We start from the raw sequence: 60,948 nt of genomic DNA on the forward strand, positions 1-60,948 counted from the left end.
GAGGTGGCTACATGTTGTAGGTTAAATTGAGGAAATAATGTTGGACCGTGATCATGCTATTGTGTGCACTAGGTGGCTTTGATATGTACCTAAGCTACTTTGATTTCTTTGACCAAGGTTGAGGCTAGAGTTAGAAAAATTGACCAACTTAGCTCTAAAGGGTTGGCCTTTAAAATGCACGAGCCTAAAAGGGCTAAGCTTGAAAAGTTTGTTTTTCTTTTGAAACCTCCAATTACAAAGCTCGGCCCTTATCATAGCAGGCTCAGGGTTGGCCCTACAGGCTTTAGGCCCTTTTACTTATTTTCATTTTTTTTCTTTTCATAAATAAATACACAAGATTAAGAAAAAAATATGATAAAAAATTATAAAATAAATATCATTATCAAATCTATTCCCTATCTTAAAAAAAAAATCAACCAAATGTTTCTTCCTTGGATGAGAATCAAACAATAATGCTTGTGTGTGACTTGTAAGACATGATTAAGAGGGATAACGATATTGAGATTGAGACGTGACTAAGCTCAAACAAATGGATGTTTCCATGGTTCAAGCTCTTTTTAGATCAGATGCTCAAATAAAAAATAAGCAATGAAGAAGAAGAATGCTATGGGATTTCACCATGAGTGTTGACTGTGGGGCCAAATGCTATTGTTGATTGAGAGCATGAAATCAAGATCTAGAAGACTGGAATTGTTGTTGCCTTAGCTTTGGACTTTGGACTCTAGACTCTTAACTCTACTTTGGTTTGACTTAGATTAAGGTTAGCCGATTCGGATATAGCAAAGAGATTTAGAGTTATTTTTATACAATAAAAATAAAAAAAATATGTGCAAGCTTAAATGTGTTGGCCCTTAACTTTGTAGGGCTAATTCGTTTAAAATGGAGCCCAAATCCTTTTAAGCCTAATTTGCACTTTTAGGGTTTTATATGCAAGCTCGGCCCTTCTATAAAGTAGGCTTAAATGGGCCAGCCTATTAGGCTCAACTCATTTTTCCCGCTCTAGTCAAGACGAGCTGGGTACCATTTGAGAACCCTTTATTATCAAAGGGGGGAGGTTAAGACTTGGTGTGGATCAAACCTTTAGCTAGGTACTATCCCTTATTGCCTAAAATCTCAACTTGAGATAAGGAGGGGAATAAAGGATAATAATGAATCTCCTAATATCTTGTTGTTTTTAATAAGTTTCTCTAATCATTTTTAAGTAGAATATAAATTATGGTATGATTGTTTATTAAATTGGTTAAGTGGATTTTGAAATCATGGTCTTGCTTCTAACGAGTTTTTGTAATTGCTTTTGAATGGAATATACATCATGTCAAAATTGTATGCACTAGGTTGATTATGTGAATCCTCATATTATGGTTAAACATATCATAGCATGCTTGAACAACTCTAACATTGAATGAAGTGGTTAAACATATTATAGCATGCTTGCATGAATCTAACATTGAATGTAGCATGCCCTTCCTTTTCAAGTAGTATACCCTTCTTTTTCAAGCATGTTAGATTATAATGAATGCTGACTAAAAAGTAATAATTTTTTACCTATATCATGAGTTAGGGTGTTTCAGAAGTTCAAACTAGTTAAGTCTCAAAAATTTATTAAGAGTAGAACACGTCTTTATACACAGAAAAATGCTTACAAATATTTATAAATTACTCACCAATAAGATTATCACATCAGCAACATAATTTGATACCAGGACCAGCCACGAACCTACATTGACTTCAAGGTGGCCAGATGCAACCCACTCAAATTTTTTAGAAACCATGGGTGTAGTATTAATGTATGAATCATTGCCCCCCGGTCGTCTTTTAATTTTGCAACCATTGAATAAGCTCCATTGAGAGTTGAGAGAGATAAGAAAAAAAAAACAGAGATAGAGAAGGCAACAATGTCTTTTGAAGATGTATTTGACGAGAGTGACAACAACCATGATATATCAAATTGGCCTAAATAGGAAGGACATGAAAGGGACATGGTAATCGAAGAAAGATAGACCATGTGATCTCATTAGTCGGTAGAATAGCAAAACGTAGGTAGTTAATGACAATCTTCAATTCATATGAACCATTTCAATGATGGTTTTATACTAGTTTACCATGATTGATCTAATTGGGTGGAGAAGGATAAGCATTTTTCTAAATTAAAGGAATCTACCATGTTTAGCTCTGTTTGCATAACAGACAACAGAGGTAATCATTTGGGGACAAAAAACCTACCTCTATGGCCGTAAAAAAAAAAGAGGGTGCTGCTAAGAAATCTTATGAGTGTTTTAGAAATAAAGAGATTCATGATTGAAGAAGATACATCTTCTTCGTTCGTAGAGAGATTCAATTTGGCAAAGGCAGCAACAACGCTCAAAAGTGAGAATTGGAGAAGGCAAAGGGCAAACCATAAAAAAAATACTATATTATTTTTTTTTCAATGAGGAAAATAATATATTATTTTAACATCCTTATAAATAATTTCTTTTGTTCTTTGCTTCAAAAAATTAAAAAATTATAAGAAAATATATTATAATGGATATATATATTAGCACAAAAAAATCATTTATTTTTGTATATTTTTATTCCATAAAATCATTCATTTTTTATGCATCTTGGTTTAAAATATTTTTAAAATTTATGATCCTCTTAATTGTTTTTATGCATTCAAATTATTTTTTCACGTTAAAACAAGATTTTGAATACGTAGATTGAAAATTTTGTGATTTTTGAATAGGACAATGAAATTATTTTTAGAGAAAATTATCAGTATGGGAAGCAACAAATCTTTACCAGACATATAGCATTTTTAAAAACAATAAATTAAGATAAATTTAAAAAAAATTCTATCAAACCTAATTATTAAATTTCATACAATTCTCCTTATAAAAAATCATATAATTATATACAATGTATTTTATTATTTTTATATAAAGTATATGCTCTTGCTAGTCCAGGGTCCTGTGTCTGCCATTGAGCATGATATTTTTTTTTAATAAAAGGCCACGAGTAAACCATGCTATGTGATATGATGTGTCATATCAGTGTACAAGAAATTTATACAATCAAGAGGCGGAGTATCAAAAATATGAACTTTAGGGCTTTCAACAGGAGCTTGGTGACCAATCAATCCGCACATTTATTTGCTTCTCTAAAAACGTGATCAAAAGTAACCATCCAATCATTCATAACAAGATCTCTAATTTTATTGATAATTGCAGTAAGGGGATGATTTATAGAGAATTCATTGTGTATAAGCACGAGAGCTTCTGTAGAGTTAGAGTAGACATTAATCTTATCAAAATTTTCTGCCCAACAAATGTTTGAGCACGATATTGTAGGTTATATAAACAATATACGCCCTTCCTTGGTTTTGATTTCCAGCATGATTTGTTTATTTACTATTGCCATAACTATCAAATTCAATTTGAGATGTGGTTAGAGAAAATTTAGAAAATTTGATTAGAGTGGCTTTGTATTTTAAAATTTATATTTTTATATTTGATCCTTATCAATAATTACTACTTTTAAGATTATTTATAATAAAGATTATTTATAATAAATACTCTTCTAGTTTTATTCATAAGGTACTTTTAACATGTTTAACTAAAATTTAAAAAAATTTAAAATTTATTAGCTTTATCTAAAAATTTAATAACTTTTTAATTTTACCTGTATTAAATATATATATTTTAATAATATAGTTTTTTCCTTCAAACTTCAGTAGAAATCAAGTGAAAAATTTTATGATAAAAATTAATAAAATAACTTATAAATAAAATAAAAAAATTCTTCCTATCTTATAAATAGAATCAGAAAGAGTATTATTTTTTATTTTTACCAATATTTTTTCCACATTTATTAGTTGAGCTGAGCGAGAATGTGTAGCTGTCTTTCGTTAGGCGTTTCTTTGCGTACGTAAATTAATTAATAAAGCGTCACGATTGCCTTCTGGTCACTGTCATTATTTGCTATGTGACTGACACAGATACTACTTATTTACTACCACTTGTTTTTTTACTCCTAATCCGCATTTTAATCACTTCTCCTAATCTTAATACTACCTTCGTCTTGGTCTTAATTTATAAGACACTTGGGAGATTCCACGTACTAAATTATAAAATAATTTGATAAAAATAAAATCTTATTAATAATGCTTTTTTAACATTATAATTCTCATAATCTTATTATATTTTTTTCACAAATGAAATATTAAATGAATGGTACTTATAAAAATTTATTTTTTTGAGAAAATAAGATTATAAAATATATTTAATAAAATTTATTAATATGTGTGAAATTTTTTTAAAGTGTCTTATAAATTAAGACTCATAATAATTTCACTAAATAAGAGTGAGTATCTCGTTAATGAATGAGTATTCTATACTCCCTCATAATCAAAATATAGGAATTAATAATTAATGTATAATTCTTAAAAAATGTCCGTTGAAATCTTAATTTTTTATAAAATTTACATCTTTCAATTTTATCTTAATTAAATATTATATATAAGTGTTTTGATAATAATAATTAAAATTTTAATACATTAATTTTTTAAAAAGAATAATAAATAAAGTAGCAGTATAGTTAAAAAAATTATCAAAGTTATTCAATATTCTATATTTTGAATCAGGTAAAGTTTTTGAAAGACATCTTATATTATGATCGAGGGAATAAGTATTTTTATAAACATTTTTTGAGCACAAATACATAGCCTAAATCGGGTAAATTCCTTGAACCCAACTTCAACATCATATGGTAAAAACATCACACACACACACACACATGCCAAATAGCAATTTTAACATGCTAGCTCATTCACAAGACTTAAAATCTTATAGTTGGGTTATAATCATCCAACATAACTATATGATAAAAACATCATCAATTGTCCTACACTAATGATTTATTTGAAATTCATTGTAAAGAATTTATGTTGGACCTTAATTTTAATGATAATAAAATAAGAGAAGTTTGTATTTTACAAAATTAATAATTATGAATTAATGGCCAGTAAAGGAATTGGCTATCTTTGTTTTAAAATTCTGGCTTTTGCTCTTATTCCCAAATAGACACTCTTACCCAGTAAGTGTTTTATTCCCAAATAGCCAAGAAACACTTAAACACCTCTCGTATTCATTCTTAAAGTATTTTAATTCTTTATAAATATCTTGTATTGCTTGAAAGTTGTCTTAAGTAAACTTAGAATCAACATCCAAAATCTAAAAGTCTTTGTCAATTTTCTATAAAATAGTCCTTATTCTAAAATAAGCATCCTTTATTCGAAAATAGCTCATTCCTATGTATGTTTCTTGTTCCCAAATATTCTCTCTTTAGCCTTCAGAAATAGTTTATTTGGGAATGGTTATGCTTATTCAGGAATAATAGTTTTTTTCTTTAAGCTATTTTCAATGCGTAACTGCATAATATCTTATACAGGAGTAACTTATTTGAGAATAACTTTACTTATTCCCAAATAATGAACTTTAGATTAATGTATATGTAAATCTTTTTTGATACTAGTTTGTTATTTCAAAATAACCTACTTAATATTCTCATTGAAGTTGTTCTTCACTGTTTTGAAATAAGCTCACTTATTTCAAAAATCAACAAGATGAACAATAGTATGTTTTTCACATTTGTAGCAGAGCAAATCAAAACTCCCTCCATTCCTTTTCTTTTCACTTTCTAAGAGCTAGGTCAGTTATTTAATTATCCTATAATCATTGTAAACACAAATATGGGTTGGATTAAACACTTGTTGATCTTATTCCAAAAATCTTTAGTCCCAAGAAGCTTCTTTCTTTTGAAATAGTCTCTCTCCTACGTTATCAGAATATCAATACAAATAGATGTTATTTTCCTTACTTGTTATGAGAGAGAAAGCTCTATTGTAAAGCATTATTACAGTGCCTCATTTTGGAGAAAGTTTATAGGAGAAAAGATTATGACTCTACAAGATGATGACTCTACCTACTATATTCATATGTTTAACGGATTATTTATGAACTCTAATTATTAATTGAAGCATTTATGAAGACGGTGAACAAGAACGACACGAACGAGCTACACGAGTTACTTTTTATTGTTTACCAACTTTATAAGTTTCTATTCATTACTAGTGAGTTTTATGAATTGTATATCAACTCTTAAAGAGAGTATTTGATAGAAGTAATTCATTCTTAAACCTACTCTTTTTATCTCTATTTTTCATTCTCAAGATAGAGAATTTTAATATCGTTACCTTTGTAAGGAAGAGTGATTTAGATTATAGTGTGATTTTAGGATTGTATTGAGGCTACCAAAAGCCCGAATTTATCTTAATGGAGTTAGTGGAGAAAATCTCAAATGATATTTGAGAATTAGATATAGGCTCAAGTGGTTGGAGGTGAATCGAGATAAATATCTAAGCAAATTTATCTTCCTTACTCTTTATTGTGATTGGTGATATTATTCTAAAGTCATCTTCTTAATTTTATTATTATTAGCCAAAATTTTATATAGCCTAATTCACTCCCTTTTGGGCAAACTTTCAATTTAATCACATCAAAATATAGCCATGATTGCCAAAAAATATCTCATCATAACCAAATATGAGTTTAATCAAAATATGGGGTTACTTGCTCATTTAGATCAATCATGCCTTATGGTTGGCAAATACACACAACCTATCGAATTAAAAAAAAGCACTAACTACACTAATGGTGTCCATACACACTACCTACATCTAAGGTGCTTTTCCGGCTAAATCATTTCCTATAAAAATTGTACCCACGAGTAATGAGGTACAGAGGTTTCAATGATCAAAATTAATATGTAATGATACATGTAATGCAATTAACTAAGAGATTGTTAAGTAGGGCATGCAAAATGTTTCCAAACACATGTTATCCAAATTATTGAACAATGAGATTGCATGACTACACTTTCTATCATTTCATAAATTGTGCCCTGAACCAACACACTAGGCCAAGATAAGTTGGTTTAGGCTATTAGCTATTCATTGAATCTAATGAGGGATTATCACAAGGTAGATAATTTTCAAACAAAATTTCAACAAACACATTTCAAAACTAGACAATTCATGCATGTTGCAAGTACATTTGAATAAGAAAACACATCTGAGTAATTTTCATATCCCTGAACACATGGTTTCATACCAACATAACATATACATACATATCATCTCATTTGTCAATTAATTTTCCAAACACAAAAATATACTTTTCAAATACAATTTAATTTTCCAAACACAATTCAATCACACACAAACTATCACACACTAAATTATGCCTTTCATTATGGTCAAGTTGAGTAAGTATTTGTATAAACACTTTTTAAAGCACGGAAACATAGCCTAGATTTCGTAGATTCGTTAAACCCAACACACCTAACTTTGTTTTATTGTGCGTTCGCATAAATCATGACTTTGGAAACAAGGATCGAATTTCATGAAAATAATAATTGGCAAAAAAAAAAACTCATGAACAAATTAACAAATGACCGATTTATTCTATATATTTTAATCTTCTTCCTTCTCCTTTCATACTGTTCTAAAACTATAGCCGTTGAGAATGTTGAAGTCAACTTCAAACAACAGAAAAATAAGATAATAGCCGTTTTGTACTTCGGTAGGTGTGAGGCTTGATTTGTTTTCGTGGTACTCTGTTTCTAGGTTGTACTCACCACATGGAATATGGTTATTAATCTCAACTTCCCTTTTTCTCTTGTTTGATTTTAAAAAAGAATAAAAAAGTATGATTTTTAATTGTGAAATTTTATCTATTTCCCCAGATAAAAAATTAAATTAAAATAGTACACGTATCCTGATTTTTGCGTGCAATGATTTTTTTTTTTTTGCCTGAGTTGCTACTAAAAAGGGAGCATTTGCCTTCTTGAAGTTATTCCATCTAATCTTTATTATAAGGTAGTTGCAATATTTTGACTAGAATCATAGAAAATTTACAATTTACTAACTCTAGCTCAAAATTAACAGAGTTTTCAATGTGGTTCTTATTAAAATTGTTCTGTGAAAGGGCCAACAGCCAAGTGTGAAGGAGAGGATAGGTATTCTAATCAGAAAACAGTGGCAAAGCAAAGAGTCACAATGTCACGTTCACGGGACCACAAAATTGAGCACATTCTTCTAATTCTTTTTGAGTTTTTCATTGGGAGAATGGTACCTTGAGCTTCTAGATCCAAAAAAAAAAAAAATAGCATATAAGGTGCTATACATTTTTAATTTACTCTACAGGCCCAAAAACCTTACATACAAATATATTTTATGATGAAAGGACTTATTTGGCCTTCCTTTTAAAAAGTAATATCATATGCAGGAGATTATTTTGTTAATGGAAGGATATTATTATGTTATATATAAATATTTTGTTGTTCATATACTAAAAAAAATATTTGTATATTATTGTTCAACTAAACCATATAGATTATGTATGATGAACAAATATTATGTTACTAATGTTTAAACTGTGTCATGTGATATTCAGACATTTAGTCATTCACATTATACCTAAAAAACTTATATAGTATTATTTAATTAGATTACATGGACTACATATTATGAATGGACATTGTTTTATATTTTTATTAATATATGGATCTTGAGATGTTATATAGGAACGCTTTATTATTCATACCCTTAAGAAATTTGTAAATTATTGTTATATACACATACTCTGTTATTTGTAGGTCTTGAAAATTTCTTTAACTTCATAGCTCCATGCGTCATTCTCCCCTTTTCATTTATCACATTCATATCACTATCTTGATTGGGTCCCACCTTTTTTATAGATTTTTTTATTTACTCCATCTATTTAAAAATATAAGATATTTTTATATCGAATCTTACTCTCGATAAAAAAATTATTTATTTTTAAACTAGTCTTATCTTTTTATATTTATCCCTATCTAATAGGATGTTTCACATTAAAAAATATAGAGTGATCTATTCGATAGAGGTACTTTAAAAAAAAAAGATGATGATTAAATCTTAAAAAATATTTTTTATCAACATCTCTGTTTCCAAACCCATCTTTTATCTACATTCCACACCCTCTGTCCCGTTCCCACACACTTATCTTTCTCGTGCATACAAGGTTGCCAAGCCAAACACTGCTTCTGGGGAAAAACTAAAAGTCTCCAACAATAATTGGTTTAGTTTTCAATGCCCTAGTTGCACGTGAATTTAATGCAGAGAGGGTATGAGGTTAAAACATCACATAAGGATACGATCACATTCGATACTCATTATAAATTAAAACATCATGGAAGAATGTGTTTACATTCAGTGCTTATTATTGTGATGAGCTCATTAAAATTAGGAGTAATTTTAGCCTTTTATTTTAACCCGAATTGACCTTTATCATTCATTTAAATTAATTTTTAAATATTTTTAATATTATATTTAGTAAAATAAAAAATTTGAAATTTCAATAAATATGTTTATTATATTATATTTATTATATTTCACTTGCGATGAGCACCGAATGCAAACTGCAAAGTTTCTATATATATGCGTGTGTCCTTCCATGTTTGATGCGAGAGGTTCACAAAAGAGCACAAACAGATACGGAAGTGAGGAAGTTTGGGGGTCAATTTTGCACGAGGCACAGTGAGGCAGAACTGGTGGTGCCTGCAAAACCAACCCCGCATGAAACCAAGAAGCTATCAGACATAGACGACCAAGAGGGCCTTCGATTTCAGCTTCCTCTTGTGATGTTCTTCCATGGAAGGAAATCAAAATCGAAGGACGACCCTGCTTTGGTGATCAAAGAGGCAATAAGCGAAGCACTGGTGTATTACTATCCACTCGCAGGCAGACTCAGAGAAGTAGCGAACAGAAAGCTGGTGGTGGAGTGCAATGGAGAGGGTGTGTTGTTCGTGGAAGCTGAAGCTGATATATCGCTCATGGAGCTTGGGGATGAAATTATATGCCACCATGTCCTTATCTCAATCACTTTCTTCTTCCCTTGCCTGCCTCTCAACACATTCTTGGATGCCCTCTCTTGTTCTTTCAGGTAAATCCTTCACACCTGTTCATTAGTCGCTAGTGTCTTCGTTATCTAATACTCATAATCTCAACCTTACTTGTCAGAGCAATTTTATCTAATAATTCTCGTGAATGAAGGGTTGAATTTTAGACACCGGCAACAATAATCTGTCTGTGTCTCTGCGTGGGGACTCAAGAATTAGGGACTCATTCTGGTAGCCAGACACGGTCCTGAATGTCCAAACGGCCGGGCCTGGGACGGATGGAGACTGATACCTAAGGCGGCCAATTTTTTTTTTTTTGCCCAAAGAATTTTAATGTACCGTACACAGAATTTGGTGCTTCAGCTTTTGATTTTTTTAAATATTTTTTTAAGAAGAGATCATTTTAAATAATTTTATAGCCCTCGGAAGGTGATTAAATGATTAGATAACAAAGTAAATATAATGATATAATAATTTCAAAAAGAATTCAGAAAAGTATAATGGAAGCATTTTTTTTACCATATTCTTAGATAACAAAGCATTTTTACCAAAATAACTATGGATTTTAACATATTCTTATTGACATAGTATCAATATTATACTAAATATTGATTAACCAAAATTTACAACTTTTTAATGTGTGAATAAGTGATGTTTGAATATTTATGAGTGATTATCTAGACATGAACAATAATATATTTATGATTAACTAAAATCCATAAAAATACTTAAAGTATAAATTTACAGCATATATATTTTTTATTTAGCATCATATCAATAATATGCCAACATTTAAAAAAATTTAAAAGGGTAGGCTTTAAAAATTTACAACTTTTTTTATTCATGAAAATACTTGAAAATTAATGTACCGTACACAGGATTTGTTAGCTTCAGCTTTTTTTTTTAAATTTTTTTTGGAAAGAAATCATTTTAAATAATTTCAAAAAGGAATTCAAATAAGTATAATGGAAGCTTTCTTTCTTTTTTGTTTACCGTATTCTCAGATAACAAAGCATTTTTACCAAACTATGGATTTGCATCCTACCATATTCTTGTTATCTCAATTGGCCTTGCCGCCTTGGGTTATACTATAAAACTATATAAAATGAGTTAGTATTTTTAAATTCATTGATTATTTTTGGGGGAAATATAATTTTTACCCTTGATATTTTTTCTCAATTATTGATGAGGACGATAATGTTGAAATTGATGCAAGGACGCATATGTACAAAAAGATAAAATTTAAAATGAGTATATACAAGAAATAATATATTATTAAAATAAATAAGTTATTCATTATCAACATTTAAATATTTTGAAAAATAAGATTATAATGTTTATTAATAATAAACATTAAATGAATATTATATTTATTTTAATGTTATAATTAACAATCTTATACTATTAAACTAATTGAATAATTAAATGTGTAAATGAGATTAATATGAAAAAAATATATTGAGAAACGATACAGTGCTTGTTCGGATTGAGGGATTAATTGATTTTAGAAGCAAAAAAATTAATTAATCCATAATTTATCCAAACACCAATCTTTTTCCAAAATCAAATTTTTCTCAAAAAATTAATTTTTTCCTAAAGTTCCAAGTTTCAGCTTCTCAGCTTTTGTGTTTACAAAGTTATATGAAAATATTACATGAAAAGTCTAAGAAAAAAATTATAAAAAAGGTACAAAATTTAATAAAACTAAAACAAAATTTTTTCTCTTTTTTTCAGTAAAATTTAGAACTTTAAAAAAATTATTAGTATAAATATTTAAACAGACTATATTATAATATAATTAATTATAATTAAAATTTATCATTTAATCAATTATTTTTATAATTTATTATACCTAATTGAAATTTAAATGAAAACATAAAAAAGAATCCAAATTCCGTTGACATGCAAGTTTATATTTGGCAGGTGACTCGTCTTGCATGCTGAGGATTTGTGTTGGGCGTGTGGATGAATCATACAATCTGCGATACACTTGGCCTCGTTCAGTTCCTCAAAATGGCCTCTGAATGCGCAACTCACTCTCCGATCTCTAAAATCCCTGTTTGGCACAGAGACCTCTTGTCTGCACGACACCCACCTCGCATCACTTGCCTTCATCACGAATACCACGAACCCACTTCTTCGCAGCCTGACCAACAAAACTTGGATTCCCTTCCCGATAGCCGAACAGTCCATGAATCTTTCTTCTTTGGCCCCAAACACATTCTCTCGCTTCGAAATCGTCTCACTCGTCGCCTTCGGAATTGCTCCACCTTCGAGTTGCTGACTGCGTGTTTGTGGAAATGCCGCACTGAAGCGCTTGACCTGAAACCCAGCGAGATTGTGTCTATTTCACCTTTTATCACAGCTCGAGGAAAACAAAGCCTAGACTTGCCTGATGGGTATTATGGGAATGCTTTTGCTTTCCCGACGGCGATATCAGATGCTGGATTGATCTGCAACAACCCAATGGGCTACGCGTTGGAGTTGATCAGAGAGGCTAAAGCACAGATGAACAAAGAGTACATGAGCTCCGTGGCTGATCTTATAGTGCTCAAGGGGCGTCCTATGTATAGAAGGAATGGGAATATCTTGTGGCTGATTCGACTCGTGTGGGGTTTTACGAGGTGGATTTTGGGTGGGGAAAAGTAGTATATGGTGGACCTGCTGGAGCTATACCATGTGTTAGCTTCTATGCTGCGTTCAAGAATACGAGAGGACAGGATGGCATTGTGGTGCCCATATTGCTGCCAAGGAAAGCCATGAACAGGTTCCTTTCTCTGGTGGAGAAGATCACGAGTGAGAACGCTATGGATGATCAATCTCATGAATATGCTGATGGTATGGCGAAGGAAGTTAAATCAAAGCTTTGATTCTTCTGCCACCTGCATCATTCATTGTCAGGAGAGATTTTAAATGGATCAAGGACATGTCGGTTCCTACCAGTAAATAGTCTGGCCTAAATTCTGAACTCAGTAAGAAAGACATTAAATTTCCTTGACGTGGGTTTACTCAGTCCCAACTAAAAATAGTCCTAATTATATACAGGGAAAAAACTATTATTATACTTCATGTCACATGTCAGTTGGCAGAGCTTTTGTGTCTACGTCAGCCCCAGCCTAATTGATGGTCAGTCAATTGGGGCTTTTTTAAAATTTAATGGGCCCTTTCAAAACTAGTCCAAGAAAAGCAATGTGCAAGTTTTTGGGCCGAGTTAACTGGGAGACGATTGACCCAAGTCTGGTTATCAAAGTTAGGTTTATCACTAATAAAAATTGAACTAATTAATAAAAATTTAACTCGTAATTTATTAAAAAAATCTCATAATTCAAAAAGTTGTGGATCAAATTCTGCTGTAAGAATCTTGTTGATAAATAATTTGTAAGTACTTTTATAAACGCTCTCTGAAAGTAAAAATATGTCTTGATCCTAGTGAGTCATTAAGGGACTTGGCTTTACTCTGCTGAGCAAACATGCCTCTTCAGCTCTACTGAATTTTGAGAAAAATCTGGACCTATAAATGTAGATGGTTCAGATTTAATGTTTTAATTTTTTTTATGTTTATTAAAATAAAAAATTTGATAAATATGATCGCCAATTTGAACAACAATTTTAATATAAATAATCTAAATTTAACTTTAAAATTTTTATAAACTAACTATCTAAATATACTCTGGACAGTGTAGGTTTAATATAAAAAATTTCATAGTTTTTATAAATTTTTAATTTCAAGTTCAAACTATCCATATTAAACCTAAACTATCCAATCTAGTGATTAAATTTATTAATTTTTTTTTAAATTTCGATCATTCATATTAAACATGAACTGTCCAAATTTACTATTAGATTTATTGAAAAATTTTATAAATATGGACTATTCATATTGAACTTAAAATGTTCAGACTGTTGATCAGATTTATTAAAATTTTTTATAATTTTTTTTATTTTAAAAAAATATAAAATATAAAATAAACATTAAAACATTAAATATGGACCATCCACATTTATATGGACGGTCCAGATTTTTCTCAAAATTCAGCAGAATTGCAGGGGGGCATTTGCTCAGCAGAGCAAAGCCAAGCCCGTCTTTAAAAACTAACTCACATAAATTTTTGTATACCAAATTAGGCTTGTCACTTTGCAAACCAATATCCAAAGAGTGTCCAAATTGCAATGTACCTCGGAAAGAAAATTTGGTGCAAAAACATTGTTACGCGCGCACACAGAAATTAAAGTTTAAATTCAACTTGAAATGGAATCTAGATCCAACTACTCTCGACCCATTGACGGATTCAATGAATGCTACATAGCTTTCTTGTAAATATGTTTATCTTCATTTGTTAAAAAAATGTTAAAATCAATGTTAGCGCCACATTTTCAGATAAATTCATTCCCCACCCCCCTAAAAAAAAAAAACAAATGAAATGTTCAAGATATGTCCCTGGTCTCACCTTCATTTCCCCTCGCCGCCAATGCTGTTACGTATTTTGAATTTTCTTTCCAGAAATTGCTTCTTCTTTGTTTGACTGTTAAGCTGCTTAGTTATTGTTATTTACAAGTCTAATCTGTTCGGTGCAAAATATGCTATATCCATATTTCTCATCAATGTTAAGACCAACATATGGATGAAAATGAAAGCTTTCAACTACATTTGCGCCTTGCTGTGGGCAGTTCAAAATTTCTGTGCTACAGGCCTACAACATTGGGCCCAACAAGTTTTAAAAAGTATATCAATATTTCCTACCTACTGCTGTTGTTATTGAGGTGGACCCCTATTTATTGCTTCTTACATGGATTCTGCATGATAAGTTTCTGTATTTTTTTTAATTTTCAAATATAATCTATAATGTGATTTGAATGTTACTCATATTTTAAAGATAGAATGAGCCTTCTGCGTGCATGCGCAAAGAAAATACTAAACACAGTAAAATGTTGATAGAATTGTGTGGGTGAAGAGGAGAGACTTAATTATTGATCGAAAATTGAATGAGCCAATGCGATTTCTTTCATGGGGCAATAAACACAAGCCATTGTGATTGCTTGATGGGGCAGTCCACATAATGTGGTGTTTGAGGGTTCAGGACCAGAGTCAGAAACTCAGGCCTAACTCAACAAGCCAATTCCAATTAGTCTTTGAAAAAAAATGTTAGAATCAGGCTTAAGAAAAATCAACTTTATATTTTTATGATAATTAGAATTTTCAACTTAGGCCAAACATGCTAAAAAAGTTTGGGCCAAACTCGTTTGGATTCAAGGGTTGACTCCAATGCCTACACAGGGTGATTGGAGGAGGAGTATTAAGAGGATGAAGATGCAGCAAATGAACGAAGAGAAACATTAAGAGAGAGGCAATGAGTGATTAATTAATAGATACAATAAAAGCTTATCTTTCATTTTTAAAGTTACAAATATTTTTTATGAATATAATAATTAAAAACTCATTCAAGCCCGCCTGAAAAGCTTGATCCATCCAGATTACCAATTGTAGATTGTGTAAGTGGCTTGAACTACAAATTGCATGAATATGCATGTATGTGCAATATACCAACTAACAAATTACCTGCTTTATAAATCATAACTAGCCATGCTCTATTTTCTTAGAGACTGTGCAAGGCATGAGGATAGTGGTGGAGCTGCATGTAATTATGCCCATCTCACTTGAAAAAAATGACTTGTTTGAAGTATAAGTTTTTATATTTTACAACTTGCACCATCTACTTGTTATACTTTGTGCCCCTTATTTTCATATTTTAAATTTTAAATCTATTTTAATCTTACTTTTTTAGTCCAAATCTATTCAATTTTTTAACTCAAAACCTCATAAATATTAGCCCACAATTTTACTATATTTAAATACCAATATTATTTATTAATCCTTTAAAAAATAAGAAAAAAATCTAACTTGACTAAATTAGACTTATATCATTCTTGTTCTAAATATTACTTGGAAACTAGTTAAAAAAAACAATGATGAATGAAGATTCAAAATTTAAGAATAAACTGGTTGAATATTTTTTACTAATTCATTACACTTATAAGTGTATAGTTGAAAATTGAATTGAGAAGTAAAGAAAAGTAAAAAAAGAAAAAAATAGTGAATTTAAAAGAAACATAAAGATCTTTCTTGTTTCAAGAATTTTAACTTTGTCATTGTTTTTGACTCAGGATCCTAACTCTATCATTACACGAGGGAGAGGATATCAATAGGATGTGAAATTGGGATGCTATAATTTTACGAATGCCGTGAGAAGAGGATACCCCAAATCAAAAGCTAGCCAGCATTGTTAGGTGCGTGCATGTGCCCAGAAAAAAATAATACGAGCACAGTAATTGCGGTGAGATGATATGAGAGTGAGCGGAGGCTATTTCCTAACTTTATACATTTTTGAAATTTCAAAATTTACAAATTCACTTTATACTTTACAGATGTTCCAAATTTCAGTGGATACATAGTACATCTTTCCTGCTTCTACTTTTTGGCACCAACTTTTGAACTCCCTTATTTCGCCTTTTTGGGCTCATCTTGAAAACAAAATCCGCCAATAAAAATGTTCACTAGACACACACTCACACACAAAATGAATTGTTCGGAATTAATGATTTCGAAAATTACTTATTATTTCTTCTCACGGTTTGATTTAATTAATGTCGTTCAATGTAAATATTTCTTGAAGTTTAGGCTTGAATTCTTTATAGTATTTTGGCCCCTAGTCTTATAAAAATTCATTAATTATTTTCTTTTTAATTTTGCCTTTTCATAATTTCACTTTTTCATGATTTTTTGAGCAGGATAAATAATTATATAAAAAAGAAAGTGTTTTAAATTAAAAATGATGAAATAATTTAATTATGTCTTCTTAATTACGGTACTGATAAAGAAATTAGAAGAGGCTTACACATAGCACCATAATAAGTAATTAATGTTTGAAAATTAGAAGAGGACAAATATTGCAGATTTGGTGATAGAATAAAGGAGGCAACCTTGCCTTAATCCTATGATCCTACGATGTTATAACAATACTCGCATCCTAAGATCCCAATTTTTCCATAATTATTCTCATTTTTCTCTCCTTCCAACAATATTACCTACTCCATCTATAAATTTTTTTAACCATGAATTGCGATTTATCTATTTTAACAGGAATGGATTACAAGCCATGAGGAATTATTCTCTTTTTTTTTAAAAAAAAAAAAAAAAGAGCCACATGAAACTTAAGAACTGTTTGGTTGCGAGAAAGAATAAAAACGGAATGAAACAGCTCTTAAGTTTTGTAGGCTTACATGTTGTGATATAATATTGTAGAGTTTTGTCATGTTTACTATAAGAGAAAGGTAATTTAATTTTATTTTATTTTTAAAATTACTATTCTTGTTCCATCACTTGCATGTTCCTTCTAATTCAGTTGATGCAAACAATAAAACGTGAGACCGCGAGCCTTTTTTTTTTTTTTTTTAAAGAAGTTTACAGAAATAATGCATCCAACTTGGTATTTGGGAGGCACGACATTCTTTGCAGAGTGCGTACTACGTAGTAAAATTTAAAGATGGGGGTTCCCTCTATATACGACCAATTGGCACCCATAATTGCAACTGATCTTTTTCTTAAAACTGTCATCAATAGTCGCATAACTTGAACCCACATGAAATTTCCAACTTTGTCTTTTTTTTAAATTATAATTAACTTTCAAAATATTAAATTAATATTAATTAAATTCCCGACAAATTTTTTTACAAATAAATTATAAATATTAATTCAAACAGTTACAAACATAAATTTTTGTTATAATTTAAAAATTATATTTAATATTAAAATATTTTTCTGTAATTAAATTTTTAAATTTATAATAATTTATATGTAACTTAGTTTTACTTTTTAAAATATTTTTTTCTCGCTTTAACCTTGTTAGTGCGTGTGTGAGTGGTTTTTTTTTTTTTTTTTAATGTGCATCTGGTTCAAACGTAGGTTTATAAGTTTTACGTTATCTCAAACTTGGGTTTATGGAAAACAAGCGAGAAGTTCATGATTGCTTTGACTGTAACGTCCCTTTGGTTCTCGGAAAGAGCAAATGAATTTGAATTAAATGGACTTAATTTTTTTTTTCTCTTCACTTACCTTTTACTTTTCATCTCAATCATTAATTTTATTTTTAAATAATTAAGATTTAATATTTCATAAAATTATTATTATATTTATTTTTTATAAAATTTTATAATTTAATAATAATTTTATGTAACATCAAATCTCAACCGTTCAAAAATAAATTCAACGATTGAAATGGGAAGTGAAGAGAGAAAAAAATAAAAAAAAGTTAGATCCGAACTCAATCAATGACAAACACAAATATAATTATTCAATAACGTGCCATGTTATCAATGGTTTGATTTAATCAATAATTATAAGAGATTTCATTATTAACACTAAAAAATTATTAAATATCAAATTTTTGGAAAAGATAACGTATGTGCAAGAAGAATATTATAACTGTAAGGATTATTTTAAATTATTTGAGAGAAATGTATATTGATATTTTTTAATTTTTAATAAAATTTAATAACTATAATTGATATACTTATTAGTATGTTTAAACTATTGATTGAATTTAAATCCATAAATATAATAGCCTAAATTAAAGCTATAACGTGTGCCATTTTGGCGCGGAACCTTTTCATTATGACAAATCCTCTCCATTGTTTGTTTCTCTTTTCCCCCTATAATTTTGCTCGCCCCCTAATTTAGCTTAGTTTCTCAGGTGTAGTAGAATCATTGCTGGAAAAATTAAATTTAGTGATGAAATTTTTTTGATGGATTAATTATAAATATTTGTGACAAATTAGTGCTAATTTAATTAGTGACAGATTTTGTAATTTTTGTTTCAATATTTACAATTTTAGGAACAAATATATTCCATCACTAAATTTTGTTACTAATCAGTGACAAATTGGTGATAAATAAGAAATATCGTATAAAATAAAAATAAATAATCATATAAAAACTGTAATATATTTAAAAGAAATAAGACAAATATTTTCGTCATACAATGTAACTTGTAATTGATATGTGTGTGTTATAAATTAAATGTATAATATATTGTTCAATTATAGTATAATATTTACTCTTTTTTGTTCTATTTATGGAGCAGAGAGATAATATTTTTTTTAATTTTTTTATAAGTTATTTCTTAAATTTTTTATTTTCATTACATTAAATATTGGAGAGAAAAAATATGTTATTAAAATATGTATATCTAATAGAAATAAAATTTAAAAATTATTAAATGCCTAGATAGAATTAGTAAATTTTAAGTTTTTTTATTTCTGATGAAATACGTTGAAAATGACTTATAAATATTATTAAAGTAATATGATAGTAAAACTAGTCAAGTGATTAACAATGTCTATATGTGTCTATATATTTTTAATTAAAAGCTGTGCATTAAGACAAGATTTGCAGTGGTTCAATTGGCAAAAAATAAATGTCCAATGTTTGAAGTGTTAAAGGTTGGATTGTTCCAACAAAGGAGATATAAAAAATATGATTCATGACATATAAAACATTGAAAGGTTGTAAGTTTTAGTTTGTTAAAATTAGGGTTACAGGGCAACTATACCCCTGAACTTTTTTACAAAGTGTAATTGGTATTCTAAATTTTTAAAAAGTGTAATATTGTCCAATTTTAACAGAAGCAAACGTTTGACTGTTATTTGACTTCATTAAGCTTAGGTGGCATATCCACGTATTATCCACCTTATTTTTTTTTGGTTGCCTTTTCATTTCAAGCTGGCAATCACAAGTCTCGTTATAAAAAAAATAAAAATTAAAACAGAAGAAGGAGAAGAAGAATCAATTCTTCTTCCTTGTCACAACCCAATGTTAGGCCATTGATGTGAGACATCAAGGATCAAAGAGGAAGCAATGCTAAATAGAAGCAGCAAATCAAAAACACAACAATCAAGCCATTGAACTAGGACAAAATATTCAAACCAAAAACTTACATTCCAAAAACACAAAAACCAAGTCACAAATCATTGATAGAACCCATAAGTCACAAGCATCGATCAACACTTGCATCTTGAAGATTCAATGGCCTCTTCCTGTATTCGATAGCCAAATGATTCAGGGCCCAAAGGTAATATGAGCTACACTGATAGCCAAATGACCAAGTGCCAGAGGAAGTGAAGAAGGTGAAGTGGAAGAAGTCAAAGAAGTGACCCAAAAGTTGAAGAAGTCTCTGTGCTATGACTCGGGGATGAGTTTTGTTGAAACCCTGTAGAAATCAAGAGCTCTAGAGGAGAAATTGAGAAGTGGTGCAGCTACACATTTTGGTCTCTTAGAAAGCCCATATTGTAGATTTCACATGTGAAACGTTTCATCGCCATGAGAGACTTCAATGATAGTGCTATCACTTTGCACTCAAATTTGATTTGGAGATCATCGAGTGAGATTAAAATAACTCCAAGAAGGGTTTATGCGTGTACAGAAAGGGTATAAATTTATGAACTTGCTTGGCATTCCTTGAAGATTTCTCCTTTTCTTTATTGGATTTGAACTAGGGTTAAGGTTCAAGCTTAGGTCAACTAAGGTGTTGAGGGCAGAAGCAATAAAAAGAGATTTTTCAAGCATTATGGTTTGACATTAAAATTTGAGGAACTAAAGGGTGAATAGGTGTGATAGTGAACCAACACTCTTGAAACTTTGAAAGTTGAAGGAGGAGGAGGAAGAAGAGATGAGGAAGGAGAGAACGAAGCTTTTTGCATTTTTTTTATTTTTTATTTTTAAAACATGCATGGTTGCTAGCAGTACATGAAGACGGGGAAAAAGTGAGGTGTATGATATGTTGAAATGTCATCTAAGTTCAATGAAATTAACTAAAGATCAAACATTTACTTCTGTCAAAATTAAGCAATATTGCATTATTTTTAAAAAGTGAAGGATAACAATACATTTTTTAAAATTTTAAAATGCTAATTGCATCTTGTAAAAAAATTTGAGAGCAAATTTGTCCTTTAACTCTCAGAATTAATGATAGATTTGCCCATCACTAATATAAACTTTTTTAGAGTGAACTATCTCAGACTAAGTTGTGCTCTTACTTTCCGCTTCGGGTACGAAAGGCCAAAGACAACATGATCATTTTCAACCATTTTCAACATGATCACATATACAAGTTAGAAATTAAGTACGGAATGATTTGTTGAAGAGAGAAGCGTTTTAACTATTAACCACTCACGTAAACCGAAGAAATGTGTAGCCTAATAAGCAAAATGAAAGGAGAATAAAATAACGGAGGCAATAATGCAAGAGCATTAGCGGAGGGTACAAATAGGAAGAATAGACAAAAAAGACAGGATGCCTTAATAACGCCGCTTTTTGAGGTCCTCAAATGGCGCTCCTCCAATCCCAACTTATACCTTTAACTACTACTACTCTTCTACTAGGTTAGGTGATACCACTCTCTCTTGTTTTAATTTGAATCCCACGTTTTTAAATTTTACATTACTGAGTCATCGTTATTATTATCTAAGAACCAAATTTAAGTCGCGTCGTTCATGCTGCGATTTTAGGATTTTTTTTTGAAACAATAATCCTTTGTTACTTGTAGATTTGATTCGATTAAAATACAGTCTTGAACTTAACTCAGTACAACTTGATTTTTATAATTTAAATTGTTTAAAACATTAATCCTTAAAAATGAGTTTAATCTGTATAGTTTCATCACTTTCATGTTTTAAAATACATGGACTAACATTTTAATTAGTTAAAACCATAGTAACTAAATTGTACCAAATTAAAATTTAAATATCTAAATTTTACCTGAATTACAAGCATAAAAATTGAGTTAAAATAAGTCAAGTTTCATGAATTGAGTTTTGATTGAGTCAAAATTATATATCTAAATTCCAAATGATTAACTAGCTAGGATTAATTGGTTAGGAGATGGTTATAAGTTTTAAATTCAAGATCTAAGTATGTAGTAGCGATCAAATTTTTAATAGGAGGTAGACTCCAACAAAAATACCTAAAAATTGTCAATCAGACTAGTCTGAATTATAATCCAGGATATTGGGATGAAAGTAAATGATTAATTTTTTTTAAAATGCGGTAATCTTATGAAGCTGATAAAATTAAATTTGAATATTAAAAAAGCCGCCAGGCATAATGAGCACCTAATGAATCTCTTGCAGTTTCTCAATAACGTTTACTCGTGTTCCTTCCTCACATGCCCCCTTGCACATACACTTATTCACGTGAACTTCTCCTTGCCAATGTGATTCACACGCAATATCTTCACACCTTCAAATTTTATTTATTTATTTTTTGTTAATATGTTCCTGCGGTATATATCATACAACTCAAAAATACCATGCTATTCACTAATTAATTTAATCTAAACAGATATCCAAAAGATGTTATTGGATTTTTTTTTAAAAAATACTTTATGAGGCGTTCAAATTTCGAATATTTGAAATTTTGAAAATCCCATACGGTCCCATGTATTAATACTGTAAGTAACATAAGACTTCCAGTTTTTATGCCAACATTATTATTATTTTTATACAGAGGCTTTTTAAACTTTCAAAAATATTCAAAATCCAAAAAATATCCTTCCGAAAATGAAATCACTGCATCAAACATTTATGAGCTCACTTACTATACAAGTATGGCACCCTTTCAGGAATTTAGTTTGAAATCCAATTTTTTTTCCAGAGAAGGTTTATTTGAAAATAGAATACGGCGCTATCCGCTGGGACCCACGTCCGCCTTCGTCCAAGTCAATCTTCATGTGTGGTGGAGCCCACTCCCTAGTTGCACTCGCATCAGGACCGCTCAATCAATCTAGAGCGTCCGAAAAGGAAACGCGACCCACCTCTTGAACGGTGCAGATTCGTTCCCGGCGCGCTCCGTTAGCTGACAGAGTCTTCAGTTCTGCTCCTCCCATCACCGTCTCTCTCTCTCTCTCTCTCTCTCTCTCTCAGAGTTCGTTTTGCTTCTGCTTCAATGCTTCTCTCTCTCTTCCATTTCTGCCTCTTCTTCTATTAAATGCACCTCTTTTCCTCCTTCTCTTTCCCCTTCATCAATCACATTCTTCCATTCAATTTTCTGCTTCGTCTTTCTCTCTCCCCCTCCCTGAATATCAATATATAGCTGCTTCACTGTGCCGCTTTCCGAGCTTGTAGACCAGAACCATCACCACCCTACTCTGTTCGTTCTGCTTCTGCAACATCTCTTAGCTGAGGTATGTATTGTTCTGTTCTACTTTATGCTTCGTTCTCATCTTCGGTGGAATTATTGGCTTTTTGTTCTTCGTACACACTTTTTTTTTAGCTGAAGTATCCCCCATTGGCGGCACGCCCCGATCTGCTGCTGGAAATTTCTGGAAAGCGGTTAATGTATTTGCTTGGGCGGGGAATTTCTGTTCCCCCCCCCCCCCGGCCAAAACCTTGACTCGATCTCCCTCATTTTTTCTTCAAGCTCAACGTTCTTGTGTTTTTAACAGTCTTTCTTTTTGAAAATCTTTTAGAATCTGCCTGACACATGGGTTGAGTCTTGGAGCGTGAGACCCCCCTTTTTTCGCTTCTCACGATTTGACCATCGCTTCAAAAAGTTACCATCAGTATCACCTTTCGCTGAAAAAGTTTCATTTATTTATTTTACGCAAAAGAATCCATTTTTCGTGCTACAAACACACACACATACATATAAAGAATCCATTTTTTTCAACAGGCATCAATAAAAAGGGTCACTGATAGTACTCCAGTAAATATTCTAGCCTATTGATATTGATAGTTCAGTATCAAAATTCAAAACATTATGAGCCTCAGTGCATAGCTATTGTTTTTCTTTTTTAAACCCCTTAAACTGTATGTATAATTGTATCCTTAGCCAATAAATACGTATATATTATACATATCCGTACAGTCTAATGCAGTCACATTTATGTGCCATAATATGTCACAAAATCAACGACTTTATTTTCGTAGCTATAATATTTAAATTTTCTCATGTGATATCTCAGAGTCACAAGGGTTTTGTTGTTTTATAATTAATCAATCATATTCTGTCCAATTCTCCCGATCACATGAAAAACGCGTATCCGTGAACATTCTGGTGAACTCAGACTCGGTGTTATTATCAGTTTTGAAGAGTAAGAAAATGAAATCCAGTGTTCATTAAACTCATACAAGGTGTTAATACATTAATTATTGCTAGTTTTAGGAGTTAAGTGATGATCACTATCTTGATTTTGGGTGTTTAATAAATCCCGCATCTAATCTAAGCTAAATGGAGATTATTTTGCGACTTGGTATTTAATTTAATGCTCATGTATTTTACGACATGGTGGTCCATCGTGTCTCATTTGTCCATTAATCTCAAATATTTCATAGTGGAGGTATAATTGTTGACAAGGATTAATATAATATGTTTTTTGAACATTTTGGTTGAAGGGCGTGGAAGTACACAGGGGAGTCATTGAGGAAACAGTGACCTTTCGCTGTATTTATATATTTTGAACAGTTGACTGGAGAGGGCCAGAAACAGAAAAGATGTTGTCCATGAGAAGAAGACTTGCTTGCTGCAGCAGGGAAAGGAAAATTAGCGTTGATTTTGACGATAAAGAAAGTAAGTGCTTGCCATTACTTCGAGAATAGGACAAGATTACTTTGCTAATAGACATCATTAAACAATAAACACCAAAGTCATCATTAAACAATATTAGACAGCTCAGAATCAATATTATACAGCACTCGTAGTTTTTAAGAATTTTTTTGGGGGAAAAAATGACAAGTAGATATTCGTTCCGGTTTAACTAAGTGGTTGAAAAAATTCCCTCCGTTTGTTGGGCTTATTAAAGAACTTAGTCCACTTTTCATTAAAAAAAAAACGGGAATTCATTGCGAAACAAAAAATTTGTAGTATTGGACGATCGAACTAGGGATTTTTATCACGGGTGTGTTATTCTTCATTTCGATAGATATGGGCAAAAATAGGGCAGTTAGACTTGAATTTGAAAATTCCCATTCTCTCAGCAGTATTTTACTGCTAATTAACAACCAAGCCCCTCATTTATTAATGACATCATAATCCTAGATCTGGAGGCCTTACTGCTATAAGACACATTTAATCCTTGTTTAACAAAACTTTTTTTTTCTTTTTGTTTGGGGGTGGGTCTGAAATAAACGAGCTAAATCGTGGCCAAAAGAAAACCAAAGAAGCAAAATTAATTGAATGGAAGCTTTGGAGACTTGATGAAGCAGGATGAATAGGTGGAGAGGCGGGGGTATAGAGCAAGCAGAACTGTAGTAGGATGGAACAAAGAATGAAGAAAGAATAGTAGTGGGTTTTGATTTTTCGAATCTTTTGAGTAGGAAGGAACGAGAATCAGTGGAAGTTGCAAGGTATCACTAACTTGCTGTGACTGACATGAACATGATGGTGGACCCTCGGGGTAAGCCTTCCGGATAGTGCTGTCATTAATCATAACAACTACTACCTGCCACTTATATGTGCTGATACAGACAGGAGTAAATAATTATTGCAGAGTGGGAACGCCAGAGTCGTCGCCTTCAAGAACTTTGGTCCTCAAAACTTCATTGGCTTTCTTTCTTTTTGGATGGTTCTCTCTAGAGGCATTCTCTTCTTTCCTTTGGGCCCTCTCTTTTGTCCCCTTCATACTTTGGTTTTCCTTCGAACTCGATGCGGTGCTATCATGTCACTAACCCGGAAACTTCTTATTTATATTTATTTATTTGTTCCCATTCGAGTCTTTGTCGTATGAGACATTTGAGTGATATTGGCCACCACCTTCGGTGGTCTGTAATGTTCTTTGTTCACCTAATCCGAAGAAAGTTTGCAAATTTACCTTTGCTTCTACGATTTCAAGCCCAGGAAACAAGGCTGTCTTCAGAAAATCCCAATATACATGTCTTTGAAGACTGTCTTAGACATATAGTTCAAGGGTTCATTTAGCTCTTCGAAATTTGATGTTCCCACAAGTAATTATTCTATTTGATAGATATTATATGTATGTATGTATGTTGGTTAATCCTACTTGAGAGTTCAGATTACCTATTATGGTCAGACCAGAAGGCCACGTTATAGGGTCGTAATAAGTCTAATCTAACTGATGGCAGTCGCATGTGCTTAGGTATATTTTATCCACCAAAAGGACAAATTTGACCCATGCCATATTTCTAGTGTGAACATTCGTGTCATGGCGTGCTATTCCTGCAGATCTGTTATAGGTTTTTGGGGGCTTTCTTTGTTTTTTTTGAAAAAAAAGAAAATATACATATACGGTAAATTCTATGTCTAAACAAGTTACCCGCGCGGTAACAATCAGTCTGTCCAAAATGCAGATGTGGTTTAAAAGTTAGCTAGGATAAAAAGGTGGATGGAAAATATATAGATAACGTGGATAAGAGAACTGGCAAGAATGAAAGGCAAAATATAGATAGCAGTCAAACTTGCAGTGGGTCCTATTAATTTGATATGATAATGCCCGTCAGGGACGTTTGACCTTTTAGTGAGAAAACAAAACAAAAAATCGTCAACTTGGACTGGAAGTTATAAATTTTAATGTCCTTGACAGAAAATAGAATTTCAACAATTCATTCTTCATGAACTAACTCTAATTACTTGTGAGGAATGTCGGTGTTTATACTCAGAGATCTTGGGTATCATATTATTATATGTTTCAAGCTGCTTGCAAAAGCTTTGCCGAAGTTATCATCTAATTCATGGAAGAAAAATCCATCTTTTATAATTTTTTTTTTTGAAATAACATCAGCAAATCGTAATCATGTAGCAAAGTTCAATTTATTTATTTATTTTTTTTTTTAGCAGAAACAAAGTTCAATTTATTGGACTTTTAATTTTGAACATGTTTACATATTGCCAGTTTTCCTGATATGCTACTTTTGGCCGTATGCCTGCACAACTCATTTGTCCGAAGTCAGTGAGAATATATTCTTGCACTGTTTCAAGATTGACAGGCTTACAGCTAGCAACTTTTAAATTTCTTTTTTTGCCTTGATTATTTGGTTATATTACCAAGTTAACTATACCAACTACTGGAAGCCATATTTTATTTATGAAATGTTTCAGGGATTATGACATATGATGGCCTTGAGAGTTGCATTCTCAATAATCAATCTTTTGAAGATGAAAGCAGAACTAGTAGGGGAGATGGATGTATAACTGATTCAATTGACGATGACTACTCCAGCTGCTCATCAAGTAAAGATGCTTTTGGATCATTCTCTTCAAAATGTTTGACAATGAAAGGAGATGAACAAGGACTGGATGAATGGGAACTGTCAGAGAATCCCCATCATTTTTATGCCAAAGAGAAGAGATCCTATACAATTCAGTATTCAGATGTAGAAGCCATGAAAGAGAAGTTTGCGAAACTGTTGCTAGGAGAAGATGTTACAGGAGGAACTAAGGGCCTCAGTACATCTTTAGCACTGTCTAATGCCATCACAAACCTAGCAGGTATTCTCTACGTCCATTTTCCCTATCTTTCAGTTTTAATTGCAAACACAAGAAATAATGGTTCATCACTGAAAATAAGTTATTAGTTAGGACGCCAAAGACTCTAATGAAGGGGACTTTTTGATTCAAAGCTATATCTGCGATCCTAGAAATTTACTTCCAAGAGCACATACACTGATGCTCATTGAATTTTTCTTCTGGTTTTAATCTTTAGCAAATCTGAGCGTGAGTTGAAAATATGCAGCAACTACTTTTGGTGAGCTGTGGAAATTGGAACCCCTTTCTGATGAGAGGAAGAGCAAATGGCGAAGAGAAATGGACTGGTTGTTGTCTCCTACCAATTACATGGTCGAGTTAGTTCCTGCCAAGCAAAATGGTGCCAATGGGGGGATGTTTGAGGTATCTATCAGTTTAGATTGACAGGAAAGCATATTTTGCATCTCAGATTCTAGTAAAATGACAGTCATTTTATCTTAAACAGATAATGACCCCAAAAGCTCGTGCAGACGTCCACATGAATCTTCCTGCTCTTCAGAAGTTGGACTCCATGCTAATTGTAGGTGATATCTATCTAGTCACCAAAGAACATGAAATGTCTGCCGTATAATTTACTATACTAATCCATCTATTTTGTGTTTTAATTGACAGGAGACACTAGATTCGATGGTGAATACAGAGTTTTGGTATGCAGAGGGTGGAAGCCGGGCAGAAGGAAGGAACACAGGTGCAAAACAAAGCAAAAGATGGTGGTTACCATCGCCCCAAGTTCCAAAAGATGGGCTTTCTTACACTGAAAGAAAGAAGCTACTTCATACAGGAAGGGTTGTAAATCAAGTGTACAAGGCTGCCAAATCTATCAATGAGAATGTGTTGCTTGAAATGCCAGTACCAACAGTTATTAAGGATGCACTTCCAAAGGTAGTTGGCTGAATTTGTATATTTCATTCAATCGGAAATTGAAACGACCTGCATTTTCTCAGCCAAATTGATTTCGGCTGGCACTTGCTAAGTGAAAATTATGTAACATACCAATAAATATCCCTAAGAGAGCAGTTGGAGGTGAGATGTATAATAAGGAAAATGACGCAATAAATAACACTTTTTTCCTTTTTAAACACATTTTAATCAGAGCTTTGGTTCTTGGATAAATATCTCTAATTGCATTATTACTAAATATGCTAATATGTTGCAGTCTGGAAAGGCAAGCCTTGGAGAGGAACTGTATAAAGTGTTGAATTCTGAACTACGCTCTGGGGAAGAAATGCTTGAATCTCTTCAATTGAAATCTGAACACAGTGCTCTTGAGACCATAAACAAATTGGAAGCTGCAATATTTTCCTGGAAAGAGAGAATGAAGGAACAAGTTAGTGGCAAATCCCCACTTCGAACATCCTGGTCTTTTACTAAGGATTCTATGTCAGATGTGGATAAGATGGAGTTGCTGTTGGACCGTGCAGAAACTCTTGTGCAGATTCTCAAAACCAGATACCCAAACCATCCTCAAACATTTCTTGATGCCACCAAAATTCAATATGGCAAGGTCAGTTTTATGCTAAATGTAATATTACTCTTGATTGAGTGAACAAGAGGAAGAGAGAGATTAAAGAACAAGAAAAAGAAAAGCCTAGAAGCTTCTGGGGACCCTAAGTTTCTTCTTAAACAAAGTATGCAATTCGTGGTGACCATTTGACAATATTGTTATTTTTTCTCTGTCTGTAGGATATTGGGCATTCCATTTTGGAAGCATACTCCAGGGTTCTTGGAAACTTAGCCTTCAGCATACTTTCTAGGATCGGAGATATATTGCAGGAAGATGCTTTAAGTAACCCCAATTCCCCTGTCGCAACAAGTTGTTCTCCAAGTATAAGTCTCTCTGAGACTTGGGTGGTTGGTTCACACATCAGACAGTCCCTGATTGGTAAGATGAACAAGGCAGATGGACGGTCCTGCGAGTCTAGTTGTGGTAGTAATTCTGATGTAGAACTTTCATATTTAGAGGCCAAATCAAGCTCTGTAACTCAAACACCAACTCGGAGTCGAGTGTGGTGTATTGGTAAAGAGGTCTGTACGAGCTTCTCTCCACAAAATTCCCCATAGTGGCATGAAGCTTCAGTTTTTGTAAAGGTTATTATCGGTTCTATGCTCAATGAAGCAGAAGCAAACTGATAGGTTTGCCTTATCATATGTATACTTTAGAGTGTTTGCTCATTGGAATGACCTGAGAATTTTTCTTCTGAGCTAAATACAATCTTTGTCATAGATATGGTTGTATAAAATTACCTTGTGATGGAAATACCAAATTATAGCTTTTTATGGAGGGAAAATCAGCGCAAGAAAATATTTCCCATTTTGCATCACGATAATTAATTAAAGTCACGAAGTCATAAAAAAGTATGTAAATAAACATACCCTTTGGACTTGATTGAGACAGGTTAAAGTCATTTGTATAGATTTCTTTTCGAAATTCCGTAATAAACACTTGACAATTGAATTTTTCTTTATAACTTTAGCTCATCCCTGCCATTTCCACCGGTGACCCTGAAATTATGAAAAGTTATTCTGAACTTGTGGTTTAAGACCAGAATCTCTCCTTAGAAGTAAACAAATTTTGATGCTGAATTGATTAAATCTGTGCAACATTTACTTTATTGAAAAGATAATATTAACACAATCAGCATAAAGATAACCAACGTCCTAGGGAAAAGATAATAATAAACGTTTTAAAATATTAATTTTTATTTCCATGGTGGCATTGTCTATCCTGATGCGTTGACTTCTACCCTCTGCACCATTCTCTTCTTATTGGACCACCTTTGAATAAGATTGATTCTAGTTCTCAAATTACATCATACATGAATTGATATCAAGCTTGATAAATCTCAAGGGCTTAGTTTACAGAGACAGCATCAGCACATGAAAAAAGAAGAAAAAAGTGGTTCTGCAAAGACTTAACCAGTAGTATTGGTAGTGTTCAGTGTCAACCCTTCATTGTGATACGAGTGCCTAGTCTCCATTCTTCTGCCAGCAGGAAAAGCACTTCTGATTTGATCTAGTTCTCTGGTTGCATCCCTCATATTCATTCTTTCTTGGGGTGGTTCAGCTGAACAAGCAAGTCCAATATAAAAAAGTTCAAGCAGGCACTTCTCCATGTGAATCTCACTTAGCCGATCATTCCTGTGCTTTTCTTCTTCAGCAGGTGGAGCTTTTTGTTCTAATTCTCTGAGGAGGACAGGGTCCACGATTTGTGACAGTTTATCTGGCAAGGCAATCTTGACATATTTATGGAGATTAATACCACCTGCAAACATTTCGTCAATGGGTCTTCTTCCAGTGAGCAGTTCCAACAAAAGAATCCCAAAGCTATACCCATCTCCTTGTGTCGAAACTTCACCTCCTGTTCCATACTCTGCGATTCATATGCTTGGCACTAAATACTTAAAAATAGTGGTTAACCTCAACAAAAAGTAAAGAATGAGTCTTACTCTTTCTGAAGATTACAATGAGGATTTACAACGTCTAGAGGCTAAATAATACTAAACTGTACCTGGAGGAGTATAGCGAACAGTTCCCCTTATTCCAATTGTGCTACTTTGATTGTGAGAGATACCATTCGTAGTCCAGATAAGCTTTGCTAATCCAAAGTCACTCACATGAGCAACCATGTCATTATCAAGAAGGACATTGCTTGGCTTCAAATCACAGTGAATAACTTGCTGCTCATTTTCATCATGAAAATAGTCCAGTGCAGAACCAACATCAATGACAATATTTAGTCTTTGATGAAGGTCTAATGTTCTTGACTGATCTTCACTTTCAAACTCTGGATACAACCATTTATCCAAGCTTCCTTTTCCATGTAGTCAAAAACTAGAGCTTTAAATTCATTGCCTTTGAAGTCCATACTGGAGCAACATGTTAAAATCTTAACCAGATTTCTGTGTCTAACATTTCTGAGTGCCTTACATTCCGCAATGAAACTCTTGTGAGCTCCCTTCTTTTGAAGATTCAGTACCTTTATAGCAGTAACGCTGCCTTCTGACTCAAAATTTCCTTTGTATACGAAGCCAAATGCACCAGATCCTATCAAGTTATCTGAAGAGAAACCACCAGTTGGCTTGTTAGTGTCTGATATGAGACCTTGGAAAGTTGGTTTCCATCAACTGTGAGTGAAGGAGAAGAATTTCTTTGGCTTATTTTTCTTTTCCTGTACATAGCACCAAAGGATAATAACAGAAGGAGAAATAAAACCACAGAAATTACTATTAATATTATGTTCCAAGCATGAAATTTATGTTTCATAACAACTTTTTCAGGGCATGGTGGTAGATGTAGTGTTCTGATACCCCCACAGAGTTCATTGTTTCCTTCCAATGATATCGAACTGGCATTTCGAAAGATACCTCCAGTTGAAACTTCACCATCCAACATACTGAAAGAAACATTCAAATACAACAAAAAAGTAATATCCTCCAGACCTTTTGGAAATTGATCCAGACAACTTGTTTTCTGAGAGATCTAAATATTGGAGGCCTCTCAATGAGGTCAGAGATGAAGGTATGGTTCCTTAGAAAGAATTCCCTTGTAAGTTAAGGTATTCAAAGAATATGCAATGGCCAATCGTTCCTGGAATTTCACCAGACAAAGCATTTCTTGAAACATCCAACTTACTGATGTATTTAAGGTTGCCAACGTCATTGGGTAGGCTTCCACTGAATGACTTATGAGTTCAGTAACAATGATAAGTAGGGAAGTTCAAATACCTCTGAAGGAATAGTTCCACTAAGGTTGTTATCTGAAAGGTCCAGGTACTGTAAACTTTCGCAATGTCCAATACTAGGAGGAATCCCTCCTTCTAGCAAATGATGTGACAAGTTGAGTTGAAACAGTGATAAGCAGGGAAGTTCAAATACCTCTGAAGGAATAGTTCCTCCAAGGTTGTTATCTGAAAGGTCCAGGTACTGTAAACTTTCGCAATGTCCAATACTAGCAGGAATCCCTCCTTCTAGCAAATTATGTGACAAGTTGAGTTGAAACAATGATAAGTAGGGAAGTTCAAATACCCCTGAAGGAATAGTTCCACCAAGGCTGTTATCTGAAAGGTCCAGGTACTGTAAACTTTCGCAATGTCAATCCCTCCTTCTAGCAAGTTACGTGACAAGTTGAGTTGAAACAACTGACTAAGATTGCCTAAGGAAAGAGGGATCTCTCCTGACAATTTGTTCGCATTCAAAGTCAATGACTGGATCTTCCGAAACATCCCAAAAGGAGCTGGAATGGACCCTTGGAGACGGTTGAACTCCAAGTCCAAGGCAATCAAGTTAATGAGATTTTCTAATCCTTCAGGTATAGAGCCAGAAATTTGATTGCCACCTATATAGAATTGATTTAATTGACTTGACAAATTGGCTACAGAGTTGGGTAAAGAACCTCCAAAGTTGTTCAAGTTTAAATCCAGCAACTACAATTTGGTGCAGTTTGTCAAAGATGTCAAGAAATCCAAGTCATTATCTGAACCGTTTCCGAGAAAATTGTGCTCCACAGCCAGAGACCACAGATCTTCAAGGTTTCCAATACCAGTTGGAACGTGTCCTACGAACTTGTTCCTAGGAATGTTAAATAACAGCGTGTTGGTTGCATTTGAAATAGAATTTGGCATAGTGCCTGCGAATTTGTTCATACCAATGCCAAATTGTTGGAGATTTGGGAGGGTGATGAACATGTTGGGTGGTAAAAAGCCATTGATCTGGTTGGCTCCAGCTGAGAAAAAAGTCAGAGATGACATATTGTATAGTGAAGAAGGAAGCATACCAGACAACTTGTTTGATGCAATAGATATACGGGTCAAGTTCTTCAAGAGGCCTATCTCTTCTGGCACACTTCCCTCCAAGTTATTAACTCCCAGAGAAAGAATACTTAGGGAAGAAATGTTTCCTATGGAAGGTGGGATCTCACCTGTCAGACTGTTCATACCAATATATAACTGTTCCAAATTTGTCAGAAAGCCAAGCTCCGGAGGTATTTTTCCAACTAGCTTGTTTCACATCAAACTCAACGTCCTCAGTTCAGAACACTGAGACAAGTTGGTTGGAATTTGTCCCCTTAAGGTGTTATTTGTCAGATATAGTTGCTGCAGCCGATACAAACGACCTATTTCTTGTGGGATTTGACCATAGAAGCTGTTGTCTGAAGGTTGATGTACCTTAAAAACGTAAGGTTGCCAAATTCAGATGGTATGAACCCAACCAAGTTATAACCTTCGAGGTTCAAGGAAGTGACTCTTTAATGTCTGAGGCTGCATGTGATTCCTTGCCATCTGCAAAAGTGACTAGACCTATTCCAGGAGCTCAGGACATTATATGGGTCACTTTCTATAGCTGCTTTAAACTTGAACAAAGTCAACTGGTCTGTGACATTTTCTAATGCTCTAGCAGTGATCTTAGGCTGGAGCTATAGTAGGTTGGCTGAAAAGAGAAGAACCACATGAAGGCATATGGACCAGAATGCACATAAGTAAGAAGGAGAAGAAGAAGAAGAAGAAGAAGGAAGCTTCATTATGTGTGAATGATATCAGGTGACAATACTGAGATGTTCAACGCTGCTATTGAAACCAAGGCTTTGTAGTTGATTTATATGGAGTATTAGTCATATTATCGCTATTCGATGGGCCTCCGCGAAACTTATGATGATGGTTAACATTCACGCCTTTGTCTTGAAGTTTCAAAAATATTAGAGTGATCACATGCAAATGCATTAACAGTGGGATTTTCGAATAAACAAATTGAAATGAAGCTGTTGACTTTTGAAACAATACCATTGCCAACATTATCTCGAATGAACTTGGTAGGGTTTAAAGTTGGCTACAGTTCATGCCTCGCCTACTTTTAAAATTCTCATAAGTCCTCATTATTCTATGGTTCCAAGAAAACATATATATAAATATTTATATTTATAGTTCAGTCAAGCAAAATGATAAGGTCTTCAGATTTTTAAAAGGCAGTTCACACCTAAGCTCCCTCTTAAATCTATAACTGTCATTGCATGACTACGTTGTCTTATTTTTTGCAGGATAATCGTAGAATATCTGGAAAACAATTCCAACTTCATTTTTTCTAGTATACTCTCTGTCCTATGAAGAAAGTGCTTGCATCAGTATTTTTGTTATTATTTTTTCCAATGCCAAGGAAGCAAACTTGAATACTGCATTATTGCCCAGAGCAATTAGTGGAGGGCATTACTCTCCAATAGTGTAAGCCGACTACTTATTAATCATAAAATAAACATATTCATGTTAAAGATGGTTTTTTATAAAACTTGACATGCGTAGATATAACAGTTTAAATTAATTTGGTGGATTGAAAACTTTCGGAGATTTGGATCGAGTTTTGGATTTTGCCCTTTTTTGGAGTGATAATAAAAGAGGGGAGGGGATAATGAGACTATTGCATATTTATTTACTTCACAAAAGATTCAATTATTATAGGAAGATTCCTCCACCGATTGAGGTGCCAAATGGAAAACTAAACTCATACAGACAGACACCTTTTCTTTTCATTTGGTTTAGTAATTTAGGTTTGAATGATGCATTTTTTTTAATTTGTTTTCATTGAACAATTAGTAACTTGTAATTATAATTAGGGGATGGGAAATAAATACATGATCTTTCATGTCCTAGCAAATAAATAACTTAAATGTAATTTTTGCATCTAAAAAGGGTACTCGATGACAATATTGAGCTCGGGTAGGGCCCAATCCGATAACTTAGGACAGAAAATTTAAGTACTAGGCTTAGCTTATATACTTTAACGCATTCGTTTGAAATCAAATCAAAATAAATAGACTTTTTACCTATTCTTGACTTCTAATTAATTCTTATTATATACTCTTAACACATTTCGATCAAATCAAAACTTTTATTCCTTCATTTAGTGTTTTCTTCATCACATTTGCTTAAAAATATTCAACACAGTCAATTGGAAAAGGAATAGTTGAGGGAATCAATATAGGGCCAGCCAAACATTGGATTTTTACCACACTGCAGCTTTTCCATTTCCCATACAATTGTATCAGCATCCTGATGCTAATGTTACAGCAACAAATTTAAATCTGAATATTATAGATAACAGTATCACACCCACCCACTTATTTGTTTGTTACTGCTGCTTTGCAGCAGAAACCGGATTCCATTTGATTGCATTTCCCTGAAAATAAGCATTTATAGCTCTGCTCATAGATTTCACGCATTTACGTGATTGCTGACACTACTCTGCCACTCTGGAATTCCAGTCCCACCCACTGACCCACCCCACCAATATGCTCCTTTGACTCATTCTCTTTTATTTTTTATTTTTATTTTTTTTTGTTCTTTTCCTCCCCAATTCCTGAAACAACCACGATTATTCACTGTTCTCATGCAGATTCAACCTAACATCAACTCATCAACAATCAAAAGAAGTTGGAAGACTCTTCTTCCACATTAACACAAGTATCCGCAACATGTTAAAAAATGATACAACTTGAAGAACTTTCCTGAAACATATTTACAATATTTCCTCAGACCAAAAGAAAGAAAGAAAGAACAGAGACAGGGAACTCTGACTTTCACCTAGTCAAGTTGGCAGAGCCAGAGAGCAGTTCAGATTATTTAGTGAATAGTCATTGGCATAATGACGATACCCGCGGATATGACTTGAACTGTATATAGTCTAGCCAGGGTGGGTAGAAAATTTAGCAACTCTCCCAAGAGCTCTTGATAGTGCACGGGGAAGGAGATGCTGAATAAAACCTGCCCATTTCACTTCAGTTCTAGGCTGGTATTGAATCAGCAATGCAGATGTCCCCCCGGCATAGTGGGCATACCCTGCAGATTAGTTAAAGATGGTAAGCAGGGCTCTGCTCATCTATGTTTCTATTAATTGCCATTTGCCAAGATTCAAGACAATATGTTTACAGAAAACCCAGAACATTAGGCTTATGAGGAAAGCATTCGTTTGTATCTTCATGAATTTCCTGCCCTCCTCCCAAAGATCTTTGTTTTGACAGTAATAGCATGGACGTAAGTGTCAACATAATACATGGTAGCAAAAGTAGCTTAAGATTCCAGCAAAAGAGTAGCCTAAACAGGGATTGAACTGACAAATTTGATAATCCTAAGAAGACCCAGAAATTTTGCCAACATCCAATGTTTATCAGCCAATATTTTATAGCAAATATATCTATTTACCAGCATTACATTCCACTGTTACAGTAGCTCCTATTCAATAAGCTGAATTCATTCATCTATGTTCATTACTCTCCTATGCCACCTACTAGATAAATTTCCAAGTCCTTGACATGCATAATAGACTGGGAGCCTTTAGCCACACAATATTAAGAGACAAGACCAAATTTCTCATACCTGTGAATCTCCTTTAGCCACTTGTCTATGCATGTTAGATGAAATTCATGGTGACATGGTAGTACTCGCATGCTGTCTCCATCCTCATACTCCACAAGGCATATATAGCATCTGTGAAAAGAGAAGTTAACAAAGAAAAAGTTTTATTTGGCATGTTACACGTTGGAGAGAAAAAGGCAAATGTAATGTCAATATGAAAGAAAAGGGCAGAGATAACAGGAACAAGAAAACAAAGATTAAGAGCATTCGATAAACCAAACACAGTTTTGGTCGTGGACTTGTGTGTAAGCCCCAATACTTACTGAGCAGCATCCTCTTGATGCTTATGCAACTTAGTGTATGATTTGACAGGCAAGGACTCAACAACTTCATAAGGTGCAGGAACAGATCCAATAGAAGAAACAGAAGGGCGTGAAGATAAAACCACTGATTGCTGGTGAATTTCATCCAGAACCTAATTAAGATATATACAAAAGATTCAACTTGAGTAAATAGATAATAATATCCATCAGAATAGCTAAGAGCAAATTAAAACTACCTCAAATAAGGCTTCAGCAAGCATAACAATTCTTGATATGCTAGCTCTAGCACCAGTATCATCATTTGAATTGGTGTCACGACTACTAATTCGGCATGTACAACGACCATTTCTATGTTGGCCAGACAAAATACATGACCTGTCATGCCCAGACAGGTTTTCAAATCGGCTTCCCAGTCGTTGAAGAGCACGGACCTAAACCATTATATATATGGATCAGACATAGTTTAGTCTGTAGTATGGAGGGAAGAGAATGGGCTCATGAAAAATGTTCCTACAGAAGTATCCTGAGTCATTAAGGTTCAATTTATTCACTACTTTAAGTTGCTCAAGTTTAATTACATCAATAACAACCTCAACACCTCCCTGAGCGGGTGCACTACATTGTTTGGCTTAAATGCATCATATCTAGTTCATGGTTTCTGCTTTTCTTTCCTTTCTTTTTCATTTGGCTAAAAGTTTGTTCTTTTCACAAAGTGGCGATATGAAATTATCAGCCATTGCAGTAAAAAAATAAAAAGAGAAAACCCACAAACCTGGGATCGTATTCTTCTTCTCCGTTCTAGGAAATTGGATCTATTTTCCAGTAGATCACGATGCCTAGCTTCTCTTGATCGTGAAGACTCAACCTCATAGTCTTGGGTGCCAAACAGGGAACTAGACATATTGGATGAAGGATAACCAGATATAGAAGAGGAACTTGTAGAGTCACCATCAGATGGTAGTCCTCTTGGCTCTCTCCCCACTGCTTGTCTTCCAATATCTTGACTAGCATCGCTTGCATCCCTCTCTTGCTGCAGTGGGCAAAAGGTGAAGTCTGATATTGTTGATCGACGAAGAACTCTATCACGAAGCCTTCCAACACTCAAAGTACGACTAAAGCGAACATTCCGCTCAACAGGTTCTTGAGCTCCATTTCGGCGGTCATTATGTCTAATCTCAACATTTTCTGTTCTGGCATGAATTCTTGGAGAAAACAAGTTAAGATTTAGCCCTTCTCTAGGACCATCTTCATCTCTAATCATATTCTGCATGGAAGAACTCATTGGGTTGTTTTGCAAGTTGCCATTGGAATCTGATGAAGGGATGTTAGACCTTAAATTGATAGAAGTGTCTTCATAGCAATGTGATGCAGGAATCAAATCACCACGTTGTAGAGCTTCATTTTGATTAGCCAAGCTTCCAGTAGGTCCAGGCTGCGGATTAAGGACATCTCCATCGTTAAATATTGAGAGACCTGCAGAAGAAACAGGGCAAGGTTGTGATGACCCCAAACTTGTGGTTCTGCTTAGTCTGAAGCTTATGTTCCCAGGAATAAGGCTAAATCGAGAAAGGAATCGGCTTGAAGGGTTCAAAGACTGAGTTGGAGCTGGACGATCAGAACTACTACCAGTTCTAGATGCAGTGTTGGAAATGGTTGTTTGACTCCACTCATCATGGTGGACATTAGGAGGGATACCTGGTTTTTTATCAGATTTAATCTTTCTGAATGACTCTGATATCAGCTCATCAGCATCTGTTTCATCACCATTGGTGTACGTAACATTACTATCATTATCTTTATTCTCATCACACACCTAAAGCATGAATACCAAAGTATAGTTAGTGCCACAATCCATAAAACATTGGCCAACAGTCAAAGCAGTTGTTTAGACATGATTATACTGATCTTTGAGCTGACCAAGCTGTCTCTGGAAATCAATATAGGGGATAAGATATCCAGGGGGGTATTACATTACACTTCATAACAAAAGTTCATTAATTGATTTCCATTATTCCATTAAGAATCAATTTATTAATTCACTTGTCTCCCTTCAGAAAATTGCAAGGTAAGAAACATAGCCATCTTAAAAACAAAAAGATGGAGAAAGCAAGTTACAAACTCGAACAAGAAAAGTCCGTTTCCTTGTCCAGATATGTTAGAATAGCTACCTACTTTTCGTGTTTAAAAGTTCCCAAGCAATGAGATTGAATTTGAGGGTATGTTTGGTTTGAGGGGAGGAGAGGGATTTTGCTCCCCTTCCCTTGTTAGGGTTGTAAAACGACTCCCCTCCCCTCCAAAATGGGATATAATTTTGTCCTGCTAGGACTATTATACCCCTATTATGATTTGATAATCCAAAAATGTCCCTTCCTCTTTGCTCCTTCCACGTTGCACCACCATTATAGCTCCCTCCGTTCGGGTCATCATCCGTGTTGGAGATCAGATTTTTTTGCTAAGGTTCGCTCCTTTCATTTTTTTTGTTGTTGCTATTTTTCTATTATATGTTAATAAATTTACTGCTTGCTCATACTTTTGTTTTATAAACTATGAATAAATTATTAGTGAATGTATTATTGGCAATATATGTATATATATGAACTATGGAAAATTATATACTTATAATTACATATTAAAAACATTAATAACTATATTTTATAAAGAAAAAAAATTACTAAGATAAAGGTAAAATTGTCTATATATATTTATTTTCACTCCCCTTCCCTTGAACCAAATAGATCCTCTTTCAATATAAAAACGTTACTAATAGAAGTTGTAATTAGGGAGAATTACAATCGAGTCTATTGACAATTAAATTAAACTGCATTGACTATAGTTCATTTGTTAATGGATCTTGTAGTAATTAATTTTTCTATATAGGACTTCAATGTAATTCTCCCTTGTAATTATCGGCTGGCAAGAAGTGATATACCCTAGAGGATGATTTTTATCTCATTATATGGCATAAAGAATGCAGCGCTTAAAGAGCACTGAACACTAATATATCTGAGTAGTACCAGGCAACTTGAGGAGATAATATAGACACAACCATCACTTGTAGATAATGGTGAAAAATGTCCAACACACCAGAAGAAATAAACATAAAGAGCCATATTACTTGAAATTTTTTAATTTGAATTTTGATTGTCTCAAAATTGATTAATCTGGCAGTCAACGTAACAAGAGAACACAAAATTTAAAACCTCTTAGTCTTAGTGGCAAATTCCGTTTTAAAATCTAGTTATCTCAATCACCCCCAAAATATACTAGCTCAAAAGAGGGAGAAATTCCTGCACTCCAAATGAAAAACCAAACCAGCACATGACAAAAAATGCTTCAACATAGCAATCATGATTTAAGCATAAAATTAGAAGGGAAAATGAAAACGGGAAAAACAGAGATTACAAAGATTGAGGAATAACAGAGTGAGATACCTGGTCGTCATTGTCACTGTCATGAGATCTAGATGTTGTTCCTAAACAATACGACTGAAAACCTCTATGCCCTCTAGATCGACCCTTACGAAAGCTGCGTGAAGACGACGACGTGGACGATGAATTGCAAGAAGTAACGGCTTTGCTACCACTGGATCCCATCTACCGAACAAACAAACAATGCACCCGGAAGTCTAAAACATCAGAATCCAGAAATTAAAATGCGTCCATTTCGAGATCCCAAATGTTTCCGATCTATAAAGATGGAAAATCAAAGGTCTAAAACCACTAGGTGTTGCAGTGTTGGAAGAATTAATGAAATGTAGTGATTATCCGTGAAATGGGTCCAAGCAAGAAAAGCTTGGAGGTGGAGAGTGAGGGGGAGAGAAGAGAAGAAGGTAAAGGTCTGGAATTTAGGTGGAGATGGCAGTAGCTGGGTGAATGGGACAAAGTAACTGGAAGGAGGAGAGAGGGAAAGCTTTATTTCTAAGGAAGTGTGAATTACTTACCGAGAAGACAATGAACAATGGCGTTTTCTCTGCCTGGATTCGGGGGATTCAAATTATTTTTGCTCTTGCAGTGCATACCCTCACGACACTGCCACTCGTTTGAAAATTGAGAAAAACCATTCAACGCTTAATTAAAAAATTACAGAACCAACCAAGTCTGTGACACAGATGGTAGGTTATCTTGGTCCACATGCGACCAGGTTTGATATCTGTTGGGGGAGGTCCCTTTCAATAATGTCTCGTTACCAATTAGTTTCTGGCACTTATCCCAAACAAATCCCCAAAAAAAAAAAAATTAATTTCATATTTTTTTTGTCTAATTATCGAGCCATGTAGAATCATCAACAGACCATGCCCGTTCCTCTCGTATATATTAGTTGTCTTTTTTTTCCCACAAAATCATCTCAATTCACAGCTTCTCAGTATTTTTCTTCTCAAAATCCATGCTTTTAAATAAGAGTGAACGTGTAGAGTCATTCTATTTATACTCAATTTTAATGATTTAATTATCTCTGTAAAATAGTTTTAAAAAAAAGTGTCTGGGAAGGGAAGAGTAATTTGGAATTGAGTTTGTGATGGGTCAATTAGTTCAAGCCACATCTATAATTTGAATCTCCAACTACTATTTGATATGAGACGGCAGGTCCATTTATGGGCCCAATCATCAATGGGTGGGCATTTACTGTTACACTAGAAAGAAGCGGAATATTTACCACACAAGAATAAAGAAAAGAGAGGGATATATCGAAAAAAAAGTGCCCAAGCTTTTTTGTAAATTTGCTCCCAAAAAAAAAAAAACTAAACGACTACCTATTGAAAGCCAGAAGAAATCTGCAATCTTTTTAACTAGTAACGGAAACCTAAGCAATTGAGGATCCTAGTTCTTGGACTATATACCATTTCAGCATTCCTTTCGTACAATTGTTTAAATACAACTAAACATTCCCTGGAAGCTATATATGGATTTCGCATATGAAACTAAGATTCAAAGTGTTTTGTAGTAGTTCTGTGATATCAAGCACGCTGCAATCATGTGTAATTGTAACGGTAAAAAATCTCTGCCCCATTTCAAATTAAATGTCTGAAAAATTTTGCAAAGGAAAAAAGCACATAAAGAAAAGCTAGGACTAGGCGCAACCCAACCGGCCACGTTTGGTGTTCAAAACATGGACATCTTTGTAGCCAGATTGTCCCTATCATTGCATCAAACGTCGACGTCTTTGAGGGTTCAAAGCACGTCAAAGTGTATGGATTAGCGTGTAGTGTTCTTTTTTTAATGACTTCAAGATCTCTTCACTTCTTTTTGTGTGGATAGGAGCGGGGGAATTACTTGGGGATACCGCCATAATCAGATATTCAGATTTAAGATTTAAAGTTCAGAGGAGCTTGTCGAATGATTGCCCAACTTTTTGTTCTCAGGATTCAATTTTTAAATTCTCTTAACATCTCTTCTCTGTTTTCCCTGTGAAGCGTGCTATTAAGGGCCACATGAATGTTGGATACAACAATAATGGCTCTGTTCTTTTATGATCTTTACAGTATGCTAGTTGTAGAGACGTTTGATACGCCGCTAATATCATATCATCCATCATAAGACAGACAAGTGATGTTCCATTGAGAGTTAAAAATAAGTGTGATGTGAAATCCTCACAGTTTTCGCGTCGTTCAAAATGGTGTTATCTCAGGGTTTGGAAGACACTTTAATGAGGGACCAAACATTTACTTTAATGTAAAATCACGCCTGTTAGAAAACCTACAGCTACAGGGACTGTCTACTTCCACAGGGAGGATGATTGTTTAGGCTCATTTTGTTACCCTCTAAGTGCGGTTGTAGAATCTTCTCAACCATAACATTCTATTTCTATTATGACAATTGTTATCTTGCAAAATACTCCCACCGTATTTAATTATAAAATAATTCAACATAATGTTGTACATATTAATAAAACTCTAATAATACTTTACAAACTTATTTTTTCAATACAAAAGAATCAACTTCCAAAAATACACTTCATTTAACATAATTTTAATTCTACAATCATTTTAATTCTCTCTCTACAAAAGTAGGTAATATCGAAAAAGCATAATTAATAAAATACTATTTTTGTCAAATTATTTTATATTTTAAAATAATAAAATACCTCAAATATTGTTCTATAATTCACGACGAAAGGCAGTATACATCCACTTGACAATGTACTATGGCCAAGATGGCAAGGTATTGAAAGTTCGTCATTCTAGTAACATCAGTAATGGACTCGTTTTCCAGCTTCCAAGGAAAATGAAGAAATAAAAATTTCATAGAGCACACAATGACATTTGAGTATGATCCTAATCTAACTTGTTGCACTAATTTTCAGGACGATTATGACTTGACAGATAAAAAGGTTGCACGATAATTATAAAAAAGCCTCTTGGTACATGCTACATATCTGCAGGTGGACCCTTCTAAAGATTTTTACGCCCCAATTGCCAAACAAACTGATCAGCAGCAGCCACAGCACGAGATGCTGAACCAATAGAACCTTCATACCTGTTGAATGAGTATGTTGAGAGACAGAGGAAAAGAAGAACGTGCACCATCAGTCCATGATAAATACGTTTTTTTTTTCCAAGAATTCCTTGCATTAATTGCCTCATTGAAACCAGACTAGAACAGTCCATCCACCCCCCCACAAAAAAAAAAAAAAAAAACAATTCAAGCATGGCTGAGAAATATATACTAATTATTTTTTTTGAAAAAAAATGAAAGCAGGTTGACTTAAAGCTATGTGCTTACAGGGCAACCAAGATATATGCTGCTGTCTGCATAACAACTGCACCTTCGCCAGCAGGCTTTGATGTGTTCATGCACCTAGCACTGAACCAACTCTCATGAATTGATGTGACCAAATCTGCCATCCAAAAGTTTCCATTCTCTTATGAGAAGATACAACATGAATTAGGAGCAAACACTAAATAAGATGCACAGAAAGCATATTGACATGCATTAATATAATGCTTTTAGTTTTAACAGAAGCGCAGAATAAAAATGCATTTGCCTACCTACAGGCAATTGATGTATACAAACCAATATGTCATAAACTTCCTCTTGATTCTAAATTTTCTTTTTTAAAAAAACAGTCAAGCCCTCTGGAAAGAACAAGGCTCGAGAAAGTATACTCATTTTTTCTCCTTAAAAGAAATTTAAATAAATACTCATTTGCCAATCATGGGATGCCATAGTGATATGAAAATATCCTTCCCATAGAGGGAAGATCATAGGTTCGGTCCTGCAGAGTATGTATTTGTAGTTGTGGTTGTCCCTAATAAATAAATAAAAACTCATTTGATTTGATTTTTACCATGATTTCTCAAATTGCTACTTCAGTAGAACACAGGATTCACAGATGAATACCAATCCATTTTTGGGTCCCAAGATTACAAGATTTCAAACAGCAGGTGTATTTTTGTCCAATTTAAAAAAAGGAAGATGCATAGACTAACTTCACGTGCACAGGTGCATATAATAACGAGGACAGTTTCAAAAATTACGTGTTTCTAACTTCCCTTTGAGGATTGTCAGATAAAGCAAAGTAATAAGTGCAAATTCCTCATAATCTGTCATCAACTAACGTCTTAAACCACTCTAAAAAAGGCATTGATAATAAATTCACAAGTAGATGTAAAGGAGAATCCAAATTCGAAAGCAAGACTAATAAGAGAAAGTCAGGTTGGAATGACTGGAAGAGTGGAACTATCAGAATATGGGGGCCAGGCTTTGGTGCCGAATGAAATAGAAGATAACTCAGACCTCAGATAAAGGCTTAAAAGAGAGAAGAGACTCCACTATAAGAGAGTTATGCATCTCACACCCAGCTGATGTGAGACTCCTGCTCTTGCATCACAGCAGCAAGCAGAACAGACTTTATTCCCCTTCACCAATTTCAACTGGAAGAAAGAATCCAATATATGCCCCCAAAATCCGATATTTATTGAATCCTAGCCTTCTCTCCAAGAGTCTTGATTACCTAGATGTATTGGATGACCCCAATAATTTCAACCTCAACAATTTCTATGACATTTCCCTCCACCCCCAGAAAAGGTAGCAAATATTATTGAGCATTTTAGGTGAAGCTACAGTACAGCTTACATTGATTGGGCCCAATTATGAAGCTTTCCGTCTGGAGTTTGTTACGTTTAACGTAGTCAACAAAGTGATTCAATTCAATGGGATTGGCTTTAATTCCCTCTTGTTCAGCACTGCCAGCAGCCAATCACCCCATCAATAAATAAATTTCTAAAACTACCAAAAAAGACAAATCCAAAAATTGGAGAGAAGTTATTCAATAAAGACAGACTAAAATTCACCCAGGAAACATGAAATATCTTCAAAATCACTTTAATCAATGCTAGTACTAGAAGTCTTATATTTTAACAAGATCAGAGGAAAACCAGGACAACAACAATTGTATTTAACTTCCTAACAAACTTGATAAGTGCAGGTATACTATCTAGTATGGGAAACGTAATAGAAAGTATGAAAACCATGTTGCTTATTGATATTACAGTAAGCTAGCTTCTCTTGAAAAAACAATAACAAATCACAAAACAATAAATCAGTTTACATCAAACATAAACTATTATCTTGCTTACATGGTAGACAATAGACGTGAAGGTCCATATGGGTCATAATTTATCAGCAAAGCAGCTTTTAAAGGTTGACCTATAAGGTGCAAAGATCAAATAAATGTTATGCATTGAAAGCATATACAAAATCATTTTTTTGCGAAGAACGATCATGCACATCTTGTTCAGTTAAAGATTGCTCACCAGAAGAACCAATGCTAGTAGAAGCCCACTTATCCCATGTTTTATGCACAAATGCCCAGTCCATTGTGCCTAATAAGGAATCAAAAGCATGAAATATTTTAGTTACTTCTTTCCATTGAATGCACAAAACCCACTGAACCTTTGGTCCCATTTTATAAAGTTATGGCATTCATTGTAAACAAAGAAACAAAAAAAAAAAAAAAAAACTCAGCCCTTACGAACTAGATATTTCCAAGTATGTTTTAACTGGAAGATTTTTGTTTACACAAAAGACAGTCTATAAACTAGAGGAACCACAATGCATCATGATTCAAAACAATCAATCAATTAACATGAACCACGGAGAAAGGTATTTACTTTATAGTTTGTTACACACTGTACAGAACTATCTTATATAAAACAAGTTTTCTCCCAGTGGATTGAGAAGACATTGAAATGCCCTTGCAACCCACGCCCCTTTCCATGTAAACCTGCCGAGCGTATCTATTGAATGTTATCAATTGTATCTTATTTAAAAAACAGATTAGCTTCAAACCAAGAAAAAATTGTAAAACTGTAGTTGAGGGAACTCGAAAGTTTCAGCTGGCTGGGAGAGCACCACTACCTTTTAATTCCAATATTCTCCACCGAACACCGGCCAAACGCTAACAACAGTCACAGCAATTCTTAAGACGCTAAACTAATCACTCGCCGAGGATGCGGTTCCGCAATGCGGACACTGGCACTTAAAAGCTAAACTAATCACAAAAAGACACGACACTGATTGTACCTATAATAAGTATCACTTTACCAAAAGCGACTGCCGACTGCCCTAAAGGCGGCGAAGACGGATGCGTACGACGGTGGCCCGAGATGGACAGACCGACGGAGCTTAGTTACAGCGAAGTATGGGTAGGCTAGACTCTCGCGTCTTAGCCCGGTGAGAAGGGAGGACGAAGACGGGAGCGAGATGAAAACTGAGTGATTTTTTTTTTTTATTAGGAGACAAGGCTTCTCGGAGGAAATAAAATAATATTTTGTAAAAAAGATAATTATAGTAGAAAACATTAATCGCTCATTTTTCTGTCAAATGAGACAATTAAAAAGACATTATCATGCGAAAAAGGTAAAGCGTAATATAAAATTAATTATTACTTATTGCGTGGTGACCAGCTTTAATCGCTCCACTTTTCACGTGTCCTAATAAACATATGAAACTTCCCTTCATTTGCTGATTCTCTCTTCGTCTTCCTCCTCAACAAAAGAATTGGTCATACAGTTCTAAAAGGAAAAGGCAAACATGGCCGATGAATAAGCAACGAGTTTCAGGACTGAAGCAGAAAGCTGAATTTTTTGTGGGCGCGCGGAGGGAGGTGAATTGGCTAATTGAGTAATTTCATTTGAAGGATTCTTCAAAGCTAAGCCTGGGAAGCATCAGATTATGGCTTCGGTTTTTCTGCAAAGCAGTTGCCATCCAAAACACAACGAAGAGGAGAAAGCTATCCAGAATAATGCTTTTGTAAGACATTCTCTACATGGCAGGCAAGTTTCCTGTCTGTTTCAGACTGCTGATTGCGTTTCTACAGGCCCTTCCCTACGGCTCCGTCAATATATTCATGGGAAAACTTGTAGATTTTGTTCCGTACCAGAGATACACACCCACACATGACTGTATTTATTTGGTGATTGAGTTTGGCTCCTACATGACCAGTAAAAACAAAAAATCTTTCTCCTGCATTATCTTTGATTCAGCTTTTAAAACTTTCTTCCTCGCTGCTCATTGGTACTTGGAATTTGTCAATCTGTTCTGCTTTGATTTTACCGTTTTTTTTTTTTTGAATGAAAAGGGATAATATATAACTAACTCAAAAGGAGTACAAAACCAGGGTACAAATAAAACTAATCTTTCAGCAACCTGCTTTGATTTTACCTAAAGACGGGTAAAACTTAATTATTGGATAGCTAGTGTGAGTGTGTGTGTGTAAGACAGAGAGAGAAAGATTGAACCAACTCAGTTAACTTCTATCTCCATAAGTATCTTCCTACTTAGGCCTATTTCTTGGTGTCCATTCTCTTGCTTTTTTCCCTTCTTTCAATAAGAAAAGTCCTGTTTTTCTAATCACGTACTCACACGGTATCTAAAACATTCCTTCCCCAAGAAAAATAAGCACTCCGGCAAAAATTAACACTGCTCCCAAATATATTAGGCATCGAACTAAACAATTACTTTGAGTTAAAGCATTCTTCAATTTCTCGTGTTATGGCATCAGTACGCGCAAATAGCACTGTCCATTGTACAATTGCAAGATAAACAATTCAAAAAAAAATAATCATTTAATCCTTATAGTTTTAACTTAATTATAACTCAATTCCTAAATTTAATTGTTATAACTCAATCTCTAAAGTTTTGATTCGATTGTAAATCAATCCTTGAACTTTGCCTTTTTGTAATTTAATCCCTGAAATTTCAAACTTTTAAATATTGATCCCCATATTTTAAAAAATAAAATTTAAAATATTTAAAATATGTTAAACTTTTAATATTTATAAATATTAAAAGGGTTTAATAATTTAAGATATTAGCAATAAATTTTAAAATATTTTAATCATTATAATTTTATTTTTTAAAATACAGAGATAAATATTTAAGGTTGAAACTTCAAGGACTAAACTGCAAGAGGCAAAGTTTAGGAACTGATTTACAATTGAGTCAAAACTTCAAGAACTGAATTATAACGAGTCAAAGTTCAGCGATTGAGTTATAACTGGGTCAAAATTATAAAGACTAAATGATTAATTTTCCCAACAATTCAGCTCACCTCCTTTGATGAATTTGGAAAGCTGACCCTCCTAGCTGAAGATGTAGTATTAGAAGTTCCATTTGTTGCATTCGTTGCATTTTTCTAACATTCACAGAACATATCATCCTCTTAATGGCATTACAAGTAAAGCAGATGTTCAAGTAGTAGCAACATAGAACGAATAAATTCTATTAAGATTTAAGAATACAGTAGTGGTAACATTGAATGATGATTGGAGGACACCCAGCAAACAAGCTTAGTGCAGTGGCAGCCTCTACTTATCTTGGTGGCTTGATAAATTATAAAGTATAAATCACATTTTTTCTTATTCAAGATCAAGCTAATTAGCCAATGAGCAGAGTTCATAAGAACGATATAATATGACATGAAATGAATCTATACTGTAGGATGGTCTGGCTCGAAAACACGGTTGTGACAAGTGGGGTTGCATGGGTAGGGGCAATCAATCTGATGGAAAGGACTTCGTTCAAAGTACCAGTCTCCTACTGCTTTTGCAATTGTCTGCAGAATGTTATTTAGACAAAGTTATGCCTTCAAGTGGACATAAAGGAAAAGACAAATAATGAACCACAAGCCAGATGAAAATGACGAAGTATTTGTAGTCTCTTACTGTGTTGTGCAGCACCGGAGAGTCACTTCTGAACCACGTCTCCTGCATTTCTGTTTGGCAGTGGGCATAGCAGGAGTCTATAAACATTCCTTTGGACGAAGTGTTCCCCAGAACGGTCAATGCCTTCAAAAAGTCCAACCTGAAATCTGAAAACCAGAAAATGCATAAGAATGAGGTCTTGAAAGTAAAATTTAACTGTTTATTGTTTAAGGATTTCTGATAGTATCGTTATTTACCTTGCATGATACCAAGTTGATCGGATGAGCAGTTGTTTATATCAAGTTTGCAGCTATGCCAACGGCCATGGGGATCAGCGACACCCGGTGCCAAAATGTTTTTTATCTGAGTATGAGCAATATCTCAAAGATCAGAAAGGAAAATAGAAAGAATTCATCCCTCATAAAGGAGAACAAAATGATGACTTGAATAAAGAGATGAATGGTTAATTTCGCATCCACATTAGTGGTTTAAAGCAAAACCTAGACATGATTTTTGCAGAAAGAGAAAGTGACAGAAGCAACGCAGGAACAGAATCATTTTCGAAGTTATCTTTTCTTTTAAAAGAACTCACCAACATATAAGTAAATGTAAATATCATTTTAGCAATTTCTAGCATTGACAAAGATCACTCTAAGAACCAATCCATGCATCTTTAGCAACAGATAAGGCTGACCTGCCATGAGTCGTAGGCTGCATTTACAAAGAAAATCGGGGTAGTGATTTGTGATGCCACATATTGTGGGAAGAAGCACTGCAAGATTGACGAGAAGTGTTAGTAATACCAAGACAAACAATCCCAAGCGAGGGACACTAGTTTACAAACTTACGAGTCCTGGGCTGAGTCTTGTAGTGCAGGATCGAGGTAAATTTTTTGCTGAACCCTACAATATTAAAGAACAACAGTCGAACTTGAATATTATAGATTTCCAATTAAAGAAATGTGGAAAAAGGTCCGTCCACAGCTTGGCTGTGCAAAACACAAAATATTCAAGTTCTTCTATAAAGGGGAGATTTACGTGTGTTTCAACAACTTGACTGTAAAATTGTTCAATGTGTTGTGCTCCTGAGACATCCTTTCTGTTGTACAAGACAATATTGAATAAAATAATTTGAGGAACTCCAGAAACTCTCGAAAGAAAGCTAAACAGATAGCAAAATAAGAAGCCTACGCGTTAATGAAGTAACCAGCATCTGACAAACATTTCACTTTAGCCTCCGCAGGCACTAGAGCCCGAAAGCCATCACAATGCAATATAGAAGTCAATCCTCCAGCTGAACAGCCAGAGAGGATAGCCTGTAATTATAAGTTCCAATCAGTGAATGAAAAAATTGCTAGGATGAAATGAGGGGAGGTGGCATTATTTTAATGGATAGTACATTTTCAGCATTTTTCATTCCTTTAGCCAACAAATCCTCAATGACAGCAACGAAAACTCTTGCTCCTCTGAAGTGAAGATCTGTGTCCTGGCATATCCATGCATATCAAGTAATAAGAAACTGATCAGTCATACATATAGAAAATACGTACTCATTAAGATGTTCTGTGGAATTCGAAGCACAATATGTATGATTCGGTTTTGCAAAACTCACTGAATCCACAGCTTCCACATCACCGGTGAATGACGCACCATCACAGTACCTAACTTTGATTCTATTCCAATTGTAGAAATCTGGATTGTACAAAAGTCAATACGAAGTATAAAAAATGACACGTTCAGATTTTTATAGTTATTAACCAGGAGACTATACCTGGATTAAAGTTTTCCTTGTTGCTAAGAATTCCAGAGAAGGCAACCTGCTTGGCCATTTGCTTAGAAGAACCTAAGCGAGTGCTCTTTCGGGAAAGGCACGTGGTGACATTGTTACACCATCCTCCTCCCTAGAAATGAAATCAGACGGAAATTCATTACCAAGGAAAGAACAACTTCATGTGTAGTCCACAAAAATGAGATTCCTATTTGCAGATGAAGATCTATTTATGCCCATTTGCAGACATGGACCCACCTCAATGTGTATGAGCCAATTGTTAATCCCTGATCCAAAACCCTTGTCAAAGTGGTAAGCTGGTGGACTCCCATCCAAACAAACTGTGAATTATGTGTAACGTCAGATTCCCAACTCCATCGTAAACATAACTGAATATTGAAATGGAAATGGACAACAAAGCTTCTAGTAAAGTTCAATTAGATCAGATACAGCAACAATTTCTCACCAGCTCCTTTAGCCACTGCATTCTCAATATAAGTGATTGGTACAAAGAAGCCTTCTGTTTTCAGCAATATCAATAGAAATACTAGAAGATTCAATTTCAAAACCTGACTTATTCTTCCACTCTCCATTCTGCAAAAATCCATCAAATAAAAACTGGCAAAGGAACATGGACAAGACGAAAATCATGCACAGTAAATATTTCAAACTAGAATCCAGTAGATATTCTTGCATACTATCTTTTCAACCTAACTGTTAGAAACAAAAATTTATGGTATGTTCTTGTTACTTCAGAAGCGAATGAATCAGTCTCCATTTGTCGGGCATAAATCATTGATCTCCTAGAAACACTTCCAAAATCACCACCTTAGCGTTACAATTCACAGAGCTAAACTTAATAGGCTTGAATTGCCTTCACAACGCATAAACCGAAGCTCCATTGATCTCCTACAAACGAAGAGTTGAGCAGAACTAGAGAAGGAAGAAAATTATTTACCGAAAGAAAACGAAAAAAAGGAGGATTGCAAAGCTCGCAACCAGCAGATCCTGAATGGAAAGTGCTGAATGGGATGCCCAACCAGCAAGAAATAAGGGAACTAAGGGAAAGCAACGCAGCTCAGGACAAGGCTTTAGAGAATGCTCGAATGAGAAAGAGGAATGTGACGAGCTTTTTAAAGTAAATTGAAGGACCGAGTCGGAGTGTCCAGTAGTGATGAGTTCCGTCTGAGGAAGAAAGACGGAACGAAAAACGAATCGTATTTTTTAGGCCGAATGCAGAGAACCCAAGAACCGACACTGGTCCGAACAAATAAACCCTTGGCATAAAATACTTGAATGAATTATAAATTAATCATAGAATTGATTTTTAAAATGGGACAATAATTACAGTGATAAAAAATTCTCATTTAACAAGAGAATTGTTTTCCTTTTATTTTAAATTATAAAATATTTTTAAATAAAATCTTACATATTAATAAAACTCATTAAATATACTTTATAACTTTATTTTTTTGAGAGAAAAATATAAATTTTTAAAAATATTTTTTATTTAATACATTGATGAAATCATATTAAAAAAAGAGAATATATGAAAAAGATAATGTTAAAAAATATTATTAATAAATATTTTTTATATTTTAAAATTTTAAATTTTTTTTAAAAATATCTTATAATTTAAGATAAAAAAAGTAGTAGTTTAAAAAGGAGTCTGCGTTTGAATTCTGAAAATACAGCAACATGGCAACGATGGCAAAACTTCTATGGAAAAGAATTTGACCAAATTTGATCAAATTAGTCTAATTCTATTAAAATTTTCTTCATTGGACATGAAACAGGTCAAGGTAATAGTGGTTAAAAAAAATAAATTCTCATATAAGCTATTTGATGTTAACAAGGGTCTTCGTGTACCGGTTATAACGGAGACAGTGTGCGATCATAATTGTGATTTTGTATTGTTAAATAGAACATCTGAATTTATAATAATATAGTAAATTGAATTCAATGAGCCGAGCTTCCCACGGTCGCAGCAACAGGAAAGAGGAAAGGGGACTTGATGGAATCTTTAGGCGCGTTCTCACCACCAATGAGTGGCGCGATCCTTACGAAGGAAAGTAGAAATGAGTGTGCAAGTCTGTTGGAAAACCAAGTCGTGTAATAAATTCGTTTTTAAAAATAACTTATTTGAAAGAGAGTCAGAAATCAAATATTGAAGTCAATCCCACTCAGAAGAATAAAGCATAGTTAATTCATTCAGTAAGATAGTACAAGACCTTTTTATTTCGGCCAATAGAATAGGCCCGTTGTTGTTGACAACGTTAAAAATTCGTATAATTGTAGCAGCAGCAACAATAATAATATAATATTGGAGGAAATAGAAATCGGATGGCTAGGGCCTCATGAAACTAACTCAATTAATAAGAGAAGGGTGGAATATGGGAAAAAGGTTAAAAAGTCGAACCCTCCTGACACGTTTGTGTGTGTGGGGGGATGATTGTTGATTGGATAAGAATTTAGTCTAAGCACTTCCCTCATTGAAAATTGCTCTCTCCAAAATGTAATATAAAATCACTTTTTAAAAGTAACTTTAGCGTAAAATCTAGGTATTATTTGAATTTTATTTTTTTTACCATTTATATTCATTATCTTTAAATTCTTTATATTTAAAAATCATGTACATGTTATTACAAAAACTCAAGAACATAAATAAAAATATATGGACATATTTAGAAAAATAAAGTTCAATTAATTTTTTTTGGTCAAACATGAATTAGCTACTAATAACATACTCCCTCCGTTTTAAAAATATAAGGCATTTTTTAAGGAGTTGAATGTTCAAAAATGTAAAATATTTTTAATTTTTTAAAGTGTAATTATTATCATTTTTTCACAAATGTCCCTCTTGATATTAATTTTATATTTATTATAGGGTATTTAATACGAATAAATATAAAAAATAGGGTTAGTTTGAAAGTAGACTACTTTATTAGAAGGTGAGATTCGATTAAAAATGACTTACATTTTTAAATGAAGAGAATATATATTATGATGCAAAAAAAGTATCACACTAATTAGTGGCCAATCACATTAAGTTTGGGGCAAATGCAACACTTCTCTTTAAAGAATATTAAAATTTTGGTGTATAAGTTTTAATATTTTACATTTATACAGTTGAAATTTTGAACTTTTATCCTTAAATTTTAATATTTTTATCCGTGTTTGAGTTTTAACTTTCAAGATGTTACTTCCCTCGCTCACGGGTCGAGTCTTGACCCAGACTCCGCCACCTGCGCAATTTTTGAGGCGTGAACATGAGATGGCAGAATAGGGAGTTTGTGGGAGAAGATTTTGAGGAGCGGACTATAAGGACAAACGTGGGATTTACGCAAAGCTTTTTCTTTGCGTGTGTGTTTTGTTTTTGGGCCAAAGATTCTAGCAAAGATTGTTACTAGAGTCAAAAAAAAAAATTAAACCTGCATGCTAACTTATTTAATTTACAAAATTTGATAAATTACGTTAAATAAATTAGCTCATTTTTTAAATAGGTTGAGCTAACCTAACTTACAAATTAACTGGTTAAACGTGTTGGCGCTTGGGCCTAACATATTTTTTTTTAAAATAATTTTTTATGTTAATTATATTACATTTTTTTATAAATCTATAATAATGATAATATTTTTTAAATATATAATTTATAACTCTCAAATATATTCTTTACATTTAAAATATAGTGTAAATTATTTTTATAATTTACAAATAAAATTTTCATTATAGTTTGTAAATCAATAATTTATTAGTTTTATAAAAATATTTTGAATATATATTATTTATTAATTTTATAAGATCTATTGATTGAAATCATAAATATGAATTTATTAAGAAAATAATATGGGTTTATATTCAAATTTTTATTCTCAATAAAAAGAAACCACAGCTAAGCGAGAAATAATTAATAATCAAAATTTAGTAAAATAAAATTGTTTGGTTGAAGTTTATGTTTCATTTTATTTATTTATAAATTCTTTAATTTTTAATTTTCTTTAAAATATGAAATAAATATATTTATTTATATTATATAAAATTTAAATGGGTAAAAAAATTCCGTAAATTTATAAATCTAAAACTGACACTTTTTTACCTAATTAGTTTATCATAATTAAGCAAAGATTGTAAATTGCTCATAATATTTAAAAAACTATATAATTTTTTTAAAGTATCCTTTCTAATGTATTATTTTTACAAATATTTTTTCCTCATGCAATTGTTTACCTAACTTATTTGAAATTGTAAATGAATAAAATTAGAAAAAACAAGTAACAGCCAATTTTTTATCCAAGTAAACTGATAAAATGATTATTAACAGTATGTTTTCAGTATAGGCAAACGTTCACATTTGCTTCGTTAACTTTACATAAAATTTTAGTTTAATTTTTTAATTTTCTAAAATATTTTTTAGTTCTCTAACTCTAATCTTGTTAATCTAACCTAATTTTTTTTTAATAACATTTAAAATGCTCTGTCAACTTTTAAATTTAATATTATTTTTATTAATAAAATTAATGATATAAATTTTACCCTTTACAATGTGACTTATAGAGTTAGCAATTTGAAGCTACTAAAAAAATGTAACGCTACACTAAGTAAATTACTATTTTTAATGTTTAGCGCCATTAGGTGGATATATTTTTAAGTTATATATCCTTCTATTAAAAAATATAATGTATTTTTTTACCAAATTTTACCCTCTAATCATTAGTTAATTGTCTTCACGTTAACATTATCTTTTCATATTTATTCATAATTAATAAGATATTTATTTTAAAAATCCATATGTTATAATTTATTTAAAAAACACATTAATTATATTTTAAAATACTAAAAAATATTTTATATTTTTTTACGTTTCAACCTACTGTAGGATGGTGGTGCGAGTAATTGATTTATATTGTTAGTTTAGAGTGTGTATTGAAATCTATGATCAAACTAGTCGACAATTGTGTTTAGTGAAAATGGTTATCCTCCCCCTATGACAACCAAAATTTAAATCTTCATTAAAAAAATACTTATATTTAGTATCTCATACTTGACTATACCTTAGATATGATTGTCTCTAATAAAACAAATATATCCGAGTGAGAATAATGTAAGTGAAGGGTATGGAGTAGAGATGATAATGAGTCAATGAATGAGGCTAATCTGATCCCCCGACCGCGCCTGCTCCTTTTGTCACATCTACGACTATGCCACAGCCCTTATGTGCTGTGTTTTAGGCCATATTTGGTATGTAAGAATCGTGCAAAAGGAATTAGAAATGGAAACGGAATCCTGAAGGAGCAAGTTTGGTACATTTGAATTGTGATTCTTATGAATTCAAATTCAGGAAAATTTTCTTGAATTAGATTCTATCACATCAAGGATGGAATCAGTCTAATTCCTGAGAACTAGTTTCTTTAGACCACCATGCCTTCCATTATATCTTTTCCTTTTTCCTCCTTGTTTCGTTCTTATTGATCATTAATTCGATGATGAAGTTTTGAAACGCCCAACTCCAAGGATGGCGTTGAAGGCAACTTAGAAGGACACCCCCCACTAGAATGGAGGTGATTGCCAAGATGATGATGATGACATTGTGATGCGCCTTCTTCCTCCCAACCTCCACCACTAGCTCCACCTACTGTGGAGAGATGATTATCAAGATTGACGACAGCATCTTCAACTTTGTTGGATTGCAACTTTGCACATGGACCACAACTTTGGAGAGATGATCTATGTTGATCATCAAGATCGATGATGCTGCTCCTTCATCATCAAATAGATGCACGCTTAGTAGGATTTACAACTTTTGATCTACTGCAAGAAAGGAAGTAGATATTGAGTGATTTAATCATGGAGAAACTTTAAAGCTGGATCAATTTGAGTTTAGTAGGATGAATAATAGTCCAGATAAGTTTGTAGGGATGGAGGAGGGCTTTCCTTTTTTTTGTACAGGGCATTTTTGTTTTTTTTCATATTTTATATACATATATTTATTAAAACATTTTTTTTTTTTCATATTTTATATACATATATTTATTAAAATTATATCAAGATTCCATCTCCATACCAACACACTTTTAAAGTTCAATTATATTCTATTTTTGATTTCAATTCCATCAAAAACTATTATATCATATCAAACAAGGCCTAAATTTTAATGCAATTCAATGAAATGAGGTCTCCACCTCCAGTGGCACCGCTCAATTACAATTTTCACAGCCAAAATAATCATCATATCCTTATAAATGAACCATTGAATCAATGTTCATTGTTATTAAGTCTAGATCACTCAAAAGTTCATGAAAAATAAACATTTTTATTTAAAAAAGATCAATCATAAACCCAACCAATATTAAGTTAAGGCGTGCAAAGAACTCCTTATAATATCACTTTATTGCTACTCGTCTATTTTTTGAATATAAAAAAATAATGGATTAGACTAAATTATCCAAACAATTAATGAAACAAATTTATCTAGTGAAAATAAACATTGAATTTGCTAGGGACAATTTGAGAAAAATGTCATAAATGCATTTGAAATTTATAATTTTGCTTATAAATAAAAACAAAGAAATACATTGTAATTTCTCTCATATTCAAAAATAGAAGGAGTATTACATTACTACTCCCACTACTAGAAAGGACAATTCTACTACTCTCATTTACATTGCATTTTGAAATTGAGACTTAGCAAAAAACACAAATCATGTCACCCAAATGAAAAGAAGATGTGGATTGAAAAAATTATTTTTTTAATTTTAATAAGCCACATCCCCCTCCTGTATGGGGGATGTGGCTTTTGCAGAAATCAGGTGGATTCTAACAGAATCCACATACCCCAAGAGGAGAGGGATGTAGAAGCCTTCTTTTTTAACTCCATACTAGCCTTTTTTTCAAAACCCATACTCATTGTCTGCTACCTCATCTCTTAACTGCTCTACATCTCATCTCTCTCAATCTTCTATGACTCTCGTCTCTCTCAGTTTATAGAGGGGGACGTGGTTTCTCAATCTATGTACTGCAGAATGAGAAATCACGTCCCCCTTACTAGATGGGAAAGTGGTTTCTTTATAAACCACATCTAGCTCCTATAAGGAGGGATGTGGTTTGTTTGAAAATCATGTCTCTATTTAGCAAAATAGGTATATGAATTATGAAGAAGAAACCACCTCTCCTATTATTAAAGGGGATGTGGTTTATGGTTTTCATGTCATAGGCATTTGTGATGTAAATAAGCAATTATTTTAAGTCGCCCAGTATCATGTCTCCTCTAGTTGTGACGTGGAAAGGCTTAAAAATATGATGTGAAAAGTCTATTTTGTAGTAATGTTCTTCATCCTAAACTAAAAAATTTTTTAAATAAAATACACATACAAAAAAAGCTTATTAAATACACTTTACAATTTTGCTTTTTTAAAATAAAAATATAAAATTTTAAAAAACACCCTTCATTTAATACTTCAATTGTGAAATATTATTAAAGAGAGAGAATATATGAGAATAATAATACTAAAAAAGTATTATTAAAAATAATATTTTTATTAAAGTGTTTTATATTTTATGACGATGATTTTTTAAATATCTTATAATTTAAAATGGAATAGTAGTTGCTAAGCTGCTAGAAACAATATGATGAAGATGCACATACCTTGTTTGAAGCAGGAACATAGCAAGATGAACTGGTTGTAAAATTGTTGAGAGGAAAAGAGAAGTGAAATCTATGAGAATGCTTCAATTTTTCTAATCACGATGAACCAAAGACCTCAAGGAGCTTATTTGTAGAGCCACTAATGCCATTTAATAAATACTAATGTCGCCTCATTTATTTGGAAACTTAAATGATGTATTCCTTTCATCTTAAAATGTAAGCAAGTCTTAATAAACTTATATTACATCTAAAAAAAACTGATCAAGTATAATAATTAAATTTAAAATTAAAAAAATGAATTAAATTAACTTTTTAATTGATTAAATAAATGTTGTCTCATGAAAAATAAACATTAATTTTACGAAGAGCAATTTAAGAAAAATGTAATAAGTGTTTCTTAAGTTTTAAAATGTTACTTGCAAAAATAAAATAATAAAATAGATACTAGTTTTTCCTAGCTATAATAAAAAAACAGGGGGAGTGGTATCTCTTAAGTAATTTTTTCAATTCAAATAATACATTTAATGATCCAGTTATCATTCATTAACGAATTCAAATTCAAATAATATACAAAGTGGATTAAAGTTTGCTTATTTGACAAGTAATTTAATGTCAATTCATTCATTAATAAAATTCAAATATTGTATCCCTCTTGATATTTAATACTCTACTTATTTAAAAATATAAAATATTTTTAATTAAATCTTACCCCTAATAAAGTAGTTAACTGTCTTTAAATTAACATTATCTTTTTTATATTATCTTTATTTAATAGGATGTTTCACCTTAAAAAAATATAAAATAATTTATTTAATAGGAGCAATTTTAAAAAAAGGATAATAATTATACATAAAAAAAATTAAAAATGTCTTATACTTTTAAACGGAGTGAGTAATAATATTTTAATTCCTGTTTCTCTTCCCTTCCTCGTTACTTTCTTTGGTCTTAAACGAAGGATATAGTTAATTAATAAATTTACACAGATTTAAAAACTAGATAAGTTAGTTTTTTTGTTAAAAAAAACGTGTTGATTTTTCTAAAAATACCCATCATTTTAATAATCCATGTTAGAGTATTGTTAACATAATTTACGCATCATCCAAATAATCAAATTACAGGGGTAGTTTGAGAAAATAAATAAAATAGAAGACAAAGAATATTGAAAATCATACATTTAAAAATAAAACAAATCATCTAATGAACTAACCCCTGATTTAGAATAAGAGGAGTATCAAACCATGCGATCCTCCTGCATGTAGGCTGCCTTACAGAAATAATTATAGTCTTTTAATTTTTATAAGCCATTTTGTATTTAAAAAAAGATAGATGATTAATTACTTTCTTTTATAATTTTTGGGAGAATTATAGTTAGGTCCCACATAAAAAAATAATTATTGCAAGGTCCATTGACAACTGAACTAAATTATATTGAAAATTGGTTGTGTTGTCAATGCAGTTTAATTTAATTGTCAATGAATCTTGTAATAATTAATTTTCTTATGCGGAACTTTAACATCATTCTCCCTATAATTTTTACAAATAGATCAGTAAGTGTTACACATAAAAGTAAAAAATGTTCTAAAAGATGACGCATTTCATAAAAGTATATCAAAAATCTGTTTTTTTGGGACAATGTTAATAATCTATTATATTTTATTAACTCAACAAGTAACTAATTAGAGGCCACTTATAAGTGCCTTTGACAGAAGCACTCGAAACTAAAAGCCAAGGGTGTTTACTAAAAACAATTAGAAACGCATAGATATGATCACAACCTGAACCATCCTCTTAATGAGACTATAAAAAAGATCATATGCCTTGCTATGAAAGATTAGGTTATTACCTTCAATCATATGTTTAGAGAATTTAATAAATGTGCGAATTGGTTTGATTGCCATGTTACAAGCAATAATACGGATACATTAATTTTTGATGATCCACCCCTAGAGTGTCAACTCCTTGTAAGTATTGACTTAACCTAATTTTTTTTTTTTTTTGCTTTTTATGATTTTTCATGACCTTGTATTAAAAAAAAATGTGTGAAAGCAATGGTGAGCCTCTATATTTCAAGCACATCCACATTATCCCTTTAACATACAACTCATATTGTCAGACTCTATATTTTGTTCTGAGTTCCGGGTTATACTATTTTTTTTTTTTAAATTTATGTTATCCATAAATTATAAATAATCATATTTATTCCAAACTTTATACGATACACCTGACTCATTA

General features: G+C 32.9%; 4 protein-coding genes and 1 pseudogene across 10 annotated transcripts; 2 read left to right on the forward strand and 3 right to left on the reverse strand.

Annotated features, from left to right (window-relative positions):
* Nucleotides 1-9,540: 9,540 nt before the first annotated feature.
* LOC129322063 (alcohol acyl transferase 1 allele RGb-like) lies at nucleotides 9,541-13,018 on the forward strand. The gene is given in 4 exon segments (XM_054968096.1): nucleotides 9,541-10,022; nucleotides 10,100-10,122; nucleotides 11,924-12,559; nucleotides 12,562-13,018. Coding segments are annotated over 4 exon segments (1,428 nt in total). The 3' UTR covers nucleotides 12,849-13,018.
* Nucleotides 13,019-22,942: 9,924 nt separating this feature from the next.
* On the forward strand, nucleotides 22,943-29,777 carry LOC129284553 (rop guanine nucleotide exchange factor 14-like). The gene is made up of 8 exons (XM_054920067.1): nucleotides 22,943-23,210; nucleotides 24,421-24,595; nucleotides 27,080-27,469; nucleotides 27,714-27,868; nucleotides 27,951-28,025; nucleotides 28,118-28,387; nucleotides 28,662-29,009; nucleotides 29,189-29,777. The coding sequence occupies exons 2-8, from the start codon at nucleotides 24,520-24,522 to the stop codon at nucleotides 29,564-29,566; spliced, it is 1,692 nt and encodes a 563-aa protein (XP_054776042.1). The 5' UTR covers nucleotides 22,943-23,210; nucleotides 24,421-24,519; the 3' UTR covers nucleotides 29,567-29,777.
* A 460-nt stretch (nucleotides 29,778-30,237) lies between these two features.
* On the reverse strand, nucleotides 30,238-34,021 carry LOC129322064 (putative receptor-like protein kinase At3g47110; annotated as a pseudogene).
* Nucleotides 34,022-35,878: 1,857 nt separating this feature from the next.
* LOC129323062 (uncharacterized RING finger protein C4G3.12c-like) lies at nucleotides 35,879-41,267 on the reverse strand. Of its 4 annotated transcripts, none has more exons than XM_054969604.1 (7): nucleotides 41,106-41,267; nucleotides 40,597-40,790; nucleotides 37,938-38,978; nucleotides 37,402-37,596; nucleotides 37,166-37,317; nucleotides 36,864-36,974; nucleotides 35,879-36,326 (listed from the first exon to the last, which is right to left on the reverse strand). In XM_054969604.1, exons 2-7 carry the CDS (start codon nucleotides 40,756-40,758, stop codon nucleotides 36,272-36,274), a joined length of 1,716 nt encoding a protein of 571 aa, XP_054825579.1. In that variant the 5' UTR covers nucleotides 40,759-40,790; nucleotides 41,106-41,267; the 3' UTR covers nucleotides 35,879-36,271. The 4 variants fall into 4 exon arrangements, with proteins under 4 accessions (XP_054825579.1, XP_054825581.1, XP_054825582.1 ...); XM_054969606.1 differs by having other exon boundaries at nucleotides 40,597-40,758; nucleotides 41,106-41,262; XM_054969607.1 differs by lacking the exon at nucleotides 41,106-41,267 and having other exon boundaries at nucleotides 37,938-38,638; nucleotides 38,861-38,978; nucleotides 40,597-41,099.
* A 2,017-nt stretch (nucleotides 41,268-43,284) lies between these two features.
* LOC129321984 (pectin acetylesterase 8-like) lies at nucleotides 43,285-52,297 on the reverse strand. 4 transcript variants are annotated; one of them, XM_054968010.1, is made up of 18 exons: nucleotides 52,033-52,297; nucleotides 51,541-51,668; nucleotides 51,333-51,415; nucleotides 51,078-51,207; nucleotides 50,919-50,998; nucleotides 50,706-50,792; nucleotides 50,498-50,622; nucleotides 50,345-50,405; nucleotides 50,156-50,209; nucleotides 50,002-50,079; nucleotides 49,565-49,670; nucleotides 49,329-49,474; nucleotides 49,180-49,219; nucleotides 45,918-45,986; nucleotides 45,741-45,810; nucleotides 45,238-45,347; nucleotides 43,885-43,999; nucleotides 43,285-43,638 (listed from the first exon to the last, which is right to left on the reverse strand). In XM_054968010.1, the coding sequence occupies exons 2-18, from the start codon at nucleotides 51,665-51,667 to the stop codon at nucleotides 43,554-43,556; spliced, it is 1,566 nt and encodes a 521-aa protein (XP_054823985.1). In that variant the 5' UTR covers nucleotide 51,668; nucleotides 52,033-52,297; the 3' UTR covers nucleotides 43,285-43,553. The 4 variants fall into 4 exon arrangements, 1 of the variants encoding a protein (XP_054823985.1); XR_008596160.1 differs by lacking the exon at nucleotides 45,238-45,347 and adding an exon at nucleotides 48,716-48,799 and having other exon boundaries at nucleotides 43,612-43,638; nucleotides 49,100-49,219; nucleotides 52,033-52,289; XR_008596159.1 differs by lacking the exons at nucleotides 43,285-43,638; nucleotides 43,885-43,999 and adding an exon at nucleotides 48,716-48,799 and having other exon boundaries at nucleotides 49,100-49,219; nucleotides 52,033-52,289.
* Nucleotides 52,298-60,948: the final 8,651 nt, after the last annotated feature.

This window comes from Prosopis cineraria, unplaced genomic scaffold, assembly GCF_029017545.1.
Source record: "Prosopis cineraria cultivar Desert tree isolate PC_DT_omini unplaced genomic scaffold, ASM2901754v1 PC10, whole genome shotgun sequence".
Taxonomy (NCBI): Eukaryota; Viridiplantae; Streptophyta; class Magnoliopsida; order Fabales; family Fabaceae; genus Prosopis; species Prosopis cineraria.

Bases quoted from the DNA above. Each gene is read 5' to 3' on its own strand.
- LOC129284553 (XM_054920067.1), top strand. From the start codon at position 24,520: ATGTTGTCCATGAGAAGAAGACTTGCTTGCTGCAGCAGGGAAAGGAAA. The intron at 27,470-27,713 runs GTATTCTCTACG...GAAAATATGCAG, and splicing joins TGCCATCACAAACCTAGCAG to CAACTACTTTTGGTGAGCTG. The intron at 27,869-27,950 runs GTATCTATCAGT...TATCTTAAACAG, and splicing joins CCAATGGGGGGATGTTTGAG to ATAATGACCCCAAAAGCTCG.
- LOC129323062 (XM_054969604.1), bottom strand. From the start codon at position 40,758: ATGGGATCCAGTGGTAGCAAAGCCGTTACTTCTTGCAATTCATCGTCC. The intron at 37,597-37,937 runs GTTTGTGGGTTT...ATAATGGTTTAG, and splicing joins GAAGAAGAATACGATCCCAG to GTCCGTGCTCTTCAACGACT. The intron at 36,975-37,165 runs GTAAGTATTGGG...CTCTTTTCACAG, and splicing joins CATCAAGAGGATGCTGCTCA to ATGCTATATATGCCTTGTGG.
- LOC129321984 (XM_054968010.1), bottom strand. From the start codon at position 51,667: ATGGAGAGTGGAAGAATAAGTCAGGTTTTGAAATTGAATCTTCTAGTA. The intron at 51,416-51,540 runs GTGAGAAATTGT...CATAATTCACAG, and splicing joins TGCAGTGGCTAAAGGAGCTG to TTTGTTTGGATGGGAGTCCA. The intron at 50,623-50,705 runs GTACTATCCATT...TTATAATTACAG, and splicing joins GAATGAAAAATGCTGAAAAT to GCTATCCTCTCTGGCTGTTC.